General features: G+C 37.7%; 3 protein-coding genes and 1 long non-coding RNA gene across 6 annotated transcripts; 3 read left to right on the top strand and 1 right to left on the bottom strand.

The window, feature by feature from the left end:
- Positions 1-38,719: 38,719 nt before the first annotated feature.
- Positions 38,720-41,513, top strand: LOC110921539 (26S proteasome non-ATPase regulatory subunit 10). Its single transcript, XM_022165877.2, has 5 exons — positions 38,720-39,011; positions 40,480-40,612; positions 40,708-40,832; positions 40,932-41,078; positions 41,193-41,513. Exons 1-5 carry the CDS (start codon positions 38,805-38,807, stop codon positions 41,325-41,327), a joined length of 747 nt encoding a protein of 248 aa, XP_022021569.1. The 5' UTR covers positions 38,720-38,804; the 3' UTR covers positions 41,328-41,513.
- A 1,215-nt stretch (positions 41,514-42,728) lies between these two features.
- LOC110926274 (protein GDAP2 homolog) lies at positions 42,729-45,923 on the top strand. The gene is made up of 14 exons (XM_022170029.2): positions 42,729-43,010; positions 43,196-43,273; positions 43,357-43,412; positions 43,511-43,630; positions 43,733-43,803; positions 43,884-43,977; positions 44,063-44,272; positions 44,358-44,609; positions 44,731-44,839; positions 44,944-45,011; positions 45,145-45,214; positions 45,321-45,395; positions 45,480-45,571; positions 45,668-45,923. Exons 1-14 carry the CDS (start codon positions 42,762-42,764, stop codon positions 45,741-45,743), a joined length of 1,620 nt encoding a protein of 539 aa, XP_022025721.2. The 5' UTR covers positions 42,729-42,761; the 3' UTR covers positions 45,744-45,923.
- Positions 45,924-46,055: 132 nt separating this feature from the next.
- On the bottom strand, positions 46,056-50,474 carry LOC110926273. 2 transcript variants are annotated; one of them, XM_022170028.2, is made up of 5 exons: positions 50,256-50,474; positions 50,039-50,134; positions 49,078-49,304; positions 48,379-48,991; positions 46,056-47,799 (listed from the first exon to the last, which is right to left on the bottom strand). In XM_022170028.2, the coding sequence occupies exons 3-5, from the start codon at positions 49,300-49,302 to the stop codon at positions 46,172-46,174; spliced, it is 2,466 nt and encodes an 821-aa protein (XP_022025720.1). In that variant the 5' UTR covers positions 49,303-49,304; positions 50,039-50,134; positions 50,256-50,474; the 3' UTR covers positions 46,056-46,171. The 2 variants fall into 2 exon arrangements, with proteins under 2 accessions (XP_022025720.1, XP_022025719.1); XM_022170027.2 differs by having other exon boundaries at positions 50,096-50,134.
- A 4,639-nt stretch (positions 50,475-55,113) lies between these two features.
- Positions 55,114-58,881, top strand: LOC118489246. 2 transcript variants are annotated; one of them, XR_004886892.1, is made up of 5 exons: positions 55,114-55,364; positions 55,873-55,959; positions 56,319-56,450; positions 58,484-58,601; positions 58,687-58,881. It is a non-coding gene; the product is annotated as an uncharacterized LOC118489246 (long non-coding RNA). The 2 variants fall into 2 exon arrangements; XR_004886891.1 differs by having other exon boundaries at positions 56,319-58,601.
- The last annotated feature ends 13,208 nt before the right edge of the window (positions 58,882-72,089 follow it).

Genomic DNA, 72,089 nt, shown 5'->3' with positions numbered 1-72,089 from the left:
TTTCTGATTAAACGGATTTCTTTCAGTCATTTCTCGAATTGAAACTTGTTATAGATTGGTATTTATGTGGGAAACAAACCCTCTAAAGGGTACTAACTGATTCCCACTACATGCATGCTAAATGTCAAGTCAAACCTATTTCTAAAAAGTCAACAGAAGCGATTTTTGTGAAAAATGACATGTTTAATGATATAGATGACATGCAACCTGATTGATCATTAAAAATAACTTGTAATACATATAAGAATGTGTTTGAATCATCATCAACTCGACAATCTATAGTATAGACACGAATCGGAACCGAAAGTCTTGTAAAACGATTATTTCGTAGACTATCGATTCGGATTCGTACATGCATGTTCGAGATCTGTATTGGAAAGTATTTTTGACTATTTTTATTTTAGATAAACTTTCTGGAATTTTCTTTGATTGAGTCTATGTTTAGCCTATTCGAATGCATGTTTCCGGTTTATGCATAAAGTTGACTATTTTGCCCTTTTTGATTTAAAACGGGATTTTTGGAAAAGTGAAAGGATAGAAATCTTTATTTTTATTATATAAACTTGCACCGAAAGTTTCGGATCAGTTGGTGGTCCAGGTTGTGAGTTATGGCCATTAGCGTAAAACTATATTATAAATTTACATAAACGGTCCTTTTTGCGTAGAACCCGTTTCTGGCCACGTTTTGGTACAAAACTTTTTACCAACTGATGTATTATAATATTCTGGGAATTTTGATGATTTTTAATTAATTTTTGGCTGAACGGATCCTAGGTCGCCTAGTCATTTCGGCTTATGTCGGTTTTGACCGTTTTAGCCATAAAATGAGTTTTACACATCCTTTTAACCCGAAACCTTTTTCTACTGATTTTATATGATGAATAAATTATTTTAAGTATTCTGGAAATATAAAAATCTCAGATTTATTGTGAAAACCCGAAAACGCCCTTAAATCGTATTTTTAGCGTTTTAACGCATAGTAAAGCGTTATACTTGTTCTAAACATATAAGACCTATACCTACTGATGTGTTTAGCCTATTTTCATATAAAAACAGTAAGTATAAGTATATGAACTCAGACTTCCAGTTTGGCATTTTTAGCCCTTGTGAAATTACTAAAATACCCCTACGGTGCATAGTTTGATTTTAAATGATATATTTGGTATATGGGTCATACCCTACTGATATAATATGTTAAATGAGGTATATTTACTGTATGAACCAGACCCGAAACTCAGATTTCTAATTTTACCCTTTTATTATCTTTTAAATGACCAAAATGCCCTTCTAAGGCATGAATTGGGTTTAAAACTATTCCGGGCAATATAGAACATAACTTACTGATATGATATCATATTCTAAGCATATTAATTCAGGGAACTTGCATTTGAATCTTTTGGCTACCCGTATCGCCCTTTTCGCGATCGGTTCGGTTTACGTAACTAGTTTGCGTAAATTGACCGAAACGGGTCAAACGATATCATTTTTATTTCAAAATCCAGAATGTAATTAGTATACCCATATTATACAAGTATTCAAACTTGTCGGGTCTAAATCACATTCTATCCGGTCTTTCGCTTAATCGTGCGTAAACCGTATCATTCCTAAAACTAACCGGTCAAAGCTTAGGCTTAAATAAAAGACCCGTTAGGAATCTAATAGGTTAATTATAAACCTTTGTTCCAGATTAGGAGGCCCGGTAAAAGCTACCAACACTTATCGTTTGTGACTTATACTTGCTCAGGTAAATACATTTTGACTTATTTTCCCTATACGGGCTTGGGGTACGGTATTTAAAATACCGCTTGATCGGGCGCACAAGTCCTGCGCCCTATGGGTGTACAGTCTTGAATAGCTTGTGTGATTTCGTTTAAACAGTCTTGTCTTACTTAAAGGCTTTGGGGGGTTATTGACCGTGTCCCGGATATCCTTGGCATTATCTTACGAGATGGCCACGACCAGAGCACGGGGTGTAGGCGTACACCCGTCGTGTATAACTCTTTGATGTGGTGCGTCAATTAAATCTCTAGCCCGGACAGTAGATCCCGGGCCACCAGAGATATAAGTGCATGTAATTCGTTCACAAGTTTATATTATATAATTATCCCAAGTTAATAAAAATATTTATGCTTCGTGCATTTAAATAAATTTTCAATCATTTTCAAAATGAGTCAGTCGATTTGTATTTACCAGTGTAAACTGACGTATTTTTCCCAAAAGATTAAGTGCAGGTACTATACGGAAATAGGCTGGCTGTTTCCTAGAGAGCGTCCACAATAGTCTCGCAAACTCGGACGACATTTATCTGTTGAACTATTTATTTCTATTTTTATTTGATCCGCCTGTGGATCCATTTCAACTACTGTGATATTTATTATTACACTTTATTTAAAAGTTGAAATGTTTCTATTCTGCTTCCGCTGTGCATTATTATATTGTGTTGATTGTCTATGACGATGCCAACTACGTCACTGTACCCCACACCGGGCCCACCGGTGACACGTGGAAATCAGGGTGTGACAGGTTGGTATCAGAGCCAATGCTGAGTGAATTAAACACTATCCTAGTGTGTTTAATCTCAGTTACACAATTGCACATTCCTCGATTTTCGAGTCTAGACAAAGAACTTAGGAAATGTTCAACATTTCGTTTAATTTCATTTTATTTATTATTGCATTGTCTTATATATATTGTTGTGCAACTTGTTTGATTTTTGACAGGATCACTATGCCGCCAAGAATGAGAGGTCGAGGAGGATTTGCTACCACCCACGACCATGAGGCAGGGCCCTCACATAGGCGAGCACCATCCGCCACACACAACACAGCCGCCAACGACCTTTGGAGGTCTTTCGCCGAGCCTGCTAGACACTCGGTATCCGCCAGCACTTCACCGTCATTACCCCACTCGTTTGGGCCCCACTCGGAGAACGGGCCCCATGGTTCGCATGGATCGTACATACCATTGCACCAGTCACCGCAGCAGTATCCAGCGCCAGCCTACCAGGGTTTATATAACCCTAATGCTTATGTGGAGGAGCCAGTGGGCCACAACCCACTCGGGCCGGAGGACCATTTTCCGGGAGAGCACGAGATGGACGTAGACGAGGATACGGACCCGTCGCTACCACCATCAGGTACACCTAACCATCCGATTGAGATATCGGATGGGTCGCCATTTAGGGGATCACCCTATAATGGTGGGGACAGCTTTCAGGAGAGGTTTAAGCAGCATGATTGGTACTTCACCCCTAGCCACAACTCTCCGATGCTTCAATCACTCCATGGTACTCCGATGCTCCAATCGCTCCATGGTTCGCCGGTGCACTCGCAGCACCACTCGCAGCAGCAGCAGCTCCAGCAGCAGCCGCCTCTACCGCAGGACCTATCTGAGGCCCTGTGGCGTGACGTGATCACTCCGTCACCACCGCCGCCGCCAGTTTTACCTCCTCCACCTCAGAGGCCGAGGAGGAATGCGCGCATGTCTACGCGCGGAGGGATTCGCATAGGCACCCCTCCACGTGTTAGTAGCAGCCGCTACACGTCTCTACCCGGGGAGTCCGAGACAGGGGAGTCTCAGCATCCCGTATCGGAGGTTACTTCTGTTCCGATCCCGCCTCAGCCGCCGCAGAATTTTGGAGAGCCGATTCCGGCTTATGCTAGTGCCGCTCAGTTCAACCCGTTCGAGCATGTATTCCCTCAGGGTTATGATTACACGGGGGACCCTTATTGGCAAGCTGTGAACTACAGCTCACTCCCTCCTAGCGGTCCATTGGGAGACACTTGGACTGCTGGGCAGTCTACTTTTGGTTACCCTCCGGGTTACCAGCAGCCACCGCAGCCGCAGCCTTACCAGCCGCCGCAGCCGCAGCACTACCAGCCACCACCACCGGCGCCTATGATGTCGTCGCCGCAGGTTCAGGAGATCCTGCATGGGATTGATAGCATGCGACGGGAGATGCAAAATGATCGCCGTCACAACCGTGGCATGTTCCAGAAGGTATTCGATTTGCTCAAGGGTAAGAGCAAGAAGGATCGTTGAATCCTTCGATTATCATTTCATATACTCATGTCCCTGCGTGGACATTTATTCCAGTACTCTACCCCTGCGTGGGTATATCTATCTTATTCTACCCCTGCGTGGGTATGCTATTCTGTTGACCCCTGCGTGGGTTTGCTTTATTTTGTTTTGTTATTGTTGTTACTTGTTTAGCCCCTGCGCGGGCCTGTTATTCATGTTATCCATGTTATTTCAAAGTCCCGTTTAGGGCAAATATGTACTGGTATTTTATTGGAAATTTAAATGGTTAATTTGAATTTAGCATTTTATTTATATGCATGAATAATATTAAAATAATGGAAAATATCAATTTTTATTTGATTTGCCATTTTACAAGAATCTTAGTAAGGTATAACCTAGCCTGAATGCCTTATTAACAGGCCTGGCCCTGATGGTAAAACCTGGTTGAAAAGATTCAACTCCCTGTTAACATCTGAGAACATGTTAACATTCTTGACTAAGCGTGATTCGTAAAATCACACATGTCACCCTTTTTAATAAATTATCTACAGATTTTTTTTATCTGTATACAAGTCTATTAATGACTTGATACCTTCGGGTTATGACTATGTCATATAGTGGCAGTTGTGGTTTATGACTCCCTGCCTAGTAAAGAATTATCTACAGATTTTATCTGTACACAAGTCTGTTTATGGCTTGATACCTACGGGTTATAACTATGTTATATAATGACAGTTGTGGTTTGTGACTCTCTGTCTAGTAAAGGATTATTTGTTTAATTATACAATTTATAATCCTATAAAAATCTAAATTTATAATTTAGTAATTGTCCATGTGACTAGGCCTATGGTGCCAATATATATATTTTCATTCCTTGATTGCTAAAAAGAGCCTGAATGAAATTTATTAAATTAACTACTAAGGTTTTTGATACCATGGTTAATAAATCGTCTAGGACGATAATACTGTTAGGTTCTAAATAAGACCTTGTCCTTTATTGTAGCTTAAAGCTACGATGGCCAAATCGGAAGAAACCAACAGTCATTCTGGGGAACGCTCAGATAATGCAAAGATTCACGTTACCGGTGCAGAATTGCAAGCACTGATAGATAATGCTGTCGCCAGGGCTATGGATAGGCAGTTCAAAGAATCTAGTGGTACTCAGAGTAGAACCCGCTCAGTAACGCATGTCAAGGCTAAGACTCATTCTGGGGCTCATAGTAAGCCGCCGTCTAAAAAGAGTGAGCCGAAGAAAGCCGAGGATGATAATCATTCCTCCAACCACAGCAGCGTCCCAAAACAGGAGATTGAACTGAAACGTGACACGTACAGCAGGTCCTGTACGTACAAATACTTTGTATCTTGCAAGCCCAGAGATTTCACTGGGGAAAAAGGAGCCGTCGACTGCATGACGTGGATTGACGAGATGGACACTGTAGTTGATATCAGCGGGTGTGCTGATAGGGACGTCGTGAAGTACGTGTCCCAGTCATTCAAAGGAGATGCGTTAGCATGGTGGAAGTCACTCCTACAAGCTGCCGGTAAGGCCACACTGTACGGTTTGTCATGGGAACAGTTTGTGGCCCTGATTAAAGAGAACTTCTGTCCGCAGCACGAGGTCGAGCGAATTGAATCGGATTTTGTATCCTTAGTTATGAAGAACCTCGATTGTCAAGCGTATCTTACTACGTTCAACACGCTGTCTCGTTTAGTGCCTTACTTGGTGACCCCGGAGCCGCGTAGGATTGCTCGATTCATTGGGGGTCTGGCACCGGAGATTAAAGCCAGCGTCAAAGCTTCAAGACCTACTACATTTAGATCCATAGCAGATCTATCCCTCTCCCTCACTCAAGACGTGGTTAGATTGAGAGCCATGAAGAGCTCTGAGGAGAACAAACGGAAACGTGAGGATGACACCTCACGAAGATCCGAAAAGCGACATAGAGGGAACAACGACCACAGGAAAGGGTCGGGGTCTAGGAAAAGTGATCATCAGTCGGGTGAGAAACCCAGATGCAAGATTTGTAGGAGACACCACTTTGGGAGGTGTCGGTTTGAAACAAAATCCCAGTCTTTGGAGAAACGATGTGGAATCTGCAAGTCCACAGATCATAAAGCTGTGGATTGCAAGAAAATGAAGGATGCAACATGTTTCGGTTGCAACGAGAAAGGTCACATTCGGCCCAACTGTCCAAAGTTTGCAAAGAAGGCTGATGAAGGGAAGAAGACTAACGCGAGAGTCTTCCGAATGGACGCAAAGGAAGCAGTCCTTGACGATAACGTCATTACCGGTACGTTTCTTGTAAATGATGTTTTTGCTAGAGTCTTGTTTGATTCAGGAGCTGATAAGTCGTTTGTAGATGATAAGTTTTGTAAACTGTTGAACCTTCCTGTTAAAACCTTAAGTGTGAAACATGAGGTGGAATTAGCCGATGGAACCTTAGAAACCGCCTCGACTGTTCTAGATGGATGTGTTATATCCATTAGGAATCATTCTTTCCCGTTATCCTTGCTTCCCTTTAAGCTAGCTGGATTCGACATAGTGATAGGCATGGATTGGTTGTCGAGTAACCAAGCCCAGATTCTGTGCAACAGAAAGCAAGTAATAGTTAAGACTCCGTCTGGTGAGTCACTTACTATTCAAGGAGATACCCAGCATGGATTGCCCGAGCAAGTGTCCATGCTCAAGGCATCCAGATGCATGCAAAAGGGATGTGTCATTTATATGGCACAAGTTACCATAGATGAGCCGAAGCCGAAGATTGAGGATATCCCTGTTATCTCGGAATATCCTGAAGTGTTTCCTGAAGAACTACCCGGTTTGCCACCGGATAGGCAAGTAGAGTTTCGGATAGATATCATTCCAGGCACTGCACCTGTAGCAAGAGCACCATACAGATTGGCACCAACGGAGATGAAGGAATTGAGGACGCAGTTGGATGATCTATTAGCTAAAGGTTTTATTAGACCTAGCTCATCTCCTTGGGGAGCGCCAATCTTGTTCGTTAAAAAGAAGGATGGTTCGATGCGTCTGTGCATCGATTATCGTGAGCTTAACAAGGTCACTATCAAGAATCGGTATCCGTTACCCAGGATCGACGATCTATTCGATCAGTTGCAAGGAGCAAGTTATTTCTCCAAGATTGACCTGAGGTCAGGTTATCATCAGTTGAAGGTCAAGGAGGAAGACGTACACAAGACCGCGTTTAGGACTCGTTATGGACATTACGAGTTCCTAGTGATGCCGTTTGGGCTCACTAACGCACCAGCCGCATTCATGGATCTCATGAATCGCGTCTGCAAACCTTATTTAGATAAGTTCGTTATCGTCTTTATTGACGACATCCTTATCTATTCGAAAAGCCAAGCTGACCATGAGAAACACCTTCGTTGTATTCTCAAACTTTTGAATCAAGAGAAGCTTTATGCCAAATTCTCGAAGTGTGAATTTTGGCTTCGAGAAGTCCAATTCCTTGGACATGTTGTAAGCGAGCGCGGTATCCAAGTAGATCCCGCCAAAGTCGAAGCAGTCATGAATTGGCAGGGGCCGAAGACGCCTACTGAGATTCGCAGTTTCCTCGGATTGGCAGGATACTATAGGCGATTCATCGAGAACTTCTCAAGGATTGCTGCGCCCCTAACTTCGTTGACCCGTAAGAAGATTAAGTTTGATTGGGGCCCTAAGCAGCAGGAATCCTTTGACATTCTGAAGCAGAAGCTGAGCAATGCGCCAGTATTGACGTTGCCCGATGGTATAGATGAATTTGTGGTGTATTGTGATGCATCACATACTGGCATGGGCTGTGTACTCATGCAGAAAGGCAAAGTCATTGCCTACGCTTCACGCCAGCTAAAGGTGCACGAGAAGAACTACACCACCCACGACTTGGAATTGGGTGCGGTTGTATTTGCATTGAAGCTATGGAGACATTACTTGTATGGAACCAAGTGTATCATTTATTCGGATCACAAGAGTCTTCAGCATCTGTTCAATCAGAAGGAATTGAACATGCGTCAAAGGCGATGGATGGAAACCCTCAATGATTATGACTGTGAGATAAGATACCATCTAGGCAAGGCAAATGTGGTTGCCGACGCCTTAAGTAGAAAGGAAAGGGTTAAACCGATCAGAATCAATGCCAAGCGCATTGAGATAAGAAATAATTTGAATGAAAGGGTGTTAGCTGCACAGAAGGAAGCTGTGCTGGAAGCTAACTATCCTACAGAAAAGTTGGGAGTGACTGAGGAACAGTTATCCCACGACAAAGATGGAATGTTACGGCTAAACGGACGAATATGGGTTCCAATATATGGAGGACTTCGGGATGTTATCCTCCAGGAAGCCCACAGCTCTAAATATTCCGTTCATCCTGGAGCGGATAAGATGTACCAGGATTTGAAATCAAACTACTGGTGGATTGGTTTGAAAAAGTCCGTGGCCGAGTATGTGGCCAAATGTTTGACTTGTGCGCAAGTCAAGGCTGAGCATCAGAAGCCGTCAGGTTTGCTTCAGCAGCCTGAAATTCCCAAATGGAAATGGGAAATGGTGACAATGGATTTTATCACCAAGTTGCCGAAGACGAAAAAGGGAAATGATACCATATGGGTCATAGTAGATAGACTGACTAAGTCAGCTCATTTTCTACCCATCAAAGAGACGTATAGCTCAGATATGTTAGCTCAATTATACGTCGATAAGATAGTAGCGCTACATGGTATACCTATATCTATTATCTCTGATAGAGATACTAGATATACGTCACATTTTTGGAAGAGTTTCCAACAGTCGTTGGGCACTCGTTTGAATTTTAGTACGGCTTATCATCCTCAGACCGATGGTCAGAGTGAGCGTACTATTCAAACTTTGGAAGACATGCTTCGTGCATGTGCGATCGACTTAGGTGGTAGTTGGGATAAGAACCTACCACTGATTGAATTCTCCTACAACAATAGCTACCATTCCAGCATAAAGGCTGCGCCTTTTGAGGCCCTATACGGTAGAAAGTGTAGATCGCCCATTTGTTGGGCAGAAGTTGGAGATGTCCAGTTGTCTGGACCAGATATCGTCTTTGAGACGACAGACAAGATCGTTCAGATCCGTGATCGTTTGAAAGCTGCCAGGGATAGGCAGAAAAGTTATGCGGATCCTAAGCGCAAAGATTTTCACTTTGATGTGGGTGAAAAAGTGTTGCTTAAAGTATCACCTTGGAAAGGTGTGATGAGATTTGGAAAGAAAGGCAAGCTAAGCCCGAGGTACATAGGACCTTTCGAGATAATCGAACGTGTCGGGGCAGTCGCTTACAAGTTAAACTTGCCTGAAGAGCTTAGTGCCATTCATAATGTGTTTCACATCTGTAATTTGAAGAAGTGTTTCGCTGACGATTCACTGGTTATACCGCATACAGATATACACATAGACGAAAGTCTAAAGTTTGTTGAAAAACCTTTGTCGATTGAGGATCGACAGGTAAAGAAGCTTCGAAGGAAGCACGTGCCTATTGTAAAGGTCAAATGGGATGCCCGTAGAGGTCCCGAATACACGTGGGAAGTGGAATCCACGATGCAAGAGAAATATCCCCATTTGTTTGATTAAATCTCGGGGTCGAGATTTCTTTTAAGGGGGTGAGGATGTAACACCTCGAAAAATTTCGTCCAATAATGTCTTGACACGTGTCATAAGGTTCCGTTATGTGAAAACATACTTTAGAGGGACTAAAAGTGACAAACAGTGAAAACTATGGAACGTAAGGGTCCAAAGTGACAACAATGGATAAATAGGCTCTATGATAACCCCACATAATGTTTATAACCTTTAACGGATGGTTCATGGATCATACGGCGCGGAAATTGCCCAAAAGTGAAGTATTGTAAACTATAGGGGCCAAAAGTGTCAACATGTTTAATTTATACCTCTGAGTGAACTTTTGGCAGACCCGAAGCTTTGTATAGCTAAAATATACTCACTAGAATATGTGGTAAAAATTTCATGAAGTTTCGTCAACGTATGAGAAAGTTATGGCCAAAACCGTACTTAAGGGACTAAAAGCGTCAACGTCGAATTTCAGGCTTTTCGGTTGAGCGCAAAGTTATCCGAGGGCATTACCATGTTGGTAAAAGTCCTAAGGTTCTTAAAAACCAAGTTTGGGGGTTTACGGGTCGAGAAAAGTAGCCGAAACATCGCGTACAAGTTCAGGGGTCAAAGCTGTCAAGTTTGAAACTTGTTTTGGCTGAACCAGGGTCAGGCGACCCGCCTGGGAAGGCCCAAGCGGGCCGCGTGGGTTGCCCAGCGTGCAGAAATTCGAAAATGGGTTATTTGAGTCCGATTTTGGGTTGGATACAGCTCATTTGCACCTCCAATTGCACCAATTAAGAGCCATGCATGGCTACTACTACAGGAACCTCGAATTTGTACCTTTAAATCAGATTATTGATCATTTTCTTGGACATTTGCAATTGATCAAGAACACATTCTCACAAGAGCTCTCAAGAACTCTCAAGGCAAGCTTCCTGGAGGAAATCTGATCAACAAGGCCGACTCCTAGTGTTCACTAAACATCTATAGGACCTTTGTAAGCCTTCAATTCGTTCTTTAATCCGTTCTTGTTGTGTTTATTGCTAAAAGTCAAACTGGGTGTTCATAACCTTTGACTTTCTGATTAAACGGATTTCTTTCAGTCATTTCTCGAATTGAAACTTGTTATAGATTGGTATTTATGTGGGAAACAAACCCTCTAAAGGGTACTAACTGATTCCCACTACATGCATGCTAAATGTCAAGTCAAACCTATTTCTAAAAAGTCAACAGAAGCGATTTTTGTGAAAAATGACATGTTTAATGATATAGATGACATGCAACCTGATTGATCATTAAAAATAACTTGTAATACATATAAGAATGTGTTTGAATCATCATCAACTCGACAATCTATAGTATAGACACGAATCGGAACCGAAAGTCTTGTAAAACGATTATTTCGTAGACTATCGATTCGGATTCGTACATGCATGTTCGAGATCTGTATTGGAAAGTATTTTTGACTATTTTTATTTTAGATAAACTTTCTGGAATTTTCTTTGATTGAGTCTATGTTTAGCCTATTCGAATGCATGTTTCCGGTTTATGCATAAAGTTGACTATTTTGCCCTTTTTGATTTAAAACGGGATTTTTGGAAAAGTGAAAGGATAGAAATCTTTATTTTTATTATATAAACTTGCACCGAAAGTTTCGGATCAGTTGGTGGTCCAGGTTGTGAGTTATGGCCATTAGCGTAAAACTATATTATAAATTTACATAAACGGTCCTTTTTGCGTAGAACCCGTTTCTGGCCACGTTTTGGTACAAAACTTTTTACCAACTGATGTATTATAATATTCTGGGAATTTTGATGATTTTTAATTAATTTTTGGCTGAACGGATCCTAGGTCGCCTAGTCATTTCGGCTTATGTCGGTTTTGACCGTTTTAGCCATAAAATGAGTTTTACACATCCTTTTAACCCGAAACCTTTTTCTACTGATTTTATATGATGAATAAATTATTTTAAGTATTCTGGAAATATAAAAATCTCAGATTTATTGTGAAAACCCGAAAACGCCCTTAAATCGTATTTTTAGCGTTTTAACGCATAGTAAAGCGTTATACTTGTTCTAAACATATAAGACCTATACCTACTGATGTGTTTAGCCTATTTTCATATAAAAACAGTAAGTATAAGTATATGAACTCAGACTTCCAGTTTGGCATTTTTAGCCCTTGTGAAATTACTAAAATACCCCTACGGTGCATAGTTTGATTTTAAATGATATATTTGGTATATGGGTCATACCCTACTGATATAATATGTTAAATGAGGTATATTTACTGTATGAACCAGACCCGAAACTCAGATTTCTAATTTTACCCTTTTATTATCTTTTAAATGACCAAAATGCCCTTCTAAGGCATGAATTGGGTTTAAAACTATTCCGGGCAATATAGAACATAACTTACTGATATGATATCATATTCTAAGCATATTAATTCAGGGAACTTGCATTTGAATCTTTTGGCTACCCGTATCGCCCTTTTCGCGATCGGTTCGGTTTACGTAACTAGTTTGCGTAAATTGACCGAAACGGGTCAAACGATATCATTTTTATTTCAAAATCCAGAATGTAATTAGTATACCCATATTATACAAGTATTCAAACTTGTCGGGTCTAAATCACATTCTATCCGGTCTTTCGCTTAATCGTGCGTAAACCGTATCATTCCTAAAACTAACCGGTCAAAGCTTAGGCTTAAATAAAAGACCCGTTAGGAATCTAATAGGTTAATTATAAACCTTTGTTCCAGATTAGGAGGCCCGGTAAAAGCTACCAACACTTATCGTTTGTGACTTATACTTGCTCAGGTAAATACATTTTGACTTATTTTCCCTATACGGGCTTGGGGTACGGTATTTAAAATACCGCTTGATCGGGCGCACAAGTCCTGCGCCCTATGGGTGTACAGTCTTGAATAGCTTGTGTGATTTCGTTTAAACAGTCTTGTCTTACTTAAAGGCTTTGGGGGGTTATTGACCGTGTCCCGGATATCCTTGGCATTATCTTACGAGATGGCCACGACCAGAGCACGGGGTGTAGGCGTACACCCGTCGTGTATAACTCTTTGATGTGGTGCGTCAATTAAATCTCTAGCCCGGACAGTAGATCCCGGGCCACCAGAGATATAAGTGCATGTAATTCGTTCACAAGTTTATATTATATAATTATCCCAAGTTAATAAAAATATTTATGCTTCGTGCATTTAAATAAATTTTCAATCATTTTCAAAATGAGTCAGTCGATTTGTATTTACCAGTGTAAACTGACGTATTTTTCCCAAAAGATTAAGTGCAGGTACTATACGGAAATAGGCTGGCTGTTTCCTAGAGAGCGTCCACAATAGTCTCGCAAACTCGGACGACATTTATCTGTTGAACTATTTATTTCTATTTTTATTTGATCCGCCTGTGGATCCATTTCAACTACTGTGATATTTATTATTACACTTTATTTAAAAGTTGAAATGTTTCTATTCTGCTTCCGCTGTGCATTATTATATTGTGTTGATTGTCTATGACGATGCCAACTACGTCACTGTACCCCACACCGGGCCCACCGGTGACACGTGGAAATCGGGGTGTGACATGATCCGACCCGTTCAATGACCTCAAAAGGTCCTATGTATCTTGGACTCAGTTTGCCTTTCTTGCCGAAACGCATCACCCCTTTCCAAGGCGACACCTTAAGCAACACCTTTTCACCTACATCAAAGTGAAGGTCCTTACGCTTCGGGTCAGCGTAGCTTTTCTGCCTATCACGGGCAGCCTTGAGACGTTCCCGTATCTGGACAATCTTGTCCGTTGTCTGGAAAACTATCTCTGGTCCCGATAATTGGACCTCTCCTACTTCCGCCCAACAAACAGGCGATCTACATTTCCTACCGTATAATGCCTCGAAAGGCGCAGCCTTTATGCTGGTATGGTAGCTATTATTGTAGGAGAATTCGATTAGGGGTAGATTCTTATCCCAGTTACCACCTAAATCGATCGCACATGCACGAAGCATGTCTTCTAACGTTTGTATAGTACGCTCACTTTGACCGTCTGTCTGTGGATGGTAAGCCGTACTGAAGTTCAAACGCGTGCCCAAAGATTGCTGGAAACTCTTCCAGAAGTGAGACGTGTATCTAGTATCCCGGTCGGAGATAATAGTCACAGGTATGCCGTGTAAGGCTACAATCTTATCAACATAAAGTTGGGCTAACATATCGGAGCTATACGTCTCCTTGATGGGTAGAAAATGAGCTGATTTAGTCAGCCTATCGACTATGACCCATATTGTATCGTTTCCTTTCCTGGTTTTGGGTAACTTGGTTATGAAGTCCATAGTTACGCATTCCCACTTCCACTCGGGAAGTTCAGGCTGTTGTAGGAAGCCAGACGGCTTTTGGTGCTCGGCTTTGACTTGAGCACAAGTCAAGCACTTTGCTACGTGGGCGGCCACAGACTTTTTCAAGCCTATCCACCAATAGTTTGCCTTTAAATCTTGATACATCTTGTCTGCTCCAGGATGGACCGAATATTTGGAACTATGGGCTTCCTGGAGGATAACATCTCGTAGTCCTCCATAAATCGGAACCCATATACGTCCGTTCAGTCTAAGGATTCCATCCTTGCTAAGAGTCAACTGCTCCTCAGTTACTCCTAACTGTTCATTAGGATAATTAGCTTCCAACACAGCCTCTCGCTGTGCAGCTAATATCCTCTCAATCAAATTGTTCTTGACTTCAATGCTCTTGGCATTGATTCGAATAGGTTTTACCCTTTCTTTCCTGCTCAAGGCATCAGCGACTACATTCGCTTTGCCGGGATGGTACCTGATCTCGCAATCATAGTCATTCAAGGTTTCCATCCAACGGCGCTGCCTCATGTTCAACTCCTTCTGGTTGAACAGGTGCTGGAGGCTTTTGTGATCAGAATAAATCACAAATTTAATACCATAAAGGTAATGCCTCCACAATTTTAGTGCAAATACAACGGCACCCAACTCCAAGTCGTGGGTGGTGTAATTCTTTTCGTGCACCTTTAATTGCCTTGAAGCATAGGCAATCACCTTGCCCTTCTGCATAAGCACACACCCCATGCCCGTGTGTGATGCATCGCAGTAAACTACGAATTCATCTGTACCTTCCGGTAATGTCACCACAGGTGCGTTGCTTAGCTTTTGCTTCAGTATTTCGAAGGACTCTTGCTGCTTTGGGCCCCAAATAAACTTTTCTTTCTTCTTGGTCAGGGAGGTCAAGGGCGCAGCAATCCTCGAAAAATTCTCATTAAACCTCCTGTAGTACCCTGCTAACCCCAGGAAACTACGGATTTCGGTAGGCGTCTTTGGCTCTTGCCAGTTCATGACCGCCTCTACCTTAGCGGGATCCACTTGGATACCACGCTCACTCACAACGTGACCTAAAAACTGAACCTCTCGTAGCCAGAATTCACATTTCGAGAATTTGGCGTAGAGTTTCTCACGCTGTAGTAATTCGAGAATGCAACGGAGGTGCTTCTCGTGGTCAGCTTGGTTCTTGGAATATATAAGGATATCGTCGATGAAGACTATGACAAATTTGTCCAAATACGGCTTGCAGACGCGATTCATGAGATCCATGAACGCAGCCGGTGCATTTGTGAGCCCAAAAGGCATCACTAGGAACTCGTAATGACCATAGCGAGTCCTAAATGCTGTCTTATGTACATCCTCATCTCTGACCCTTAGCTGATGATAGCCCGACCTCAAGTCGATCTTCGAGAAATAGCTTGCTCCTTGCAGCTGATCGAATAGATCATCAATCCTCGGCAAGGGATATTTATTCTTTATGGTAACTTTATTTAGCTCTCGATAGTCGATGCACAACCGCATCGATCCGTCCTTCTTCTTTACAAATAGGACAGGTGCTCCCCAGGGAGATGAACTAGGTCTGATAAAACCTTTTGCCAACAATTCATCTAACTGGGTTCTCAGTTCCTTCATTTCAGTAGGAGCTAGCCGGTGAGGTGCCCTAGCTATAGGAGCTGCTCCTGGTATGATATCTATTCTGAATTCCACTTGTCTATCTGGTGGTAAACCAGGTAGCTCTTCGGGAAAAACCTCGGGATATTCAGAAATGACAGGAAGATCCTCGATCTTCGGCTTAGGTTCTTCAATTATCACCTGAGCCATGTAAATTACACAGCCTCTGTTCAAACATCTAGAAGCTTTGAGCATAGATACGTCCTCGGGTAATCCGTACTGCGTATCTCCTCGAATGGTAAGTGATTCACCACTCGGAGTCTTTAGCACTATATGCCTTTTGCCGCAAATGATTTGGGCCTGATTACGGGATAACCAGTCGATGCCTAGGACTATGTCGAAACCCGCTAGTTTGAAGGGAAGTAGAGATAGAGGAAAAGAATGGTTCTTAATGGACATTTCACATCCTTCTAGAACAGTGGAGACGGTTTCTATCGTGCCGTCTGCTAACTCTACCTCGTATTTCATATCTAGGGTTTTGATCGGTATGTTCAATAGTTTACAAAACTTTTGGTCTACAAAGGACTTATCAGCGCCAGAATCGAAAAGTACTCTTGCAAATATATTATTTACGAGAAAAGTACCTGTAAGCACATTGTCGTTCTGTACTGCCTCCTTTGCATCCATGCGGAAGACTCTAGCATTAGTCTTCTTTGTCTCCTCCGCCTTCCTGGCGTTCTTAGGGCAGTTACTCTTGATATGCCCCTTTTCGTTGCAACCATAGCAGGTTGCATCCTTGATCTTCTTGCATTCCACAGTCTTATGATCCTTGGACTTGCACAGTCCACAGGAAGGAGTCTTTGGTTGTGACTGTGAATTTGATGCAAACCTGCACTTCCCAGAGTGGGGTTTCTTGCAGATTTTGCAGTTGGGCCTTTCACCAGCTTGCCCATCTTTCTTCGCCTCCGACCCTCTTTTGCCTTCACCGTTTCCACGGTGCTTCTTCCCTGACCTTCGTGAGGTATCATCCTCACGTTTCCTCTTCTCAGCCTCCTTGCTCCTTAGGGTCCTCAGACGGACTGCGTCTAAAGTGAGAGACAAGGAGAGGTCAGTAACTGACCTGAAGGTCGTCGGCCGGGAGGCCTTTACACTCGCCTTTATCGCAGGCTCCAAGCCCCCAATGAAACGGGCGATTCTTCTAGACTCTGGTGTCACAAGGTACGGAACCAGGCGAGACATCGTATTGAAGCTCGTCAAATAAGCCTGGCAGTCCAGGTTCGTCATCACCAGTGACACAAAGTCAGCCTCGATCTTCTCAACCTCATGCTGAGGGCAGTAGTTTTCCTTAATGAGAGCAATAAATTCCTCCCATGTCATCTTGTATAAAGCAGACTTACCTGATGCCTGCACCAACGCTCTCCACCATGCCAGGGCCTCGCCCTTAAATGACTGGGACACATACTTCACCACATCCCTCTCTTCACACCCGCTGATGTCCACAATAGTGTCCATCTCATCTAGCCAGGTGATACAATCAACAGCACATTTCTCCCCTGTAAATTCCCGGGGCTTACAAGATACAAAGTATTTGTAGGTGCAACCCTTAGCATTGGATGCATCAGTATATTCTCTATCGCGATGAACGCTGTTCTCAGTGGACGAGTGATTGTCGTCATCTTTCTTGGGTTGAGAGGGTGGTTTGGAGTGTGTCTTTGGTTTAGAGGGTGGTTTTGATACGGTTCTGCCTTGGGACTCAGTATATTGACGATCAAGAGCTTCCTGAACAGCATTGTCAATCAGAGCCTTTAGCTGTGCGCCTGTCAGATGCACTGGCGCATTGTCGTAGTCATCTTCATTTGTATGGCTATTCTCTCCATTGGGATCCGCCATTGTAACTTGAATCTGCTACAGAAGATAACAAAATTTATTCAGGAGATTATTACATAATTGTCTTTTATGACAATTTGTCAACCATGGTAACAGAGACCATATTTGGTTAACTTATTACTCATTAAATCTTAGGATTTGAATACATCCTATTTTAGCTATAACAATAATATTGGCGGCGTAAAGCCTAATCACGAGGATGTTTTATACTATTAGCCGAGATTTCAGAGAATCAAAGGCATAGAGATTTGAAACCGTAGTTCTTTTATCTCCTTCTGACAGAGAGTCATAGACCACCACTGCCTTTTGTCTTTATAAGACAATTATAATGGCCCATAGGCACTACACCTCTAATGGATGTTTCAATATGGTTGGCCCGTAGGCACTACATCACTAATGGATGTTTTAATAAGATTGGCCCGTAGGCACTACATCACTAATGGATGTTTTAATACGATTGATCACCTGCATAGGTGATTTAACCCACGATTTATAAACCATTTAGTTGGGCTTTGAAATCCTTAAAGGATTATTGTATAAGAATGACACGCGTGATTTTTAACGAATCACATCTGCCATGATTGTTAACATGCTTGCAGTGGTTAACAGGGAATCTGAATCTTTTAATTAAGTCCTACCATCTTGGCCGGATCTTAAAAGACACCAGGCTAGGTTTCACTCGTAAGATTCTTTATTTAGGCAGATCAATTTAAAAGGAATGGTTTTGATCTATTTCATACATATTAAAACAAAACTCATAACATACATTCCATAATCTCAAATACAATTACATATTGCCCTAAATGGGTCTTTCAAATAGTACATACCTCTATAGAGGTTTTAAAATAAGTGACAAGTCCACGCAGGGACTAACATAAAATAAGTGTCCATGCAAGGACTAAAAGATAAGTCCACGTAGGGACTGAAATACGATAAGTGTCCACGAAGGGACTTCTTTCAAAGTAGAAATTATATTAGTACAACTATTAAGGGCTAGTGGTCACGTTTCTTCTTTTTGCCCTTTAGTAGGTTCGCCAAGCCTTTGAGAAATCCTCGGTGGCTCTTTTTCTCTTCCTCGAACTCTCTCTCCACACGATCTAGTCGATGGAGTATTTCTTCCTGTTCAGGAGGAGAGAAACGTGGTTGTGGCGCTTGTTGCGGAACTGGAGGTCTGGGAGGTATTGGATACCCATGAGCTGAGTAGTCCGGAGCTCCCATGTTTCCATGTGCTCCGTCGGGGTAGCGTACATTATATCTAGCCGACACCACATATGGGTCGCGCTCATAATTGTAGTTGTAATGTGCCTGAGACGGTTCGAACGGGTTGTAAGCCGTTGGACCCGTGTAAGCAGGTATGGGTTGGTCATACCCAAATGGTGGCGAATTTGGTGCAGCTGGTGCGGAGTTCGCCTCCTGTATAGGACTTGAAGGTCCTTCTTCTTGTAGTGGCGGATAGTGGCTACTACTAGAGTGTCGAGGGGTGCTGAAGTGGATACCCCCTCCTCCTCGTGTGGACATACGAGCATTTGTCCTCCTACGCCTTGGCGGATCAGGCATTACTGGTTGCGCTGGTGGCGGAGGTGGTGGCGTAACTGCCTCAAAGCGTGAATCCTCAGAGGGATCCTGTGGATGTCGCGGTTGTTGTGATGTCTGTTGAGGTGGCGTGTAGTACCACTCATGTCGGTCGAACAACGCTTGGAAACTATCTGGTCCCTGATAGGGTGTGCCATGGAAGGATGACCCATCAGAGACTTCTATCGGATGCGTGGGCATACCACGAGCAGGTTCAGTTGGATCAGTATCTTCATCCATATGGTCTTCGGAGAAGTGATCTTGTGGCCCTAATGGAACAAAGCCTGAAGGTTCCTGTATGTAGTCAGCTGGATTAAACTGACCTATGAAGTATGGAGTAGGGTCGTCATAATTCCGGTGCGATACCGAACGTTGTAGAGGTATGAAGGAAGGTTGTGGGTTGTTGGGATCATTTTCTGAGTTTGGCCCAAAGGAGTGCCGGTATGATGGCGTTGAGCTGTGCGAGGTGGAATGCCTCGCAGGTTCGTAAACATCTCTTCGTCGTTGTGGTTCTTCACTCCTTGTCATTGAAGGAGGTCTTGTTCCTGACGGTCCAGCTTCGTGGTCGTGATGTGTCACGATATCTCCTCTGCCTCTTCCTCCCCTTCCTCTTCCTCGAAATATTACGGGCGGCATTTTTCCTGCTTTATAAAACTTTAAATTCCAATAATAAAAGAAAAGACAAAATTGGAATAACAATTCGAATTTGTCCTAAGTTCTTGTCTAGACTCAAGTATGTGCAATTGTGTCATTGAGATTAAACACATTAGGACTGTGTTTAATTCACTCAATGTTGGCTCTGATACCAACCTGTCACACCCCGTTTTCCACGTGTCTCACCGGTGGGCCCGGTGGGGGATTACCGTGACGATGTTGGCAACAATATAGTCAAACCACACAATTATATAAATGCACAGCGGAAGCTTTAAAGATAAATATATACTTCAACCTCTAGTAGTAATATCAAATGTATTACAGAAGTCGAATGTATCCACAGCGGATCAAAATAATAAAATATTGTTCATTAAGATTCGGCATCGAGTTTGCGAGACTATTCGTGATGCTTAGGAAGCTAATACCAGCCAATTTCGTATAGTACCTGCACTTAATCTTTTGGGGAAAAATACGTCAGTTTACACTGGTAAATACATTCAACTGACACATTTGAAAATGTTTATTAAAATTGATTTGAATGCACAAGGCACAAACTCTTTTATAACTTGGGAAAATTATTAAAATCTTGTGAACGTTTTACATGTTCTTTTATGCGTTCAGTAGCCCGGGTCGTGCCGGGTTAAAGATTTATAGACACACCACATTGCGTAAAACCGTAGTATAAAAACCAACGGCTACGTCTTTTAATTTAATGTCGACAATATATACCGGGTGTACGCCTACACCGGGATGTCGATGGTCGTGGCCATTTCGTAAAATGATGCCAAGGATATCCGGGACAACGGTCATTAAACCCCCCAAAGGCTTTTAAGAAACAAAACTGTTTAAATGAGCCGATCATATTATTTAATTAACCACCTAAGCGATGGAAAAATATAATGCTCAATCAAGCGGTATTAACATACCGTAACCCAAGCCCATATAGGGGAAATAAGTTAAAGTATTTACCTTTGCAAGTATTATTCCTTAGTTTGATTAAATCACCGATAGCTTTTACTGGGCTCCTAATCTGGAACGAAGGTTTTAATTAACCTCTTAGAATCCTAACGGGTCTTTATATTGGCCGTAGCCTAGACCGGTTGGTTCCGGAATATATATATATATATATGGTTTAATCGCGCGAAAAAGGCGAAAACCGAGAATGGAGTGTGATTCTGACCCAACAAGTTCAGAGACTTGTTTTATATGGGTTTATGGTTCACACTCTGGATTTTGAGGTTCAAATAATATAATTTGACCCGTATCGACTAATTTATGAAAACTAGTTTCATAAGCCGAACCGTGCGCGCAATAGGCGAAACGGTTAACCATGAGAGTCCTACGCTTACTTCCTAAGTCAATATGCCTTAAAGAGGTTGTGGTATCAGTAGGATACCTTCCGTGATGCCCGTAACGAGTTTAAGTTATTATTACGCCCCGTAGGGGTTTTTCGGTCATTTTAAAGACTTTTAAAGAGCTTTTCGAGTTCTACAGGAAATCTGAGTTTCCCGAACAGTTTATAAAGTCTAAAATACTTTATTTATTATTTAAAATCAGTAGCAACTGGAATCGGGTCAAAAGACCTTGTAGAACTCAAGTTTTGGCCGAAAAGGGCATATTCGGTATTTACCGAACCGTAGCCAAAACCTCAGGTTATGAGCGAGGTAAAAATTATTAAAAATCTTTAAAAATTCCCAAAATATTAATTTATGACAGTGGGTAAAAGTTTTGGTGACGAAATCTTGGTTTAGATGGGTGTTATGCTCATTGCGCTGTTTATTACAAAAGTTTCTTATAAATGCGCCATTTAGCGTAACTCTCATTCTAGACCTCGGATTGACGTGAAACTTTAAGGACATGCTTATAATTTAATAGGCAAGGTTCTGGTCCGTTCACGTGTCCGAATTACTCGTTTTATTTTCAAAATGGCGTTACGGTCAACTTTTAGGCGATTAACGGAAATGTGCAAAAGACTCGGATAACTCATGAACCGATCACAGAGGTTTATACCATCATGTAACCTGGTCCTAAGAGAGTCCTAAGGCATATCTATACCTCACTAAAACGGGTCAGAACTGAAGTCAAAGCAAAAGTCAAACTTTTGCGACATTCGGCTCCGAACCGGGTCAATATAGCAAATGGTCGATTCAAACGAGCGTAAACAAGTTTATATACTTAATATCATGTTTTATGAGTGTCAAAACAGGTTTCATAGCATATACATTACAGATTATGTATAAAACGGCAAAATAGCTTTCTGTTGACTTTTTAAGTGCACGTTTGACTCGACATTTGACATAGTTAGAATGGTGATCAGAGGGAACCCTTTTAGGGGTTTATTACCCACATAAATACCAACTCAAAACTACTTTTGATCCGACAATTCACTGGACCATTTGTGAATTATCGTTATGACAACCGTTAGTTACGACGGTTGAGTTTATAAGCTAAATCTATGGAAATATAAGACCAAAATGGATTTGAACGACTTACAGAAGTTGTATCTTGCTTAGAGAGCAGAGAGGAATGCTTGAGAGATTTAGAATGATCAGTAGTTGAGTGTTTGAGTTGTGTGAATGTTATGAGCTCAATGTGGCTATTTATAGTGCAACAAAGCCCTCAAGATCATTACACAACAACCTACACTGATTATGGATCATGGGCAGGTGTCCCATAGAGCTATGGGTCGAGTATAGGGTGCCCATGCCTCATTTATTGGCGTTTTGATCGTTCACAAGCTCAAAAGGCAAGAAACTACAAACATTCTGCATCTGGGCGTCTAATGCGGCCCGCATGGAGAATCCATGCTGCTTTTACGCGGGTCGCCTGATGTGTAAAGATCAGACGCGTATCTTAGGTGGCTCGCGGCCCGCCTCAACTTAACCCGAAACTTCACGCGGGTCGCGAGAGGTTAGATTTCCAGAAATTTTAAATCTTTTGTAATGATTTCAGAATCTGGTAATTAATAACGAAATCTTTCGTAATGATTTACCTGACCTTTCGGGTTTGAAGGGGTAACTTTGCGGTTTGGCCCTCGGTTAATTACAACTAAGGACCTCGTGTTATTTACCCGCGTTGTTAAGTCCCCGTTTAGTTTATTAATTATTCAGAAAGCCTTAACTTTCATTGTTGACGCTTTTAACCCTTCTCATACGAATTTGATTATAACTTTCTCGTTTTAAAACGGAACTTCGCGGAATTTATACAATATATTCTTGTGAGCGTATAATACTGTTACAAAGCCTTGGGAGTGTTAAAGGGTCACTCAGAGGTATAATTAAACATGTTGACATAGTTAACCCCTGTAGCTTGTAATCTCTCACTTTCTTTCGCGTTTCGCTTCCGTACGATCCATGATTTATTCGTTTGAAGGTACAAGCACCATTTAGGGTTACTATACAGTATATTTACCCTTGTCTGACATTTATAACCCTCGAATTTATATACTTTCAAGGTTTGTCAATATTAGTCCTTTATTTAATATCGATGCCACGTGTAAACAAATGACACGTGTTAACACATTATTGGACACAAAAATTCGAGGTGTTACACCAATCTACCACATTTGTCGCACCTTGGAATGCGACAAGCTCCATCATGATGATACTTACATTTTTGGCACTTAGGCATGGTGCCTTGGTATCCTTTGGCTGTAGTATTTGCCTCCTTAGGGGGGTTGGTGTCACGTTTCTTGTTGGAACCCTTGTTGTTGCGAGTTGCTTGATTCAGGTTTGCATGTTTCCTTTTCTTGTCACCGGACGACTCAGCATGCGTCTCGGTGTTTTCTGTTGGGTTCAGTGATAGCTTCTGCATGCGAACACAGTCTTCAGTAAGGCTGACAGCCAGAGTTACAGCCTCAGTGATTGTTTGGGGTTTGGCTGAAGTCACTATGCCGCGAAATTCTGGGGCCAGTCCCCAAATGTAGCGTTCAACACGTTTGAATTCCGGAGTCACCATGTAGGGAATCACCCTAGACAAATCATGGAATCTTCGAGTATACCCAGTGATGTCAGCACCTACCATTGTCAAGTGCCATAACTCTGTCTCCAATCTTTGGAGTTCGGCACGAGAGCAGTACTTCTCTCTCATTTTCTCTTTCAGTTCATCCCAAGTCATGCCGTATGCGGCTTCATCACCCAGCGTTTGAACTTGCAAATTCCACCATGTCAGTGCTTCATCGACAAACAGTCCAGTAGCGAAAGTGACTTACTGATCCGCGGTACACTTGCTCATGCGGATAGTGGCCTCAGTCTTCTCCGTCAAACGCACGAACGCTACTGCTCCTCCAGTGCCATCATAGTTCATTGGTTTGCAGTCGAGGAACTGCTTGAAGGTGCAGCCTGTAATTGACCCAACCAAATCACTTGTGAGCAATCGAAGAAATAATGAAACAAAGACCGTTCATGAATTTCTCCATGCTTAGCAAGTCGTCTTAAGGTTACCTTGAGCTGCGTTTCCTCCAGGCGAATCTCAATGTCCGTCACGTCTAGCATTGCTTGGTCCTCCACTATCTTGAGTATGGTTCGCCTCGTACTGGGCGATAGCAGCAGAGATCCTTTCTTCCAGTAGAGCGTTTAGCTCTTCAGCAGTCTTTGGCAGTGGGGGAGGGGGAGGTTAATCACGAGCGTTCACAGCTCTTCTTGGCCATGTTCTGACAGAACATAACATAATAGGGTTAGACATTTGTTTGATGTCATCGTACTAAACAGTAGTAGCATATATATCCACAGGTATATACCACATAAGTGACATCAAACAATTATTACTCTAGCAGAGTACTTAGTAGGCTTTCACTGAGGGAATCTACACGTGACAAGACTTGCTGTGGTTTCTGTGCACTGAATTCCATAATTATGTATGCATCCATAATTACGTAACTCCTTGCACAGTCCGCACAGTTCGTTTCATCCTCGTATTTCTTCCTTCAGATAGGCTATTGTTTCCAGGTAAAGTCACGTATACTTGTGACATTCTACACCTAGCATGTGTAAATATCAATTATCACACATAATTGCAAGTAATCCTTAATCATAGACAAGTGCTACCCCAGTGCACCCTAAGTCACGTAGTGTCTTTTCTAGGCTCATGTATGCAGTTTCAGGCAGTGGATGTCGCGGAAAGTTTTATGCAATGAAAACTCTTTGAAAATCATTTTCGTGAAAGGATCCTAGAGATTGTAGACTAGACTCGAGAAGGAATCCTGGTTCACTACAATCGCAGCTCTGATACCAATCTGTCACACCCCTTTCTGCGGCGGAAGCACAAGGTGTGATCATGAAAGGTTCTCATTGCATACGAAAGGTAAACATACTACATGCTCAAAATAACTTCAAACATTACATTACTGAAAACATAAGTCAAGTGTTTACAACACGAGATAGCATATTGTCATAAAAGTTACAACTTTATTTAACGATAAACAAAGCGACATCCACGAGCATGAGTAAGACCACGCGCACATCCACCCTAGTTACCTGAAATACATGTGAGTTTTGGAAAAACGTCAACATAATGTTGGTGTGAATTCATGCAGTTTTTGTATCTCACGTTTGTATACTTTATATGAAAACATAGTTAGTGTCATGTATAAATCAAGTTTTCATAAATAAATCAAGTATTCATGTGTACACCACGTACTCATGTATAATCCACGTTTCTCTTGAGTACCCCACGTACTCATGTATAATTCTCGTTTTCCTTGAGTACCCCCAAGTACTCAAGTATAATTCAAGTTTTAGTATGGTATAAATTTTTATGTATACAAAGTATTCTTGTAAGTATCAGGGTTGTTAATGGGTTGCAAGGCCATTAACATGTGACACGACATAGGAAGTCACCAAACCTTAGGCATTTTTCTATTTGGCATATTCTGAGACACAAAAGCACTACTCGGTACTCGTCCTCACCGAGAGTGTGGCTGCCCGACACCCGTTAGATCTAACCTTTTTGTTATGCGGTCTAGGTATATTGTTGATTAATGGTGCTTATGGTACCCTATTCGTGACACGATTTCTCGTATCATTCCTCATAACGCATCATACTCGGTTCTCGTTCTCACCAAGTGCGTTTCTTGTATTCTTATGTCTCATCACACTTGGTACTCGTTCTCACCAAGTGTGCTTGTTGTATTCTTATATCACATCACACTTGGTACTCGTTCTCACCAAGTGTGCTTCTGGTTATCATACCATTTGTTAAGCATAAAAATATTTGTAACATGTATTTCACCCCCGAAGTTATAAAACTGATATATTCATAACACTTGTCGTAGAAATATTTCCAAGTGTTATATTTTTGGAAAAATTTTTCCAGAGTTTCCTCTGTAACTGGAGGTGGCCACGCTTTCTAGCGTATCATTTTCTTTTCAAAATTTAATCAACAATTTTTCCCACATCAACAAACAATATTTCAACATCAACTAGTCAAAAATATATATAAATCGCAAACATATGAACTTGTGGGTTATGTAAAAGTGTGTAGTAACTTTCCGTTATTTTTAGTAGATCTTTCCATCTTTATAAATAAAGTCGGTTCCTTGTGATCTATTCTTGAAGAAAATACATTTTTACAACTTCTAGGTCAAATATTACAAAATAATTCCTTGTTAAAACCTTCGTTACACAAGTGTCTACACACTTGTTTGTTCACAAAACACCTTTTGTTTATGAAAGATCCGGCCTTAAAACATGATTTCATCATACACTTGGTTCTTCGAAAATACCACTTGTAGATCTTTAGATCTATTAGTTTAGAACTCCGTTTTACAAGAAAAATCACTTTTTACACAAGTCATGTTAACATGTAGTAGGGTTCATCATCTAGTCCTTTTCATGCTTTAACATACACTAGTTCATGTTCTATGAACATGACTTAGCTGGGTTAGATGACGATCCGAACTACTACTAGCATAATCAACACAAAATAATCATCACAAAACAAGATCCAAGAGTTTTACACTAATATTTACTTATTAACCACCAAGTTCATCACTTTTAGTAGACTTTTAATTTTGTTCTTACATGTTTATGATTTTCAACCGACAAATCTCTTATTAACCACCTTAGACAAGATCAAGAAGGTGTTTAGAGTCACTTACTACTAGCTCGAGGCTAGGGAAGAAACTAGGCGAAAAACGGGTGGTTAATAGCAACGTAGTGAGGTCCTTGTGTTCCCGAGTGCACCGAGCTTCCTTATGCGCGATCCTTCACACTTGTATGTATGTAGAATGGTTTGTTTGAAATCGAAAGGTGGTGGTGGTGGTGTCTATGTGGTCGGCCGAGAGTCTCCAAGGGAGGGAGAGGAAGTGTGAAATTTTGTTGGTGAGTCTTTGAATGATAAGTGAACTTGTGGTTATATTTATAAACCAAACTTAAGCTTTGTCCACTAAATAATGTGTTAAGAAGATATTAGACAACCAACATTAAAATAATCACCTTTGTAAGAATGTGTCCCCTAATGGGAACCGAATTCGGTCCAAGGGAGGGGGTATTTGGTTGATTTTGAACTAGATGGTGAAGTACTAGTTAGCTTGTTAGAGATTATGATTAGTTTTTTGAGTGTTATAATTTATAACGGGTGTTAGGGTATTCGGGGACCCTAACTGGCTTAGAAAAAGAAAAACAGTGTCAATGACAATATTTTTATGTTCCGGATAAAGTTCGGTTGTTCGGTTAGACACCGGTTCGTTAAAGTGTTAAATTACACTTTTTAGTGTCTTTTATGTACCCTCTTTGTATCCTTTCAATTCCCAACACCTAGGGAAATATTCTGGATAATAAAACGACATTTCTGTATAATATTTCAGTGCCAAAATGCTGATTATAGCTGAATTATGTAAATTTCTGCACTTAAAGTGCGTTTCGGGTGCTTTTTGTGCTTATTTTTGTTTCCGTAATGTATATATATTAACCCTTGTATGTACTCTTGGGTTTTAATGTATTTTTGTTATTGGACCTACACCTAGGCTCCAATTTTATTGTCTGACTGCTTTCTGCAGTTCCATTGACACAGTGTGTCTTACCAGTGAGTTTACTAGTATTACTGACGCAACGCTCTCGTTTATGCATAAAGCAATATTTTGTAGTATACAACGTGCATGAATTCACTTGTTTAGCATGTACTCAGTCGATGATGACATTTAAGCACATAATTGCAGTCATTAAATAATAATTAAAGTGTACGGAAATTACCGGTTTTGTGCTAGTTGTCACAATACTGGTGAATCATTCAATTTGATAAAATGACACATAGTTATAAATTACAGCACAAGAGCGATTACAATGGCTTTCTATCTTATTTTTATCTGGCGCCGTGTCACCTGGTGACGATGGTCATACCACTATTGGGTCTTTCCCCAAGTAGTGACGGTTATCACTGTTAGGATTTATTAGCCCAACCGTGAGAAATTAGTAATGTGCACAGTACCCCACTAGCCAGTGATTTAAGATAACCATGACTTAATCCCTGTAATTATAACTTTTGAAAATATGGAGTATTGTAAAATATGATTGATAAAAAGAGAATGACTCACATTGCAGATTTATGCGGGCAGAGTTTAGCCTACTGATTAGCCTGATAACCTAATTTAAATAACAATGCACACGAACTAGGTCAATAACTAATACAACATTTACGATAACTCACGAGATTAAACCCTCACGACGCATAACAAAGTGCAATACTTAAACATCCATCGAATTGACGACGAATGACAAAGTATAAACCCAATTTGAGCAACACTTAAACATTAATCGAATAGTTTTAATCGATCGGACATTGAAGCGTAGCAGCGATCGAGTTAATACCCAGTATCATAGCAGCACCTCGCTATTATGAAAGTAAATTTCGAGTTTGGACAGTATAACTTCGTTTTTGAAAGTTGTTTTCGACACCAGAGGACTGCTCAGCAGCCAAGCTATTTATAGCTGAAAATTGGCTCTATCGCGGCCCGCGTGAACCATCAGCCAAACCTTACGCGGCCCGCGTGGCCGCCTAGTCTACGCGTAGGTCTGATTGGTCATGAGTAGGGTCACCAGATAGTCAACACGTGGTCCCGGATGCTTACCCGGTCAGACTTCAAGTTGACGCGGCCCGCGTAAGGTATACTTAACCTTTACGCGGCCCGCCTGAAGACCAATTTTCTAAATTTCTTGGTTTTTGATATGGATTAGGGTTTCAGGGGTCCGGGTTTTTATATATGGGTTGTTTAGGGTCATTTTTGAAGGTCCTTACATCTTCCCCACCTTAATTAAAATCTCGTCCTCGAGATTTATTGAAATAAGTGAGGATATTTTCGTTTCATCTCTGATTCCAGCTCCCAGGTGTATTCGGGTCCTCTTTTCGAATCCCACTTGACTTTGACTAGCACGAGTCGTTTGTGTTTGAGAAACTTGATCTTTCTGTCCTCTATCTGCAGTGGTTTTTCCACGAATTTCAGCTTTTCATTTACCTCTACATCTTGAAGAGGTACTACCAAGGATTCGTCAGATAGACATTTCTTGAGGTTGGATACATGAAATACATCATGTACTCCGGCTAACTCTTCTGGTAGTTGTAAACGATAGGCAACTGGTCCTATACGTTGAATCACTGGAAATGGTCCTATGTACCTTGGACTCAGCTTTCCTTTCTTACCGAACCGTACTACTCCTTTCCAAGGAGAAACTTTCAAGAGTACCTTGTCTCCAACTTGAAACTCTAGTGGCTTGCGTCGATTGTCTGCATAACTTTTTCTGGCGATCTCGAGCCGTCTTTGGTCTTTCTTTGGTTTGAGTTATCTTGTCGGTGGTTTCTTGTACTATTTCAGGACCTGATAATTGACTTTCTCCTATTTCTGCCCAACAAACTGGAGTTCTACACTTACGTCCGTACAGTGCTTCAAATGGGGCAGCTTCAATGCTTGAATGATAACTATTTTTATAGGAGAATTCGATTAAAGGTAGGTGATCGTCCCAGTTTCCACCAAAATCGATCACACATGCTCGGAGCATGTCTTCCAGAGTTTGTATCGTCCTTTCACTTTGCCCGTCTGTTTGAGGATGATATGTTGTACTTAAATTTAGTCGGGTTCCCATTGCTTCCTGGAAACTAGTCCATAAATGGGAAGTGAAACGACTATCCCTATCCGATACAATGGAGAGTGGAACTCCATGTAAGGATACTACTTCGTCTACATACAACTTGGCTAACCTTTCCATACTAAAGGTTTCTTTCATGGGTAGAAAATGAGCTGATTTGGTTAATCGATCCACAATTACCCAAATCGCATCATTACCTTTTCTGGTTTTGGGTAACTTAGTAACAAAGTCCATGGTTATGAGTTCCCATTTCCATATAGGCATTTCTAATTGTTGTAATAGTCCTGAAGGTTTCTGATGTTCTGCCTTTACTTGCGAACAAGTAAGACACTTAGATACATATTTAGCTATATCCTTTTTCATTCCTATCCACCAGAAATTATTTCTTAAATCTTGGTACATCTTATTATTTCCTGGATGCATGGTATACCTAGATTCATGAGCTTCTTCTAAAATCTTATCTCTTAACTCTCCCTGCTTAGGTACCCAAATTCTTTTCTTATGGAATCTCCAAATTCCATCCTTTCCTTGCTCTAACTCCTTTATTCGACCTTTCATTCCTTCAGCATCGTCTTCGCTTGCTGTTTCTTGAACTTTCTTTAATTGTTCCATTAAATCCAATTGCAGATTTAATCTAAGAGCACGAACTCGTCGTTGTTTCTCATGATACTTACGGCTTAAGGCATCTGCGACTACATTTGCTTTTCCTTCATGATATTGAATATCACAGTCGTAGTCATTTAGGATTTCCATCCATCTCCTTTGTCTCGTGTTTAATTCTTTTTGCCCAAATATGTACTTTAAACTTTTATGATCCGTATAGACAGTAAACTTACTTCCATACAGATAATGTCTCCAAATCTTAAGGGCAAAAATTATGGCTCCTAATTCTAAGTCATGAGTCGTAAAATTTTCTTCGTGCTTTTTCAATTGTCTTGAGGCGTACACAATTACCTTCTTGCGTTGCATTAGCACACATCCTAACCCCAGTTTTGAAGCATCACAGTATACTTCAAAATCTTCAGTCTCTTCTGGTAAGGCTAGGATTGGGGCATTTGTTAACTTTTGCTTTGAAATCCTAAAAGCCTCTTCTTGCTTAGGTCCCCATTCAAACTTAAGTGCTTTACAGGTTAGCTTAGTTAATGGCACGGCTATCGTAGAAAAATCTTTAATGAATCGCCTATAATATCCGGCTAACCCTAGAAAACTTCTAACTTCCGTAGCTGATTGTGGGGACTTCCATTTGGTGATTGCTTCTATTTTGGAGGGATCTACGTGAATACCTTCATGGTTCACCATGTGTCCTAAAAATTGCACCTCCTGTATCCAAAATTCACATTTCGAGAATTTGGCGTAAAGCTTTTCCCTTCTTAACAAAGTTAAGAGTGCATGCAGATGCTGACAATGCTCGTTCTGACTTTTGGAATAAATAAGTATATCGTCGATGAAAACAATTACAAATTTATCCAAATACGGTTTACAGATCCTATTCATCATGTCCATGAATGCCGCAGGTGCATTCGTTAGTCCGAAGGGCATGACTGTAAACTCGTAATGACCATGCCTAGTTCTGAAAGCAATTTTAGGTATGTCTTCTTCTTGTACTTTTAACTGATGGTATCCGGAGCGTAAGTCTATCTTAGAAAAATACCTAGCTCCCTGGAGTTGATCAAAAAGATCATCAATCCTAGGTAATGGGTATCGATTCTTAATTGTAACCTTATTCAATTCTCTATAATCAATACACGTTCTCATTGACCCATCTTTCTTTTTCACAAACAATACTGGTGCTCCCCACGGGGATGAACTAGGTAGTATAAAACCTTTACTTAGTAATTCATCTAATTGCTTTTTCAGTTCTAGCATTTCTGTGGGTGCTAACCGATAAGGTGCTTTAGCTATCGGTGTAATTCCAGGAATTAGATGAATCCTAAATTCTACTTCCCTGTCGGGTGGTAATCCAGGCAGTTCTTCTGGGAATACATCGGGGTATTCTGAGACTACTGGGATTTCCTTAAGTTCCTTACTTTTCGTGTTAATGATTACTGAAATCATATACACTACTTCTTGTTTTCTTGAATAACTGGCCAACTTCATTACTGAAATAAATTTCAGTGGCTTTCGTGGTTTATCTCCTGTAATTGAAATTACTTCTCCTGTGGCTGTATAGATTTCTATGGAATTTTTATCACAGAGAATTCGAGCATGGTTGGCTACTAACCAATCCATTCCTAACACCACATCAAATCCGGCTAAATTCATAGGTAATAGGTTTGCAGAAAATTTATGGCCTAAGAGTTCTATCTTTCCTTCTCACAAAACCTTATCTATGTTAACAGAATTTCCATCTGCCGTTTCGATTGTAAAAATCTGCCTAAGGTTGGTTAAGGGTAGATTAAGAGCTTGGCAGAATGAAGTATTTATAAAACTTTGGTTTGCACCACAGTCAAATAATACTTTTGCATAAACGTTGTGAACTAGGAACGTACCAGCTATTACGTCAGGAATGAGTTCGGCTTCCTGAGTAGTCAACTGAAAGGCTCTTGCGTTTTTCTTGGTAGTTCCTTCTGCAGGTTTGACATTATTGTCAGCTGGCTTGACCAATTTTGGACAGTCCGGTCTAAAATGTCCAGCTTCCCCATAATTATAGCAGACCGTGACTTTCTTCTTCCTGCAATCTTCTTCTTGATGCCCTGGAATTTTACAGAAATTGCAATACCCCTTGCATCTTCCAAAATGCTTTCTTTTACAGGCATTGCAAAATGGAACAGTGGAAGATTGCCCAGTTTCCCTTTTCCGGAAATTACTATGGTTACCCATACGAAATCCTTGGGTAATCTTTTAGGCTACTTCCTTTTTCCGGTCTTCTTCACTTGTGCGTACCAGTTCGTCAGTTAGGGTGTTAGCTAATTCGACCGCATCGTCAATAGTGCGAGGTCTCGCAGCTTTAATGATATTACGGATTTCGCCAATCAATCCCCAAATATAGCGGGAAATAAGCATCGGTTCTGGCGAAGCCAGCGTTGATACCACTCTCGCATACTCAAAGAATGTCGAAGTATACCCTCGACAATCTACACCTATCATCCGATGGTTCAGGAATTTATTTGCCATTTGTTCCTTTTCATGTTCGGGACGGAATTTTCTTTCCATTAGCTGCTTAAATTCTTCCTAATTCATGGCATAGGCCATATTTCTTCCTTTGGCTTGAAGTACCGTATTCCACCATTCTAGCGCCCCTTCTTTAAAAAGATGCGGCGCATACATGACCTTGTCTTCATCAGCACATTTACTTATCATAATTACTGCTTCAGTTTTCTCCAACCAACGCAGTGTCGCAGTCGCCCCTTCATTTCCTGCAAATTCAGCTGGTTTACAAGCAAGAAATTCTTTGTAAGTGCAACCAGGCGTTGCAGCTTTCATTTTCTTAGGGAGTGGGGCCTGCCGTGGATCATTATCGTGATTAGTATGGTTGCCGCCTCCGTTTACGCTATTACTGAAGTTATCTTCTTGAGTACGTTTACTAGGAATAATTTTTTGAGGTTCAACAGGTTTCTGGGCAGCAGCCAGGATTGCTGGAATAGCATTGGCTATTCCTTGAGCAACGATATTTTCGATATCTTGCCTAGTCATAAATTGATCTCCCTGATTTTGCTCAGATTGGTTCACTTCATTAACGGGTTCATTACTAGCGTTTGCCATCTGGTAATTATATAAATAATTAGCATAAAATAAAAAATAATTGCACATAATCACAAAATTTTACAACACACGTATAGCCAAAATTGTCAATTTCTCGACTTCCATTATATTAGGCATCCGTACACGCTGTTATCTTACACAAGTTTTATTTTTAGTTATTTTACAGAGTTATATTTTTATTACTATTGTTATTATACAAGCACAGCCTCCCAACCACACTATCCCTTGTCAACTGGCTTTTTAGAAGTGACGTTCTCTCTCGTCGTACTTCCAGGAGATTTGTTCTCCCACCTCCTAGATCCTATTCCCTGCATTTACCAGCTCCTCGCCAAAATGGCGGAGTTCAGCTAGGTTCTCATTGCTCATTGGTGGGTTTGGTATAGGTTCTGGGTCGAACTGAGGGAAAAAGGTATAGGGGTTATTGAGGAGGTTTTGAAATTGTCAGTCGTTAGTCCACCACTCGTCCATTTCTCCTAAAGGTTGGGTGTGGATCAAAGGTTTTGGGATGGCTGGTTCCAAATTGATTGGAAGTTGGGTTTCAGCAGGATACGGAAAGAGGTTTTTATTGATAGGCCTGAGAATATCGCAGCTTGCCAGTACGCGATCTAATTCCTCCTGTAGTGGCAATTCCTCGACTTGCCTAGAACTTTCCCCAATTTCCATTTCTACTTGCCTAGCATTTTCCTTAATCTTGATCCCTTTTCCTTTATCAATGGGATTTTCAATCTTGGGAATTTTTCTAGTTGCTAGTTTCCTCCTACGTACTTTCCTCCAGCCTACAAATCTTCTCCTTTTCTTAGGCTTTGGTTTCTCCGAAGGTGGAGCTCGAAATTCCATAGGTTCCTCTACATCGGCGATGTAACCAGTAAAGTCTTTGGAAACTTCTACTTTTACGGGATTGAGATTGAGATTCTGAAGGGCTTCAGATAGCTCATTCATGTTGTTTAGCATATATGCAAAATGCACACAAAATGCTAAGTTAAAATTTTATAATAAAATTTCATAGATAAACATTCAAGTATTATTGCATACCGTGTGACTAATTTAATACAAAGGACAACTGAAAATCAAAACATACTAGGGTTTATTGTAAACTTATTTATTTACTGGGTAAAATTTAGAGTTTCTGGATTGTAGATGATATGGGTGCTAATACTGGGTCAGGGTATTTAAAATTTTGCATTTACTGCTACAGTGGCTAAGATATAGAGATCTGCCCATTTTTCATCTAACTCATCTTCCCATGGTGGGTTATTGCCTATTTCCTGTGTCTCCTTAGGCATCCTTACTTCTTTTGGTTGTGGCTTCTTTATTTTCTCTTGACTTTTCCTAATAATCAAACTTCTTTTATTAGGAGAAAGTGGTTTTTCAAACTGTGCTTTACAAACAAATATTCCTTCCTCAGTATTTACTGAGTGTTTTGAGGATGATAATCCCTTATCTTTTGGTGCACTATCTAATTGACGATAAATATCTGAAAGTCTTTGCTTACCCATACTGTAAACAAATATTCAAATAATAAAACATATAATCACAAATATGACAATCAGTAAAATTAAGTATTTTCTAAATACTTAATTGGCTTAAATCAGTGGCTCTGATACCACCTTTTCCTGTCACGGCCCCAGCCCCGGTTTTGACCCGGTCAGGAGCCGTGGGACAGGAACCCGTGGTATTTAATTGATGCAAAAACGGAAGATTTTAACAGGATCTTTTTAAAACTTGAAATGCCCGATTATTTTATTTCATAATTCAGGATAAACCCCGTAATTTTACAATAGAGGAATTTTACTAGGAAATTCCCTGATTTATTAAAACATATTTATTTATTTTAACTGAGCCACCTCTTCAAGCTGGTTAGTGCTCCGTAGCACGTTGTCTTTGATTTACAGCAGGTCGCCTGAAACATGTTTTAAAAATATTTTTGTCAGCGGGGAAATACTGGTAAATCATTCATTTTGATAAAATGACACATAGTTATAAATTACAGCACAAGAGCGATTACAATGGCTTTCTATCTTATTTTTATCTGGCGCCGTGTCACCTGGTGACGAGGGTCATACCACTATTGGGTCTTTCCCCAAGTAGTGACGGTTATCACTGTTAGGATTTATTAGCCTAACCGTGAGAAATTAGTAATGTGCACAATACCCCACTAGCCAGTGATTTAAGATAACCACGACTTAATCCCTGTAATTATAACTTTTGAAAATATGGAGTATTGTAAAATATGATTGATAAAAAGAGAATGACTCACATTGCAGATTTATGCGGGCAGAGTTTAGCCTACTGATTAGCCTGATAACCTAATTTAAATAACAATGCACACGAACTATGTCAGTAACTAATACAACATTTACGATAACTCACGAGATTAAACCCTCACGACGCATGACAAAGTGCAATACTTAAACATCCATCGAATTGACGACGAATGATAAAGTATAAACCCAATTTGAGCAGCACTTAAACATTCATCGGATAGTTTTAATCGATCGGACATTGAATTGTAGCATGGATCGAGTTAATACCCGGTATCGTAGCAGCACCTCGCTATTATGAAAGTAAATTTCGAGTTTGGACAGTATAACTTCGTTTTTGAAAGTTGTTTTCGACACCAGAGGACTGCTCAGGAGCAAAGCTATTTATAGCTGAAAATTGGCTCTGTCGCGGCCCGCGTGAACCATCAGCCAAACCTTACGCTGCCCGAGTGACCGCCTAGTCTACGGGTAGGTCTGATTGGTCACGAGTAGGGTCACCAGATAGTCAACACGTGGTCCCGAATGCTTATCCGGTCAGACTTCAAGTTAACGCGACCCGCGTAAGGTATACTTAACCTTTACGCGGCCCGCCTGAAGACCAATTTTCTAAATTTCTTGGTTTTTGATATGGATTAGGTTTCAGGGGTCCGAGTTTTTATTTATGGGTTGTTTAGGGTCATTTTTGAAGGTCCTTACAATCAGTTTTCAGTCGAATAGCCATCCGATCGAACGGCCATCCGTCCGGATGACCATCTGATCGAATGACTTTATTTATACTACAACAAAAACTTCAAAAGTTCAAACACTTTACAAATACACTTCCTCAATCGAATGACCAACCGACCAAACGGTCATCCGATCGAATCACCCTTCGTCACTCATCTCACTCGACACGCTGTTCAATGCTTACACTATCGTTCTCTGATCAGGCTAACCTTCAAGCGATCCCTTCAATCCAAGATTGTGTTTATTTACTAAACACGAACTGTGAGTATACTCCAACCCTTTTTGCTTAACACACTTTTGGGTGTTACATACGTTACCTATATCAAATCACATCAAGCACACAACGCAAACACTTTTTAACGCTAACCGCTCTTGCATGTTATACGTGCTTCGATGAATGCTTGTATGTTATGTTTACACAGTGATTGTTGCCTGACACCTTAGCAACGATAGTACTATAGTTTGGACTCGGCACCTGTCGTGGATAGGGGTTGTTAAGGGTTATACTTCACATGGTCACAGTGGTGATAATCTGTTGCGCATTCTACACTCGCAGTCATGTCGGTTGCATATGTCATTGTCGATAGCTTACTTGCTTCACATTTCTACGTGTTACATGTTGGTTATGCGTAAATCTCTTTTCGCTACAATATGCAACTAAACTTGTGTACTCACCTTTACACTGTGTGTATTGACTTTTATTTTAACGTATGTGACAGGTGTTTAGGATGCTATGCTATGTTTGCTGATCTTTTGTGGAATCAAGATAGGTAGTCTAGAAACTACATCAATTAGAAAATCTAGGTTGTCGAACTTGCTTTGTTTGAGAGAAACTCTTTATCTGTAATAATTAATTGTCGAATATTTGTTTATTGGTATTGGACAATTGACGTTAAAAATATTGGTAACATTTAGTTGTTATGGATCTCTTGAGCAATCTGGTTCGTCTAGTGCCACGCCCTGATGTTTCCGCCATCGGCCAGGGTATGACAGTGTCGTACAAATTCAAGTTGATTACGTTTCTTTGAAAATGGATAGGCTCAGATATAATATGTTTTTTTGCACGTTTTTAGTTGATCTACATTTTGTCATAAATTTTGTTTTACAAATTTGACTTACTTTACGTTTCGGCCCCAACGCAACGCGCGATACAAATTTTTGCTTATTTTTATGTACGTGTCGGTATAAGTTCATGTTAGTGTTCGACGTAAATTTCTTTCACAAATAAGGCAAACCATATATAATACGTTTCCGTGCTTAATTTTATATACATCTTCAGTTTATCTACGTTTTGACGTAACCTTTGTTCAGAAACAATTAAGGTCTTTACTGCACAAATCCAAGTTACTTTACATTTGGACCCGACGCATTGCGCGGGGAATTTACTAGTTATAAAACATAAATGTTTATACGGTTAAAGATTTTATTACATCAAATATTATCTATAACTTAAAAACAAAGGTCGGTGGGGCTTCCCCACCAACAAACTAACACCCTCAAGTTTGGAACTTGACATAAGAAGTCCTTTTCAAAAAGATAAAATAACGAATAAACTTTAGAACTTCACAAAACAACCCTTAAACTTTTAAAATTGACATTTTTACCCCTTAAGTTCTAACCTTTTAAATTTACCCACGTATTTTCATTATTTAGCTTAAAACAAAAAAAAACTGTTTTCGGAAGTAATTATTTTTATGTAAGTGTCGGTGTAAATTCACATTTCATGCTTATTTTTATGTACATTTTCAAATGGTCTGCGTCTTGAAGTTTAAATGTACGTGTCGGTATATATTCATGTTTCAACATAATCGATATAACTTCACGTTTCATAGTTTTTTTTTTCGAAAAGAGTCTGGTTAAATATAATATGTTTTCATGCTTATTTTTGCATACGTTTTCGGGTAGTCTATGTTTTGACGTAAACAATGTTCGGAAACGAGTCGGGTCAAATATAATATGTTTTCCTTCAACGATATAAATTCGAGTTGTACGTTTTGACATCGCTAAGCCTTGATGCAAAGATAAGGGTGGTGTAGTAGTTAGGTGAAACGCTCACTAAACAAACCAACTCGGGTTTGATTCTGTTTTTTTAATAACAACAATGCTTTAGATCGAATAGGCCGAAACACACGTTTTCATGTGATTAACGCTTCACATAACGTGCCTCCAAGACGCTAACTTTAAACAATTAAGGCGTCACCGCCGCAACGCGCGGTCCATGACAACAATCTAGTAAGATATTATTATTCAATTAAATCACAAATTACATTTCAGCCCCTTTCTTCCTGTACAAGCTTCCCCTCAAGTCAGGCCACCACACTCCACCACTAAAAACCAACCATCAAGTGCACCGCCGATTCCAATATCACCTACACAAATGGAGATTGATCCACCAAACTCAACGCCTGAAGCTGAACAAACTGTAACAATCATCAAGGACGACGATCTCTTCAACGCCGCCGGTAACGGCGACGTTTCATACTTCAAATCCTTATCTCAGCCGCAGTTGCTCCGTTCTCTCACTCTCCGCAACGAAGATCGCCGATCGCTACTTCACGTTGCCGTTTCTTCACGCCACACAGAGGTTATTCTTCCTCTTACTTAATTTGTTTTACTTTTTCACTTTGTAGTTTGCTATTGACGATAACATTACATGAATATGTAGAAAATTGAATGAGTAATGCTGAATTTGAATTCTGAGGTGTTTAATTAGCAGCTGATCTGTAACATCTGTTTATTAGCTTCGTATTTGAATTTTTTAGGTTTAATTTGAATTATATCACTAATTAGGATTTTAGGACGAGTGTGGTGTAATATTTGAATTTATTCATATTTTTATGTAGATTAATGAAAGTGAAATTAGTGGATTGATTGAATGTATTCTAGGGTTTTGATGTTTGTTAGTTTTTTTTATACCAATAATCAATTAAAGAACCCGAACAGCAACCCGAATAAAGAACCCGAACTCGAGCAGGGGCCGGATCTGAATGGAGAAGGGGACGGAGAAGCATAAAATGGATAGGGCTGCATGAAGAGCTGCATGGATTGAGACATAGAGTTTGCGATAGATGTCTGAAGCTTGAAAGAGAGAGATGAAAGTTTGAATTTTTTAATTAGCTTCTATTTAAATTAGTGTTTATCATCTATTTCTTTAGTTGTTCAATTAGTTAAAACTCTTTTGTTCATTATCACTTAGTGGTCTAGTTGTTTAATACGTTGAAAGCTTTTTGATTACATAGAATTCTAGAGCCATTTGACTGCATTCGATTTTGCATAATTTGGTATTAGAGCCTAGCGTAATTCAAATGGCTACCTGTGGAGAAGATTATCTTCTTAACTGCAGATTTGCCGGCAAAGGCAGTGGTCAAGTTATGTTCAATTCACAATGTCGCAGAATTCGGGTAATTCAACGCTGGGAAAGAGGAGCATCCTGGTGACAGCGATGGTCGCAGGATTCACGAAACTAACCCAAGATCTGTCATCTGGGATGAGAATCATGGGAAGGAAGAGCACCCTGAAGGCGTCGACATTATCTATCATCATCCTCCTCCTCATTATGATGATTACGGGGACGAGTAGATGAACGAGGAAGACTACATGTGGGTCGTGAAGGCCTTGAATGGTGTTGTCATTCAAGAGGGCAAACCGTTTAAGGGAATTTAGAAGAAGCACAAAACGGCTAGGGCTGCATGGATATAGTTTGCGTTCGAGTTTGAAGTTTGAAGGATAGAGTTTAAAGTTTGAATTTTTCAATTAGCTTATATTTAAATTAGTGTTTATTATTTATTTCTTTATTTAAAGACGTTGAAACTCTTTTGTTTTGAGGAGGTTTTTAATTTTGATATTAAATTCTTTCAGAATCTATCTTTAGGTTTTGAAAGCTTTTTAATTACATAGAATTCTAGGGCCATTTGACTGCATTCGTTTCTGCATCTTTTTTAGCTGTATTTTTTAGCGGTTGTTGATGAAGAGGTTAAACTTTAATTAAAGGTGCCGAATGCTGTGAAGGCAGTTGTTTTAATCATTGTGTAACATTAGTTTTGTTGAATCAGGTGGTGAAGATGCTTTCAGGTTTTGATCAATCGGTTAGTGGGATTAACAGTGCTGATGAAGAAGGTTGGGCCCCACTGCATTCTGCTGCAAGCAGTGGAAATGTCGAGATTGTCAAGATTTTGCTGGACAGAGGTTGGATTGCTTATTTACCCCGACTTATGTAATTAAGATTTTTGGTTTCTAACTGTAGTAAAAAGTAAATAAAAGAATAAGATTTTGATTAACAGGGGCAGATGTAAATTTGAAAAATGACGGTGGCAGAACCGCTCTTCACTACGCTGCCAGCAAGGGTTGGGTGAAAGTAGCTGAAATTTTGCTTTCTAATGGAGCAAAGATTAATGCAAAGGACAAGGCATGTAACTTCATCTTTGGATATTTCCATTTTGGACTTCAAACTATAATATTTTATATTCTCATCGGTTGCTTATTTGTTGATGCTCACGCTATATAGGTTGGTTGCACACCGTTGCACCGTGCAGCAAGTACTGGGAACTCGGAATTGTGTGAACTTTTGATTGAGGAAGGTGCGGATATAGATGCTGTTGATAGAGCAGGACAAACTCCCATTATGACTGCAGTGATATGCCATAACAAAGATGTACATACATAACTTATTCAGTATATTTGTGTGCATTTATACTTTTAACATAAAAATCAGATAGTTTGAATAATGTTTTGAATCTTTTGTGTCTGTTTGGTGACACTGATACAGGTAGCTCTTCTACTGATCAGGCATGGTGCAGATGTTGATGTAGAAGATAAGGAAGGATACACTGTTCTTGGTAGAGCATCTGATGAGTTCAGACCGATACTCATAGATGCTGCGAAGGCCATGCTTGAAGGATGAAAGATTTTACAACAAAAGCCATTGCTATTTTGTGTTTTTACTCCTGATTTTGGTGATTAGAAGCTTGATTCAATTGTTTGTTTTTAGGGTTATAAACTTTTTCAAAAAGGAATTTTTATCTATTAACTTATGGTTAACGTTAAGTAAATATCTATATAATTACAACTAGTGGGATTTCCTGCGTTCTGTGATGGGAATTCAGTCAGCATTGATTTGGTTTGTCATGGTACTGGTCCTTGTAAAATCTTACAATACCGAAAGATTAAAAACAATTATGTATTAAGTTTTTTCTAAAGCTAATGAACGTAAATTGCTAGAGCAAAACCAAATTAGTAAAAAAGGTTATTATATTTAGTGTATGGAGGTAAAGATGAAAATTAAAAAGTAATAAAAAATGGGTCGTATTATTTGTACACCTGAACCTTTAAATTGCCACCTTTAATACGGGTCGTATTGCTTTTCAATTTCCAATAAAGATTGATGTGTCAGATTTTGTCTATTTGACTGGACCTAACGCCCCTCTTTTCTTAGTGTCTGTCACCGATTACTCCTCTCTTTCAAGTTTCAAGTGAGCTGAAAACCATAAAAAACAAGCGTTAGGGGTTTAAACAAGATTCATCGGACATATGATTAGGGGTGTAAACGAGGTAAACCGCTCATGATCTAGTTGAGATCGACTCGATAAAACCTTAAATTGAGTTGAGTTAAAACGAGCTTGCGCATAAAAATAATATTATTTAATAAATGAGCTCAAGCATCACTTACCGAGCTTACCTCTGAGCCTAAACGAGTCTATTATTTATATAGTCTTTTACTATATTAAACTTATATATTTTTTATAACTAAGTATTAAATTATAAATTACCCAAAAAGTAAATTAAACATTTTGAAAGTATATTAATAAAAGATAAACAAATAAAACTCGAGCTTGAAAATTTACTTAACAGTTTTTATAAATTGCTTGGCTCGTTACAACAAATACTCCAAATTGAAAAACAATAAAAACAAAGGAAAAGAAAACAATAAAAAGAAAAGTAAAACCGATGGAGATGATTCTGACAGATTACATGAATAGCACAAGAAGACAAACAAGAGTTCTGTACTACACTACACCACCGAATGCAGAATCACACCAATTTCACCCCTACTACTTTTACCCAAAATCATTGTCGTCATCTTTCTCCATCAACCTCGTATAACTCCATTCATTCTCATCAAGGTATCTCTGTCTTTATTCATCTACCTTCACTTTCTACTACAACACGTTTAATTCACGTACCACTACTTCCATAACCTTTTAATCTATTATGTTATTTTGTATATGAATATATGATGCAAGCTTACCAAGATAATCATATCTTTCAATTTCACTTCAAGTAGTTTAATCAGAATATAATTATGTTTCCCTTTGTTGGTTAACTTTTGAAAGCTACCATGGATGCTGTTGTGACTCTGGACCAAGTTCCTCGATGGAGTCATGTAGATCTAAGATGTTCGTATCAAACCGAAGACCCGAGATTACATTTTCGAGACCCGTTAACTGTATATTCTGAGGCTGAGAGGAGTGGGAATGGTATGGTCTCTAGATTTCCAGTTGATCATGAAATAAACTCCAAGATTTATTTGTGGAGAGGAACCCCTTGGAATCTGGAAGTTGATGCTGTTGTCAACTCCACAAACGAGGTGAGCGGTTATCGATTAATTCTTACTGGCATATAGGATGATAAGAGTGTTCAAGATAGTAACACAACACCATGTGATTTTATGTTTAGAAGTTGCAGTTTTATTGATTTGTATTCGAAACAAGATTGATTTAGGAAGTGGTTATGCTTACGGGTTTGGCTTATGTTGTCAAAATCTTATTACAGAACATGGATAAAGCACACTGCAGCCCTGGTTTGCATGCTGCAGCTGGGCCTGGTCTTGCTGAAGAATGCGCGACGATGGTAACAATCCGGATAATCAAGTTCTTGGTGAGAAATCTTGAAAAAATACCGCGATGACATGGTGTAACATTTGACTGTCACAGGATGGCTGCAGAACAGGGATTGCGATAGTAACTAATGCATATGATTTACCTGCCAGGTAGGCATTAGTGTGTTAATTGTTTGCTTTTCACTTTTAGCTTACAATATTGTTGGCCATAACAAATGATATGTTATGGTTTTGAACTTTTGATGTAGGAAGATCATACATACTGTCGGCCCCAAATACGCTGTAAAATATCATACTGCTGCAGAAAATGCTTTGAGTCACTGCTACCGTTCTTGTCTAGAACTTCTCGTTGAGAACGGACTTAAAAGGTTCTTTTTCATACCTATAGGCTACATCAGTTATTAACTCTGTCCTTACTTAAAAATGTGGCTTAATTATTATTTATTATCCCCTCAAATTTATAAACACAGCATTGCCATCGGCTGTATATACACTGAAGCAAAACATTATCCACGGGAACCAGCCGCTCATGTAGCAATAAGTAAGAAAACCCGTACAATTCCCTTGTTTTTTATTTATTTTTCTTTTTTCTTTTTTAATTTTAGTTCTTGTTTCCATCAGGAACCATCCGTCGGTTTCTTGAGAAACAAAAGGATAAAATCACAGGCTTAGTTTTCTGCATAAATACAGAAAATGATACCGATATATATAAGAGGTAAAGCTGGTTGATATGTCTTTTTTCACTACTTTTGATTTAATATGGTTAACATTCTCTTAAACAGTATGTCTTACGCATGTAGATTGCTTCCGCTTTACTTTCCCCGTGACAAACACGAGGAAAAAATTGCGATTACAAAGCTTCCTGCTGATGTTGGTGATGAAAATGGCGAAACGATTATAGATGAAAGAAAAATAAGAATAAAACCATTACCCAACATGAAAAAGACCGTTTCAAAACCTCCGCAAGCCTCAGTAGACGTTCCCGCCAGTGATCGTAGATTGGTTAGACGGTTGGTTACCTGAAAAACTCACTTTAGTTGACATAATTTTAGCTGAATTACATTCAAGATTGTGAAATATGTGCAAATTGAGCAGGAACTCTTCATATTTGGATTCATATCTTGATCCAGCTTTCATGTCTCTAATCAAGGATCCAGATCAGCGACATAAGGAACGTTTAAAGAAAACTTCTCAAGCACAAAACGGGTTTAATTTCGCTAAACTTCTAGGCTTTGGTGATGTCGGTGGGCCCCCACTTTCAGCTGCTGAAGAATACTCACTACATTCTAGTCACCTTGCCAAAGCTAACTCTCTTAATCTTTCTGAAATAGCAGAAATGAAAATTGTGTAAGTAACTATTAAATAAAAACCTCATGTAAATATGTATATATAATATACTATATACTCAAAAAATACATAAATAGTATTTCATTTTCGAAAGTTTATGTTTATAACGATAGAAATGCAGGTACCGAGGAGGAGTAGATAACGACGGTCGTCCAGTCATGGTTGTAGTTGGTGCACATTTTCTTCTTCGATGTCTAGATCTTGAGAAATTTGTACTTTACGTAATAAAGGTAATAAATCAATTAACCAGATATGTCCTATAGCCGACACATAAAAATTTGCAACTATTATTTGTGCATAAAATGTGTTTTACATCTTGAACGTTGATCTACAGGAGTTTGAACCCTTGATCCAGAAGTCATATACAATTGTTTACCTCCACTCTGCTGCATCATTACAAGTGTTAGTATGCATTACTTTTTATTCTTCTTTCTTTATATACACGTAGAGTCGGTGCACAACATGTTAATATTAGACTTTATTAACTTTTCAAATCGTCAGAAACTATCTTTATTGTGAAAATGATGTATTACAGGCGACCAGATCTCGGATGGATGAGGAAATTACAACAAATACTTGGTAGGAAAAGCCAGCATAATCTTCATGTAAGTGATATTAATAAATTTTTCTTTATTGCTTGTATGGTTTGCCCTGCCGTTGCGGTTTTTAAGGAAACTGAAGTTATGTTTTGAATATTATTAAAAAATGCAGGCTATCTATGTCCTGCACCCAACCTTTGGACTAAAGGCTGCAGTATTCGCAATGCAACTTTTAGTAGATGGAACGGTATTCACATATATTCTTGACTTTAACTATCGCTTCATTTATTTTTAAAATATCTCACTGTTTTAGATTAATATCCGCTTACAGGTGTGGAAAAAGGTTATATATGTTGATCGGCTTCTTCATCTCTTCAGATACGTTCCTCGTGAGCAGCTAACCATCCCGGACTTTGTTTTCCAGTTAATTCTTTAACTTTTCCTATTACCCAACTTGAACTTAACTTATGTGGTTATCGAACCAGATTCTTAATTGGGTTATTGGTATTTGCTATTTAGGCATGACCTAGAGGTGAATGGAGGGAAGGGGATGGTCGTGGATCCAAGAAGAAAGTATGCGTATCAACGACCCTAGTTGAAGTTTGTAATGCGTTCGTTTCTAGTTTTTTGGTCATTTGTTGTTTAGTACTTAGCGGTTGTGATTGTAAATCTGTTTATCGTAAATCTGTTTAGCAGTTAGTATGTTTAGTGCTACATTGATCTCTCTCAAAAAAATATGTTACAAGACTAACTAACCACCGACGAGGCTAACGGTTCGCTTCTCTATCTCACTATAAAGTTCTGGACGACGTATCTTATCATATGTTTTGTCAACTCGATTGGCATAATTCCTATTCCTCGAATGAGCCCTATAATCTAGTTAGTTTCCAAGAACCTTGGACAACACTTCCCGAACCAAATTTGTCAACTTGATCATAGTATGAATCACAAAGAAACCATGAGACATCTGTTTCAAATAATATAAACTCATGAGAACCAACAACTCATCACTTTGCACAAAGATCAGGTTATCCGGACAGCAACAGAATTCGCAGCAGCACATCTTTGCCGTCGAGGTCGTCTGGTCGTCTTTCCCCACCCTGTTAAGCTTCTTTCATCCAATCCCAACACCTCAACACTATTAGCCCGCTTAGACAGCGGTGACAGTTTCAGCGGTGTTGGTGGTGATATAGCGGCGTCCGGAGTTTCCTCCACCGCCTTCACCTTCCGCCTACCCTGGCCCCCATGTCGCTTCCCGTTCCTCCTTGTTGATCCTAAATTCCAAGAATGACCCGTGGCTTTCATCAATCCTCCAAATATTTGAAGATCTTCGGTTATCTCATGCCTGGATAAAGAAGTGATGCCCGGAAGGATATCCCTTTGGAAATCCCTGCGGGGTCTACCTCTCCTCCCTTGCCCTCTGCGGGGTCTACAATTTGTTAAATCGGGGCCCACTTCATCTGGTTCCTCGAATTCAGGAACCAATGGTGTTGGCATGTAATCTTCTTCTTTAGTCTCGTCTAGTTCTAAAGTCAACATCTCGTATTCGTCGATTTCACGGGTGTCAGAAGCTACGTCTTTGTCACAAGAATTGATCACATCAACAAACCATAAAAGTGGATCATCGTTGTTGTCGTCGTTGTCATTGTCATTGTCGTCATCGGCTGCTTGAGTAGATATTGCAACGATTGCTTCGGCTGCAATCTTTTCAAGCTCTTTGCTCTCAAGATGATCCGGTTTTAGTTCGGTTTCCTTGTGTTCATCTTCTTCGTCAATCTCCGAAACAGCAGGTGCTTCTAAATCTATCTCCATTGTTTTCTTTTTTAAGCTTTTAAAAGACTCCGTTACTAACAAATCATCATCCTCGGTCACACACGAATTCAAGTCAAAATGATTCTTGATTTCCGCATCTTTCTTGACATCACTCTGTTTGTCCATATCATCATCATCATCATCCCAAGCCACATTGATGTCAATTCCTCTGTGCTCGATCGATGCAGAGGTCAAACCACCAGACGAATCATCGTTTTTCGAAGTACAAAAGTTTCCAAAAATCGGAAATACTAATAACTTTTTATCAGTACCCAAAGAATCATCTTTCTTCTTTGCCACATCACCAACCGGTTTAGCTTTAAACCATGGCGGCACTGTTTGGTCACAGTTTCTTGAATTATCGTTCTCATTAGAACAATTCTGAACGGAATTTAAATCCGTATCTTTGGTAGTACCCGTTAAATCAACAAAGCTTGGGCCTTTGCAGTTCCGATAATCAAAGCCAACCGAATGCAATCTACCGAACGGTTCTTTTGACCCAGATGATGACCCGTTATATAACCCGTCGCCATTTCTATGCCACTTGTCTCTGCAAACCTCATGGCTCTTATGAGATGATATAAAAGGCGAGTGTGTTTGAAACATGGTTAACTTGTGAGTCAAGCTATCATTTGACTTTCCCCAAGGTGGACCCCATGAATTCGCTATATCGTTGGTACTAGTAAACGGGTATCTAGGAGGGTTAAAGAGCAAGGGGATTTGATTAAAATGGGAATTATCGTGACCTTTTGAAGAAATTTCTGAATAGATTCCTCGATGTTGAACTTCTTTACCATGCAAATGTTGAGATGTGTGGTTCATATTGCTTCTAACATTCCCTGTATGAAATAAAGGCATGCAGTTTAGCGAATATATTAAGAAATTAAACGTTTTAGAGGTGCCGAATGAGCGTGCCATATAACGGGTCAAACGGGTAATTCTCATAGGTGGTCGAAACGGGTTGGGTCAGGTTAGGTCAACCCACAAAGACAAAATATTAAATTTTAAATAAAGCGATTTATGATGTTCTATTCATTTCAATACTCTTCAGATGACTTTCAACACATTTGACCCATTTACTTTTTAGTTAAATTGTTTCGTTAAAAACCCAATTGATCCATTTCATTTTTAGTTAAACTATTTCGTTAAAAACCCAAATGACCCGTTTGAGACAACATGTAACCCAGAATGACCCATTACTCATAAAAGGGCCAAAATTGCCAACTTTACAGTAGATGATCCTTCGATTTACGTTTACTCAATTCGAAAATCGGGATCTTTAGTTTAACTTTTTTTTCGCATCTAATAGTTTTACCTCGTTTTTTAATGTGTTGCAATTATGTAAATGTGGACACCTATGAAATGGCAAAAGACACATAATACCCAAAAATTAAATACTTTGAAACAATAAAAATTACCTGCTTCACGCGGACAAGAAAAAAACCGATCACTTCCATTATTTTTACCCTCAAATGGTAAATTACTGAATCCTGCTGGTTTAGCAGCCGGACCAAGAAAGTCAACATCCTGACCATTAACGGGTTCATTAAGATCTGCCAGCCCGTTAGATGCAGTATTTTTGTCACCATCGTTCTTCCCCCCATCATCAAGAAAAGATTTACCTCCATTTTTAGTTACAAACCCATTTTCAGAAATCTGGTTATCTGCAATATGTTCAGCTTCTTCTGGCTCAATGTACTCATGGGCCGGAAGTTGAAGATCAAATAATCGTTTCCGAACTTTCGAAGGTCTACAATCCACAGCCTCGCAATCCTTTGAACCGTTCCCGTTTGAGCAGCTTAACGGCGAATTACTTATTTCTGCTCCAAAAATGGTTGGTATAGACGTAGAGTTACCCAATGGGAAGTTAGGATTCTGCCACCTGTGAGCATCTTCATACGGTTTTTGAGACGGCATGAGGTTTGAAGAAGATGATGTGTCGATAGAAACATGATATTTATGAAGCTCCTTTCGTTTAACCTCTTCCATTATGTCTCTTTGTCGTTTATAAAGACGGTGGAGTTCATGAACCTGGTATGACAAACACAAAATCAATAAGGGGACGTTTCGCATTCTGTTTTGGAGGAAATAAGGTAAGAAAAAAGTGTAAAAGATACCTGGTCCTTGAAGATGGCCTCGTGTTGAAGCATTTTTTGTTTTAGTTCATCTTTATCTTGACCTAAATACGCATCCGTGACGGTTCTTGGAGTAAAACCATCGTAATAATGGCCGTTCGTCAAGGCGTTAAAGAGATGCCAGCTGCTATTATTGGAATCTTCATTGGCATTTCTCATGGAGTAATATCCTGGAATCGGGTTCTTATAGTGTATTTCTGTCCCCATTCCTGTTAATTGGTAAAATAAATATTCAAAATATAAAAACGAACGGAAAACGCAAAGTATGATAGTCGAATACGACATGTAGTTATACCCCTCACATGCTACTCAACAATTGTCAACAATATACATAAAAAGTCAAACAAATTACACAATCCCTCATCAAGAACAACAAAAAGCTTGTGTTAGGTACCAAATGTTCATATTATAGGCAGGGATGGAACCAGGCTATAAGTAATATAAAGTGTTACTTCAAATCTCAGATTTAATTCATGGCAAAATAAATATAATCTATGACTAGACAACACACAATTTAGCATATCAAGAACCCTAAAAAAGCTTCCCCATTGGCAGTTCATATTGATTGAGAATCTAAATAACTAAATAAGATAATTATACCACAAATCAAAAGATCCCATATAGAATTATTGTTTTTGGTCAACTAGAGCTACAAATAATGCTTAATGCTTATCTCAGTTATGTAAATTCCACTAAATAAAATAAAGTTATAAAAAAACAAAAAATCAAGAAACTTTTTAGAACTTAAGAACCCTAACATATTAATCCCCTGTGACATAATTTCTACTTTCAGTAAATTCAACCCAAGTACTTTCCAATCAAAATATTACATTAATAAATTAATAAACTAAGTAATTTTTATAACTAAATAAAATAATTAACATTTTTTTACCCTAAATTAATTATTTTTAATTCTGAAGATTAAAGCAAACAGTAAACTGACCCCAAAGCCTCCAAGAATCAAAAAGGTGAGAACTTGCAAGTAAATTTTTAAATTTACCTTAGACCCACATCATCATAATCCTTGTTGTTGATGAAACTGAAATAATAAATAGAATTATTAAAGCATTAACATATGAAGCAGATAAATCTTGAAACTGAAGCAAATTACAAAAATAGCAAAAAGAAATAGACAGGACAGGACAGGACTGGTGATGTACCAAGTGTTAATTGATAGTAATAATAATGGTGAGCAACACCATTGAAGGAGCTTTGATAATCAGTTCATGGATATGAGAAAAACAATGAAGATTTTCGATCTGCTGGGCCAGTCGTCTCTCTCTCCCTTTGGGAAGAAAGAAGGGGTTTTTAGAGAGAGAGAGAGAGAGAGAGAAAAGGAGTTTTTAGAGAGAGAAAGTTTAGTTTTTTGTTAGGAGAGAGAGATCCCAGATAAGAAATCTTCACACAAAGAAACGACCTTCTAAGAACAGTGACATGAATTTTGTCAACATCCGGTCTATTTTTATTCTCTTTATCTTTCTCTCTCTGTATATTAATTAATATTTAAATTTTAAATATGTTTGTGTGTATACATATGGATTAGATTCGATACAAATAAGTTTTAACGTACTAAACATAGAAAAGAGATTAAATGAGGAAAAAATAGACGATGGCAGTAGTGTAATTCTTTAGCTCTCGTACGTTAGTGACAAAATAATGTAATTGCATTCATCTGTGTAGTTGATTTTGGTTTTATGCTTTCAAACTTGGTTTTTTAATGGTTCGGATGTTTGTGAAGAAAGACGAAGCAAAAGAATAAGCGGCTGTAAAATCTACCATTGTATTGATTATGGTAGTTATTAAGTTATTACTCTAATATAAAAATAATTATTCTAGTTTATGGTAATTACACTACAATATAATTACGCTATTTACTTAAATTAAGTACCCTAGTTTAAAAACAATTACAATGCATATAATTAAGCTAGTTAATTGAGTAATTACTCTAGGTATAAAAATAATTATTCTAGTTTAAAATAGTTACACTTAATTACACGAGAAGTCTATCATACCCTTCACCATATAATCCTGATACTAATCTTGATTATATTCGTAATAATCTTGATCCCATCCACTTTCCCAAGTATGCACACTTCCATCCTCATAATCATAGCCTGTCATTGAGGAGCTCTCGGTTATTGGTAGTTGGGTGACGGATTAAAGGATTGGTCGTTACCAATTTTCTAAAATTGTTGTTGTGGTTGTGGTTGACGTTATTGTTATGGAATTGTTGGAATAGGTGAAGATTTTTCCAAAAACCTGGTACTCATACACTAACCTGCAAAGACTAACACACCCAGTGTAATACTAAACGAAATTAAAAAAAAATTGTTTTTTAGATTTTTAGAAAACAACTGACACTAAGCATATTAATTCCCCAGCAACGGCGCCATTTTAATCGGCATCAAAAGATCAATCAAAATTAAGTTAAAAAGATTGTTCTTTTCACCTTTACTAGCAAGGAGAAGTATGGTGTCAAATCAACCAACAGGAATCAATGGGAAGTTTCAAAAGCTAAATAATTTATTGAGTAAATAAATCGTCCATGAGGTTTAGGTATGTTTGTCATTTTCATTCAAAATAATTTTTTGTACCATATTGTCTATCACTTTTGGAGTTTTTTGCCATTTTCATTCTAACTTCTGACTTTTTTTTTTGCCAAAATCGTCCCTGAGATTTGGGATTTTTTATCACTTTCATCCAAATGTTTGATAGAAAAAATAAAGCAAATTAGATGTTTGGATGAAAATGACAAAAAATCCCAAAAGTGAAGGACTACATTATACAAAAAAAAAATATTTTGTATGAAAATGACAAACATGCCCAAACCTCGGGGACGATTTTGGCAATTTACTCTAATTTATTAAACTAAATATTTAAAATTAAACTTGAGATTTGGTTGATTTGATTAATCGTCAGAAAACTTAGTAGTTTCATCTAGCCTGAAATCACATAGACATGATTGCGTTGGTTTATTCGAACACGTTACTAAAATTTCTTTTTATGGTTTTTAATCGATGTAAATTATGTGTTGGTATCCTTTTGATCATATCACGACTTTATTTTTTGGGTTTTATTTTTCCGTTATGATACAAAGTGCATGTGATACCATTATTGTAATCAGTGGCGGATCTTGCCCGTTGAACGTGTCGGGCCGAAAGACACGGGCACTAAAAAACCCCGGGCAAGCCCGGGCCAAACATAGTATATATAAAAAATTTCGATCGAAATGCGGAAAATTAGCACTACGGCCGAAAAACTTGCCCGGTCGTGGCCCTGGCACAGCCCGTCTAAGAACCGCCCCTGATTGTAATAGACGAATCGATACCAACCGAGTTTATACCACAAACACAGGAAAATTTCACTAGTTTATATTTTATTAATAGTAGTAATAGATATAAAATTAGTGGTAGTCATTTCAAAGATTTCAAATACATATTTCATGAGTTGTTTAACTATTACAAGAAAATTAAATTTAACTGTGTGTTCTTATTTTCATGAACCAGAAATATTTAAAAGGAAAAAAACGCATGTGACTGAGACTCGCAGAGTTGTTGCTTAAGTTCCTATCACCGTTTGCCGTCCCTTTCTTTTTCTATATCTTTTACTTAAAAGAAGCTTATTTTATTAATTAAAAAGTAGTATACACTATCAATTTATTTGCAACTTGAATTAAGGGAATATAATATTGTTATCCTATACCAAAATGTTTTTTTTTTCTAATGTGTGTTAGTGTTATAGAGGTTTTTGATATATTTAACTTTCTGGAAGTCTTTAACGCTATTACAGGAGTGTTATAGAGGTTTTTTATATATTTAACCTTCTGGAAGTCTTTAACGCTATTACAGGAGTGTTATAGAGGTTTTTGATATATTTAACCTTCTGTAAGTCTTTAACGCTACTACAGGAGTGTTAAATTTTTAGGGTTCGGTTTTGATGACCTATACATTCGTATTCATTCTATGAAAAAAACTCATTGACAAATTGATAAAAAAGCATGTCGAAACTAAAATTTCAAATTTTATAAACAATATATTTTTAAGGTTGTAAAGGAAAAAAAACGATTTGTTCAAAATTCTAACGCAAATAATAATAAGCATGTTGTCACATCGGTAAATTCAGAGTTTTGTAAAATATCATATTTTGAAAGTTACAAGACCAAAATGCTCAAACTTGCATCAACACATGTTCGGTTCGTTTGTTTTTTTTACTGATTTACAAAAATTTAAGTTAAATAATAAAATGTTTTTGTTAGAGAGTAAAAAGGAAAAATGACTTTAAGAAATTAATAACTGTTTATCGCAACCGAAATAGAAAACCTGAAATATAGAACCGTATTAACGAACATTTAAAAAATAATAAGAAAAGAGTTTTAGTTAGAAAAAAACAGGTTAAATGAGAAACGAATTTAAGTTAGCTTAAAGAAGGTTTAAAATTTTTTGTAGTTGTTGTTTAGTTAATTAGTTTTATCAGAGTTAAAACGAAAAAAAAAAAAGGTTAAAACTAGGTAGTGAGTTAAAATGAAAAAAAAAAAAAAAAAAGTTAAACCCAGGTAGTGGGGATTTGAACTACGCCATCCGGTCTTCGGGCGTTTGTACGAAATGGCAAGACCACTGAATCGGGCTCCTGGTTTATAAATTGATGCGACATATTTGAAGTATATATACAAATACTGATGGTCGGTACTATTCATACCGACCACCACGATTAATAGGTATATGATGTATTAAATGATCTTAAAGACAAATAACCGGCATATTCCAACTTTCACAATATATTGTTTTTACGTCACCTTATTAAACTTATATCACTCTTATCGTTATTATTGTTGTGCTTGTGGTCGTCGTCATTGGTTATCTAGTAAAACAACCACCTCTTAGTCAGGGGCGAAGGTTTATTGGTGCCCGGGGGTGTACCCGCCCACCCCAATATTTTGGTTAGAAGTGTATAGGTTTCGGTTTCGGTTTTCGTCCGGAAATTTTAAAAATTATATAGGATCGTCTCCCCCCAATTATTTTTCCTAAATATTTATACAATATATAAATTAAAGTAAAGTTTGTTACCACTTTGTATATAGGTGATAAGTAGTTTTGTAAATATATTTTAACTCTTATTTGTTTAACCCTAGGTTACCCACCACACAATAAACTTAATCACGAATTTTTATGTCTAAGAACGGTCCTTTGAATGAATGAATTTTTTTTAGTTTTATTTGGAACTATTATTATTTGACTTGACCCGAATCGATAGCCGACCTGATATGAAACATAACGATAGGAAAAAAAAATTGGGTCCCATCACTTTACGCCCACTCGAAACTTTTGATCAAGCTCCGCCACTGCTCTTAGTCATTCGCCGCTTGTATTTCTCCTATCAACAAATAACACGCTAAAATCATAAGGATGGAAAAAATTAATTTACTCTTAATATTAAAAACTTAAGGCATAATAAAATTTCATTTATAATGGCCTAAAGATGATCCCGACAATTCAATGCGGAGAAATCATATATGGTCATAAATAAGTAAGTTACAAGAATAGTTGATGGTTTGTTAAATGTCTACGTGTTTTAATATCTACAAAGCAATAGGAGTCTTGTAAACTTAAACTACATCTTTTATGATATGCCATATGATAAAGTCATTTTAATAAATGTCTACGTGGTCCATTGATAAATCCAAAACATTTAAACACCTTGATAGGGGGAGGTCTTGGGTTCAAGTCTCACAGACGATAGCAATAAAAGAAATTTGACATTAAAAAAAAATATTATACGGTGCTAGATTCGTGAAACTTTTTTTTATTAGTGTTATTTTTTAACGGTGCTAGACGCATGAAACTTTTTTTATTAGTGTCATTGTTTAAAATGTTTAATTGGTAGTACTCGATTGTCGGATACATCGTATACAGATACCACACAGAAAACGAGTATCAGATACTTTGTAACATATTATTCAATATATAGAATTTGCGTATGATGTTATTCAATATATACAATTTGCGTATGATGTTAGGAATAGTAACCGCACCTGCCATCCACGGGTTGCACCATCCACATTTAGGGCACCCACACATGCCTCTAGTTATTACCATCAATCACCACTGCTCTTCTCCCGACGTCAGCTACCAATACCGATAACCACCGTCCGCCGCTCTGCCCCAAATCGACATCGGCGACACAACCACCGCCAAATCAAAAGGTCGTAGCTTTATATACTTCGTTAACCACAACCAAAGCCATGGTTTCGTCTGAGATTTGGGCTCCAACAGGTACGCTTCAAAAAACTAGGTTTCCAATTTCAGTTTTTCTAACTTTGAGTGTTCATAAGGAAGAATTGTTGTAAGAAGTTTTGAATAATCGAGTTTTTTTCCTGGAATTGGAGCTTCGGATGGTTTCGTGCAAAAATCCTATGATGTTATTCTGATCTTGCTTTGGGTTAACAGGTATATGGGTGGGTCGGGTTCTAAGTATTCAAATCGGTTTGAATCAATGCAAACAAGTCTTGATAAAAATCGTTTTAACTGTCGCTATAATTATTAGTCGTGTAATAGGCAATGCTAGCCGATTCGATCGGCACCAAAATGGAGATGCTTTGTTTTTTCTACCTCTAGACCCTTGTCACTGGAACCAAAAGTTTTTGTAAATGAGTAATGTGATCTTTGGTTATATCTATTTATAAACATTAACAATTGCTGTAAGAGAATAGCGAGACCCGCCAATGATATATAAAAAAACAAATATAGATTATCTCCTATCAATTAATGCAATGCTGACCAGGATGACCAACAATGATGACATAATGGATAACCATGGCATTGTGCAAGTTAAGAAAGCAAGCAAGCCTTTCAGAAGCAAGAAGTGTAGGTATATCCACCCTTTGGAGTTCTTGCACAAGATTTACATATCTGTGAGGCAGTTCCAACATTTTAATAGTTTAAAATGAGAAATTGTTAGTTAGAGATTATACCTTTGGAATTCCTTGCTGTTGTTGGTACCCAAATAATCTAGATGGCAGCCATCTTTAGATGCATAGGACTCAAGCCCTGACATTGTTTTGCCAAGTTTGTTGGCTAATTAAAGAGGTAGATTTTGGCTCGAGGTCGTTGTAGAACTCCGAAAGCAGTGTGCTCTGTTAAAGATCAATAAGATGCATCTTTGTGTTTAACATCATTTTTAGTGTTGATATGAATTACTAAGTGGTGATTTTTTATAATTTATTTCAGTTTGTGGAGAATCGAGGCAAATGCTGATGAACTAAAAAGACTAATGCAATACTTTTTGCCATTGCATGTGATCAACCTTCAACACTTGATCGGTTGAGCACCTTCTGGCTTCGGCAACTTAGACGATTAGAGGTATGCCTTTCATTTCCTCTATTTGGATGAACTTTATGCTTTTACTTTGACATTTTGTATAAAAGGAGTTATCCTATCGACTTACACATATAGTACACTAATGACTATCCATGGTTAGCCTGTGACAAAAATCCTTTGTATCTTGTATTACTTGATGAATCTTTTTGGTTGTGTACTACTAAAAGAGAACTTCCATGAACAATGAATATACCCAATTATTTAATAAATTAATAATGATATTTTATATTACGATATATGTACACCTTTAGATTTTAGCCATAGTTAACTAAGTATAGTGCATTTCTTGGGCCATGAGCAGGAGTATGCTTCACCTATAGCAAGTACTCAAATCCATAGTCAAAATGGTTAGGTTGTATAGTTGTTTATGTGTAACTCCATGGTATATATTTACTAATAACTTATTTTAATTTTGCCTACTACTAAACTAACATCTACAACTCAAAAACAGATGCATAAAAAATGTTTCTGTTACGGGTTTTGTTATTTTCAATTGACACACTTGTCCCACACTCTCCTCATTATTTAAAGAGTAAACTTCTGTTTTGCTCCCTGTGGTTTGGTCACTTTAATGGTTTTGTCCCAAACCTTTAAAAACGGACATTTTACTCCTTGGTCTATGAAGCTTATCTCTATTTCACTCCCCGCCCCTAACGACATCCAATTCAACTGTTAAATCCTGGTCACATGCCCCTCACATGAGGGGCATTTTAGTCTTTTCCCACTTAAACTTATTAATTTTCACACTTTCTCACTGTTCCTCTCCATTCTCACTGTTCCTGTTATCATTATCATCAAAAATTTCTAGAATGGAGATTACAAAATCATCCTTTATGACCCCACCTCGATTACGATCATCACCACCAACACTCTCCTTGACTTCCCTTTGACTTCTCAGTTCTCTAGTATTCCTGGATCCCAACAATATAAGATCCAATATTTTTCTCCTAACAACATAAACAGGATTCACATAAACAAGAAAATCTTTACAATACGTTTATAAAAACACCATTTGTGTACAACCTTTTTGTAGATATGTAAAAGATTCCAGGATGCTTTTGAATAAGCTCACAAAAATTAACCGGAATACCACAATGTTTCTTAAAATGCGCTAATCTTTCAATTTCAACCATCTTCTAAACTATTAAGCTTAAAAGCTCATTAAGAATCCCAATCGCTCGTTTTTCAAACCGTTCAATCCTGCCACGACATGACGACCGACAACCACCTTGCAACAGCCCCACCCGACCACCATTACCACCTCCACCTAACCGCCACCATCTTGCACCACCCCACACATTCCGGTGGCCTCCCCAACTACTCGAAAATCCTTTAAAATCATATCTAAAACAAGATTTCAATGAACTCCACCGTCACCATCATGATCTGAAAGTCATCGGAGCTAGAGTTCTTGGCTCAAAAACCTAGGCGCCGTCACTGTCTGAACGTAGAAATAGGAGTTCGAAATTGGGGGATTTTGAAATTTGAGGGTTTTGATGATACAATTTGGGGGTGTTGATGGTGATGGCGGCATATGTGATGGGTGGTGGCGGTCTGAGAAGGTAGAGAGAGGGAGATAAGTGTCTGAATGAACGGGGAAGAAGATGGAATGGGCTTTTAGGGTTTTAAATGTAATTCATTAATATGGGTTGGGAAAAGACATAATTGCCCATATCAGGTGTTTTGCACGTGACAGGCTTAACGGTTAAAATGGACGACGTTTAGGGTGGGGAGTAAAATCATGAATGGCTTCATAGATCAGGGAGTAAAATGTCCGTTTTTAAAGGTTTGGGGCAAAACCGTTAAAGTGACCAAACCATAGGGAGCAAAACGGAAGTTTACTCTTATTTAAAAGTCTCTTAGTATTCATTTGTTCGATCAATAGGTTACGAATAATGTAGCTATGTCAATACCAAATTATGTGTGGAAGTGTATGTCCCAGATGGTCATTATTCTTTGCGAATGAGTCATAATCTAGGAACTTTGCTAACATTCATTACAACAAGGTTAAACAGTCATCCACAAAGCATCAATAGCCTTCTACATCGAAGGCTGCCCATGCTACTGCACAGTACACACTTTATCGGGAATGTCCTAGAAGAATATATCAGACAAAGAGGTGTTGCTCATGTGGTACTAATCAAAACCTACCAAATTCCAAGTTCATGTAAGATTAGAAATTAATTTGCTTCACTAAATGTGAATATATAATTTGCAGGTTTTGGATGGAACCTTTTTATTGATTCTCAAATATGTTCATCCACGGGTTACCTTTTTGTTTTAAGTTAACTATTGTAATTTGTAACTAACATTATCAACCTAATTGAAATAAAATACCCCGCCACACCGCGGCGGGTCAACATCTAGTTATACATAATACATATAGACATGTGCCGTTATCATATGAGACCAATTAGTGCCACACAGGTCGATTAGTGAAAAAGGTAGATTTTGAGTGTTCAAATACCTTTAAATAAAGAGATTTGTTATAAATATATTTAATATTAATGTGGTTATCAACACCTAAAATAGATTAGGCTTGTTCCACAAGTTTTCCTCTATTATATATAGTCTCTTGTATCTCTTGTAATAGATACCTCAATCAATAAGATTAATCTCTTTCTCCATATTGTTCTTTATATTCCTTTTGCTATGAGGCTAGTTTCACAACACGTTATCAGCACGAGCTGATCAACCCATCAGTTTGTTCAAAAAAAAAAAAGCCAACCGATGGAAGTCGTTATCGAGAACCTGGAAAACCGATGCCACCTTTGTGCAATCTGGAATCTGAGGATAACCAGACAAAGTGAAATCCCATTGAGCATTTGACTTTACAGAGGTAATTTCCTTCACTTTCCTTTTGATTTCGTAAGATTTAATAGGCGATTTGAAACATGGGAATGGAGGTGATTTTAATAGCGTTATAAAACCTTTTTAATCTGAATACCTTATTCGTATAAAACTATTTTCCTTTAAAAAATCAAATACGTGACGTAAATATAATAGAAAATTGAATTTATGAAAAAACAATCCGTTATTCTTGTTTCATGAGAATCCTTATACGATTTTAAATCAAAATTTCTGATTGTTGTTTTATAATGGAACCCAAATCAGTTTTGATAATTTTTATGTTTTTATCTTTCCACTAAATTTTTCAGTGTGTTCGAAAAAAACAGAAATTAAAAAAAAATAATTGATATGAATAAAAGGATTTTAAAATGATGAAAAGACGGCATATTTTTTTGTTATGCATAGCGAGGAAAGAAATAGATAAACGCGATTACGAATTGTTAAGGTTTAATCGGAACGGTCCGGTTGAATGTGAATTGTTAGTCCATGAATAAACCCTCCAGTTGTAGCGATCTGGCGGTTGGCCAGTTAGGTGATTGGATCTGTAAGTGTATATATTTCTTTTAATTATTTTTCCCTTGCTTCTTTTCCCTGAGTCACCCATTACACTTATGCCTAAACCCACAATTAGTATTTTACTTCCCGAAGCCATTATGTGATGTGTTTTAATAAGTTGTTTTGTAAAAACAATTTTCAAAACACTTGGATCATTAGTCAAGAACAAATGGATATCGAAGACAAAGTGATCTCAAAGACTTTTATAATCAATATTCCGCCGTAATGCGTGAATGACGTTAACTCGTTATATACAACAACTAAAAGGCTATGTTTTGTTAATATTGTTATTGTCATAATATTAAGTTGATATGAGGCTTATTACTAAGTCACTTAAGGTGCATCATCTATTCATGAACCCAACGTTGTTTTATAATATGTGCGTACATTTATTGAATTGTGTAATATGAAAGCACCATGGAGTTTGATGGGGATATTGGTTTATGCTTTTGATTAAAGTAAGAAATATTTGTATTTAATTTATATACTTGTGATTGGTTACATACACTATGGTATGTTAACACATAAAGTATATATATTTGTTTATAAGTGTAGAAAAAATCTCACTTCCCAATGTTTACTATAACTCGTTTTATATGGTGACATGTTATAACATTATCTTTTCATGTATTAATTGTATTTAATATGCTATATATTTGTATAGATAGTATTCAATAGAATAATTAAACCAAAGTTGTGGTTTATTGTCACTCCCAAGAAAGAGTTTACATATGGTTAGATATGACATGCAAATTGTTATACTCTCTAAATCTCATTATCAGTTTGTAGAATCTTATATGATTTTAGACCAGGAAATCACATATGGTTCGGTCATGTGTATATATATATATATATATATATATATATATATATATTTACATTTATATTATATGGAAAGAGGATTGTTTACAATAAAAAAAATAGACAAAAGATTTCAATTTGTCATACCTAAGATATGCTACTGAAGTAGGAATATTATTAAGAGAGTATGATAGTTTGAAATGATTTCATACTCGTGGGACTGAGTAAAGGATGAGAATTCATAAAAGTTTTTAGATTCTATCTCATTCCCTGAAATGAATATGATTACATATTAATCATTGTAAAAGGTAGTGATCATGGACATATTGAGGAAGTTGTAATAATGAGACCGACCATCAGAAATGCAACGTGATTATGTAAATAATGAGATTGAACACCACAAATGGCAAATAAAGAGACTAGTTATAACATGATTGTTTGAACTTTGAAGTTATAATATATTCTCTCTTATCTTACTTTTGTATTACATATGTGCAAGTAATACATCTACAATCATAAACTAGACGTTTATGGATCATGATATGTGATTGGCATGACAGGTTAGACCACACCGAGTCAATGATGATGTGAAACACAATAAAGAACTGAAAGATTCTTCCTGACAATTAAAGATGTCTTTGCTCTCAAGAAGAAATTAATTATTTACCAACCAAGATAGGGTGTGAATCCCTAAATATTCTGGAATAAAGAAAGGACACATATATCAAATATGATACCATTTAGTGTTTTAAATCGATGCATCGTCTAAATGGTTATCAAATCCGCAACATGAAGTTTGTGTGATTGTGGCTTAGCTAATGTGATAGCAAGCATATTAATCTAGATTAGTATATTTATTTGGTAATAATGAATTTGATTCCCAAGTTATTAATGATCATTGGAATAAGTGTTATTGTTGAGATGATCACTAAACGTCTATTATCGAATACAATGCCAATGATCATGAGAGGAGGCAAAGTTCATTTAGGTACATGTAATTTTACATATAGTACTATTAACTCACATCAAGCTAATAAGTTATAGTTCTCCCCATACAGTTGGTTTTTGGTCAGGAACCATAGATGTCTCATCAAAGATTTTGGTTGTGCGACATATATTGAAACTCATCCACCACACCGCACAAAGATGGGACTTCTAAAAAAGTTTGAGAATATGTTGGGTATAAATAATCATCTATTATTGAATACTTAAAACCATTAGTGAGAAATTTGTTTATAGCTCATTGTTTTTCACTTTAGTGAATGAATGTTCCCAACATTAGGGGGAGATAACAAGCAGTTGGAAAGTGAAAAGTGGAATGAATTATTATGTCATCTTGATCCTCGGACTATAAACGGTGAATCAAAAGTTCAAAGGATAATTCATTTACCAATATTAAAAAACAAATTACCAGACAAATTCACTGACCTAAATAGAGTGACTAAGTAAGTCACATAATCAACTGCTTATGCGCCAGTCATATTTATGTCCCAAGAGGACAACCACATATTTTCTAACGAGTCTATTGCACGCCTGAAGCGTGGTAGACTAGTCGATTCCAGTAATACAATTCCTCGAAAATTGGAGCAAATAATTAAGATGGCCAAGTCGAGGTTATAGTAATAAGATCTCCTGAAGAGACTGTAGACATGATGGTTCAAGAAGAACCTCAGGTACCTGAAAATAAAGAGATCTCGATAAGTTGTATCATGTCTAAGATATGTATGGAATCGAAACAAAATCGACGTCGTTATACTTGTGTATATAATATAGCGCTTGAAATGATGAAATGACGAGGATCAATATTTAAGATCTGCCTATGAATGAAAATACATAAATGATTGGCCAAAATGGAAAGACGCAAAGTATGGCAGATTTAAATTCTCTAATGAAATGGAAAGTTTTCGGACCAACAGTCCATACAACTTAATTTGTAAAGTATGTTGGATATTAATGGGGCTTTTATGCGAATCATGTGAAAATCAAATTAATGAGATAAGGCAAATATGGTGCACAAGGATTTTCGCAAAAACCCATGATTGATTATAATGAGACACATTCTCTAGTGGTGGATGTAATGACTTTCCAATATTTTATTAGTTTAGTAATATAAAGAGAGAATTGATATGCGTCTTATGAATGTTATGTATCACTTGATACTAAAAGTTTACATGAAAGTCCCTCAAGGATTTGAATTATCAAAAATCAAGTAAAATGAGTTCTCGAGAACGATATGATTGTTGTATACAAATTCATAATTGAATATGTTGAATATAATTGGAACTCCTGATGAGTATCGTAAAGCCTTTAAGTGCTTATAAGGTTAGTTGAAACATCTTAAGGATGTAATTCTTGTGCACCAATAACTACACATAAAAAACTTATGCCAGGTTATTATGGCATCTTAATGTACAATGTATAAGCATGGTACAATATGGATTAAATATTCAAGACATCCTTGCATATGATATAGAAATTAATGAGGGGGTATACGTAATAGAACTCCTAAAGAGTGAATGCACATACATTGTTTTTTCAAAGTTGAAAGAAGTATGTATATGATTGCAAATGCCTGAAGCATTGATTTCAAGTCCTCAAGAATGTATCTTTATAAAGTTAAAGATAGTATGAACTAAAATAGTCAAGTTGAGACAACTCATGATATATTCTGATAAAGAGCAATATAAGTTTGATAATATTATCCATCTTTATCAAATGTTCACTATAATCGCAATTTACAGTGATGATGTCTGAGCATCATCAAGAGAAACTTGCGAGCTTTTAGATGGGGAATCTTTTAATGACCCTAGCACAGTCTAATTATTACTCGACTTTTAGTTCGAGTATATTTGTAATCATACTTTATTCATCTATCAAACTACATCTAGAAGATATTGGTGGGACATTTTAGTATGTAGAGAGCTCAACCTTATAGTATGTTAAAGGTTGTTCAAACACTTTTTATAAGAAATGATTATTATCATCTCATACCAAAGTAGAGATTTTCAGTAGGGAAGTACCATAGTTATGCATATGTGCATTAATATGATTTGCTAGATATGTATGGTTATAATATCTTCCATTTGAGCTTATTGTCATGATATAACATTTGTCAAGCGAAGAGACATTGGAATGAGTTCAAAGAAATATTTCAGGTATAAACAATATTTGATTATATTTTACTAACCCATCAAACAAGTTTGGTTAGTCTTGTAGATGCAGGAATGTAACAAAATACAATCGTGGATATATGATAATTTGAAAGGAGGTACCTAAAGTCTCGTTAGAAGATTATACAACATTGCTCAACATAAAGGATTGCACATTAAGGGACCGAACGACAAATCATTGGCTACAAAAGCTTTGTTCGACTTTCAAGGAAGATGGACACACGTCAATTAAAGGATACATGTTAAAATGAGGGGGAGACTTATTCAAGTTGCACTCTTTTTCCCTTGACTAAGTTTTGACCCACTGGGTTTTCTTATTAAGCTTTTTAATGAGGCAACATACCTGATCCAGAAGTATTAGGGGGAGATAATGCGCATTACACGCTGCACTCTTTTTCCCTTAGCTGTGGTTTTGTCCCACCGGGTTTTCCTGGCAAGGTTTTTAACGAGTCAGCATCAAGCGTATTATGTTGATAACCAAGGGGGAGTGTTATAAATATATTTAATATTAATGTGGTTATCAACACCTAAAATAGATTAGGCTTGTTCCACAAGTTTTCCTCTATTATATATAGTCTCTTGTATCTCTTGTAATAGATACCTCAATCAATAATATTAATCTCTTTCTCCATATTGTTCTTTATATTCCTTTTGCTATTAGCCTAGTTTCACAACAAGATTAAGTTTTTTGTACGCTTTATTTAAATGAATCAATACACACACAACAATCTCATTAAATGACGAGACAAATTTCAGAAATAAAAAATATGTATAACAAGTGTGCTGCTGAATTCAATAAAAATATATGATAACTATATACACGTAACAAGATGAGTAGATCACATCATAACCAAAACTTGACGTCTTGTAATAATGAAAAATGTGACTTTTTAATGTTTATGATGGGGAAAGCTCACACATATAAGACATGTGTATTTATGTATAAAACAATATATGAGCTTGGTTTAAAATTTTGGATAGATTTTGGACGGATATAATATCATATGATCCGCTTGATTACTTAAATATGTTTACCTAGAAACAAATATATTAATATAAAAGTATAATCTTAAAGTATATTAGTGATAGTAAATGATAAGTTTAAGTTGTTAGAAATTTAAAATTATTAAAATTAACCACATACATTTAAAGGAGATGGTTCAAATAAAAACCACTTTTATTGCGAAAACTCGAAAACTAACTAAAAAAGCCAAAAAAAACACACAAAAAAAATTATTTTTTTTCAATTTTTTTATAAAAATCGCTAGTTTTTTTATATACAATAGAAACTCTATAAAATAATACACTTGGGACCACCAAAATTTATTAATTAAAAGAGTTATTAATTAATCGATAAATTAATAATTATTAATTTATATATTAATTAATATTTTATTAATTTATAGTAGAATACTTAGTTTACAAACACCTTTCAAGTTTCCACTTAATTATTGTATACAATGCATCTATATCAAATGAACGGTCCAATTTGAAAGAAACCTTCAATCTCCCACCTTATTATGTTTCTTGTGTTCAATGTATCACTTTATGGACATTAAAAATATTTTCTATATAAATACAATATCAAAATAGGTTAACACAAACAAATCATACACACAACATGGCTTCCCATCTTAAAGGTGTGAAAAAAAAAACAACAATGACAGACGAGATTCGAAATAGAGGCGTGGATATGGAATTAAAAATTTCCGGCGTTTTGGAGAGAGTGGATCTGTTGAAATGGAGGGCATGGAGGACAAATTAAAATCCATAAAAGACAAAGTTGATCAGTTTGAAATGAAAGACATCTTTAATATGGATGAAATAGGTTTGTTTTTTATTATTTTATTTTATATTTTGTACTTTAGTGATGTAATTATTTACATGTTTTGATCTTAAACAGGTTTGTTTTTTAGACTTCAACCGGATCATTCCATTGCAACAATGCAGCTTGAAGGGAAAAAACAAGATAAGGAAGACTAACTGTTGCTATTTGCTGTAATGAGGACGGTTCGGAAAAACTTCCTTTATGGATTATTGGGAAATATGCTAAACCAAGGTGCTTCAAAAATGTAAACTTCAAGAAGATGATGAAAGTTCTACGATGGAGCCCCCTTCGCGAAACGATTAAAGCGGCAATCACAATGAACAATTTCTTGTTGAGCTATGAGAAAACAACACCAAAAGTTCTTACCATGCTAAGGAAAATTAGAGACGAGATTCAAGGGGAAATTGATTTCAACAAAAAACAAAAGACAATTGAGTCATTTTTCAAGAAACCTTCATAAATCATTCATGTAATATGCTATATATAAGGAATTATTAATTTATATTTTATATGGGGTGTAAAGAAATTATCAAAAATGTATTATCTTATAATTTTAGCGAATTATTAATTTAGCACCCTATCCCCGAGTCAGGACCCGCAAAAAATATTATTTTAGAGAGTTTATTAAATAATCGAGTATTAATTTATCGAGTTTCTACTGTATAAAAAAAAATTCAAAAAAAATAAATAAATAATTTGTAGTGCATATGTGTAGTACACATACACATGTGTAATATTACACATGTGCACTACAAAAAAAAATGAAAAAAAGTTTTTTTTATATAATATAAATAGCGAAAATTGGTATGCAAAAAAAAAAAAAAATTGGTGTGTTTTTTTTTTTTTTGATTTTTTTAGTTAGTTTTCGAGTTTTCGCGATAACTAGTAGTTTTCATTTGAACATTCCCCTACATTTAAATACCTTATAATTTAAGTCAACTGTTAAGATGAGTTTATGGTCAGGTTTTGAGTAAACGGACTAATGGTATCCTTACGAGTAAAACCATAAAAATGGATAGACCTACAAACCCAATGAGTAATGAGTAACTCAATGGTATAGTATGCAATTTTCTAGTCGGGTATATCACTAGAGGCTGTAGTCATAAAGCCCATACCTCATCGTTATTTAATTAATTAATAACCCCTTCAATTATACATACATATGTATGTATATATTTGTGTGAGTTGGGGGGGGGAGTTTGATGATCCATAGCGCCACGAAGGAGATAGCGCCACCCACCAAACAAAGCCCCATAGCGTCGTCCGTCGTGGTGTTCGGGGCGCTATGGGACACCATCCTTTAAAAAAAATGCATAAATCACGTCCCACTACAGGAGAGCTTAGTGGTATCAAGGTTTTATATAAGACTTTGTCTTTTCAATCGTTCAATCCCTATGCTATACTAAAAATGAGTAATTTAGAAGTATTATAGAGTCTAGGTCTATAGGAGTCATTGTTCTAAAAAAAATCAAACTTGGCCATTTTTTATTGATGTTTTTTTACTTAAAAGAACACTAAAACACTGTATTAGTTACCCAAAAAAAAATATATAAGCGAAACCTTTTTTTATTAAAGTATATAAAAAGGTTTTATGATGACCTTGTTTTGAAGGTCTTTAAACACAATCATCATCCAACCATGTTCTCTAAATAATTATATAATCCGAAAAAAATATTCCTCAATAATAACATACTTACAAAATGCGTTATTAGTTCGTGTCTTAATATAAATTTCTATAATGTTCCTCAACAAAAAACATGAACCAAACAAAATAATGAACTGCAATTTACTCACGAAATTTATTTTTGAGTAAATCAGATGAATTGTTTTGTAGTTCATCGAATTTTTATCTTTCGTTTTTAACTTTCGTACATTATAATTATTGCTCTTACCGTTTACTTAACTGTCACCCTTGGTTTTGAAATGAATGTTTGATAATTTCGTTTCTAACCGTTTTAAATTTCATATATTAGGCTGGAGGCCATTACGGGCTCTATTGCGACATATCATCGTCACATAGGACAAACGGCTCCATTGCTTAGGCTATAGGTTGTGGTTTTGGCCCTTAAAACCACCATTACCCTCCATATCAGTGTCATGTCACTTCACTCTCATCCACCATCCTATATGGTATGGTCACGAACCTAACCACCATCCCCATTTTTTTAAAAATTTATTTTGGGTAAAATATATTTAACTAAATAAGGAAAGAGACGTGAATGGTTGTCATTATTTAATTCAGGCGAATCATGAGATTCCTTAAGTGGGGTGGTGTAGCACATCATCCACCATCCTGGGTGGCAATCCATAACCCATCTCATGTCATCTTTATTCTCAATACCTACCATGGTATGGGATGGAGCCATCTCCCATACACACACACAATGGCAACCCCCCCCCCCCCCTCCCCATTTTGTTTGACTTCACACACACACACACACACGCAAAGCTCGTTATTGCTTTGGCTAGCTATCAATAGCCCCCCCCCCCCCCTAGCTAGCAATGGTATGAGGAGGGGCGCTATGGAGGGAAAAAGGCTAAGGTGGCAAGGGCAATAGCGTCCCATACCATGCATCCTTATAGCTATCGTTCTTACTATTCACTTAACTATCACACTTTTAGCGTTTAAATGAATGTCTATTAAGCTAGGGATAAAGCCTCTAAGGGCTTTAAAGCGCTACGTCTGCGTTATATCAGCGTCACATAGACAGTGACCTTTAAAGCCCCACCCTTAACTAAGTTGCTGTGAAATAACGTCTCTTAGCTATTTTTTTTTTTGTTTTTGACAAAAAAAAAAATCTGATTAGTTGTACTAAATGGGGTCCACCATATCAAACCCTTCAAGCATTCACATCTCTTTTCACCAAATCTACAAGTCCCTGTAAATTACATTAAAAACAACTATATTTTCTCTCTAATTTCAATTAAATAATATATTTTTATACTTTTATCATTATTTTTTCTCCCCCCCCACTTACAACCTCTTTCAAAATATTTCAATTAAATAATATATTTTTATACCGTCATCATTACTCTTTCTCTCTCCTCCACTCACAACCTTTTTCAAAATATATTAAAAAAATATTGACGGTGAACAATGTCCCTCAAATATACATATGAATAGTAATATTTTATCTTTCATCCACTTACAAACATTTACAACCATTTTTTATAATATAAAAACCTCATTCATATAACTTATTGGACGGATTGTGAATGCTCTTAGTATGTGATGGGGATCGTTATTGGGTTGGTGAGCCATTTGATGCCCCCCCCCCCCCTCTTTAACGAGGGAGGGGTGGTGTTGGGGGCGCCTCCTAGCTGATGTGGTTTGGGACGCTAACGCACACCGTCCAATCTTAATATTTGTTGTTGGGTTTTTTAAATTGCCTTTTTATTCTTATGGCTAAAAAAATATTTTGTTTTTGTAGTAGAAATAAGGAATAATTAAAAAATAAATAAAATATTTAAATTTACATCAAGGTATATGGTAAACAGGTAACAAGTTGCGCCGCTACCTCTTTTTTAATAGCAAAACTAAGGGGCTGTTTGTTTACCTCTTAATGAGGCTCTTAATGGTTCAGAGCTCTTACTGGTTCAACACTTAATGCTTCAGACTGTTTGTTTCACGGGTAGATGTCTGAATGGTTCAAACATTTGCCTCTGAATGGTTAAACATTATACAGAGTCTGAATAGTTAAGACCTCTAATCTGAATTGGTCAGACATTTGCCTCTAAACGGTTAAGCATTATACAGGCTCTTAATGGTTCAGACCTCTTCTCTTAGTAGTTCAACACTTAATGGTTCAAACCTCTTATTGGTTCAGCACTTAACCATTCAGATATTGCCAAACAACCCCTAAGTCTTTTAAAAACTTACGTCCATAGATCTTGGGGTCATAACATTACTATGCATGACCCTTTGAACGCGACTAAGTAGGTCCACAGCCTCTGACGCCATGAAACCAAAAGTATCACCCTCAAATATATTGAATATTACCCAACGCCGCACATCTTCAGCCACCGTCTCCATCCAATTCATTCACCCTCATAATCGAACCCAGGTCGATGAGGAGAAATGAAATTTATATGATTCACCATGTTAGTTATGCAAATTTGGTTCAAATAATGGAATTTAAAAGGGTAAATTAGATAATAATATTTTTTATCCGCTAACTCACCCTATAAATCTATCCCTAAATCTACATTATGTTACTAGGCTAAACGCTCTTTGCTGATTAAGTTGAGGTTGTGCTCAAGTTGTTTTTCTTGTAAAACCGCCCATGTATTTCGGCTAGAATCAAGGTTGTGCTCAAGTTGTTTTTCTTGTAAAACCGCCCATGTATTTCGGCTAGAATCAAGGTTGTGCTCAAGACAAAGTCAACATCCCCATAATACAGAAAATTTTTGCCTACTCTCTTCAGAAGAACTATTTGAACTGTCCTTCTTTGCCTACTCTCTTATGTTTTTTTTTTTCAGCCATATGTTTCTAAAGAAAATTGTTAGATGTAATCAACATTCTAAAAAATACGCAGTCTATTAGATACAACACACTACTAATTGACTCATATAAAATATAGGATGCATTATCGGAAACACCGATATCGAATTTCTGAAAAAATGAGTACTGAATATTGTACAGAATCTATGGGTATGATAGTGTTAACGATATTGGTACTTGTTATAAAATTGATATTTGTTATAAAATCGATATTGTATCGATACTGATACAAAAATACCGATACCGAATTTCTATAAAAAGTGAATACTGGATGCTCATCTCTACGACTCTGCTCAGTATAGTCACAAGGCTAAAGGCTTGATTAATGTACAATTATGTGATAGAAATTATACGACAAATTACTTTTATGAGGCGTACTTTTGTACTTATGATAGGAAGAAAAGAAATATATAAACAAGAATACGGTATTTGTCCTTGTGTTGTTTTCATTGGTTGATGGATTTGATCCTCTGTCACAAACAGAGTCCATAATTTGATGTCTGAACTGAATGGCATATTGGGATCTGCAACCTGTCTGACACGTGGCCTCTTAAAGGTTTTATTTCACAATATTGGACCAACATAAATATGAACGCTCCCCTTTCAATCCCAAATTCTTAAAATAACTTTATTTTATGCAATCAATTTAATTCGATCTTATGTAGTATGTGTATGTTAATTAAAGTATAAAATCATTTTTTAAAGGCTTTTAACAAATAAACAGGAGGAAGTACCATTACTCAGTGTGTGACATGTTCAAGCGATTTATATATTTATTGATGGAAAAGAAACATGTGAAGTGTAAGTAGAATTCAAACACATACAAATAGTGGATTATAGCATTTATGTTAGAGTAAAGTGCAATTTGCATTCTTTTGGTATATGATGGATTTAACCTAAGTCTCTATTTTCAAAAAAAAATGGATAATGGGGTCCCGTGGATATACATTTCGCTTCAGTTTGCACCCTTCCATCAACTCTTCGTTAGTTTGAGTTGTCACACCCCAACCGATGGCGGAATCATCGGGGCATGGCACTGAGCGAAACAGATTGTCCAGAAGTTTCCATAACAATTATCATTACCATTCAATTTAAAGTAACATGTCCCATACCATCTCTCAAACAGTAAACAAATTATTACAGACAAAATCTAGGCAAATAGTTCTATTCCGACAACTCAGATTTTTCAAATAGCCCAATTGTTTATATGCTTCTAGAGACCCTTGATTACATTTGTACAGACAACTATTTGTTGGCCTCTAGAGCCTTATCTTAGCCTCGCTTTCCTAGCAGATAAGCATCCTAAACACACAGAGGAAAACGAAGCATGTTAATTATCGACATGAACCTATCGATACCAATGACTGCGGGTTGACTGCCCAAGGCAGTTCGCAATACATGATCACCACTGTAATCCATGTAAGTAATTGTCCTTAACAACCCCCGTGTGAACGGGTGCTGAGTCCAAACTATAGTACTATCGTTGTTAAGGCAGGTAGACAGCATTCCATGTGTAAACATAACAAACAAGCATTCATTAAGTCACGTAATACATGCGATAACGGTTAGCGTTTAAAGTATTGCGTAGTGTGTTCGATTGTGATTTTGTATAAGTAACGTATGCAACACCTAAAAGTGCATAAAGCAAAAAGGGATCGAATATACTCACAGCGGTGGATGGATTGAAGGGAGCGCTCGAGAGTAAGGTTAGCCTGAATAGTTCGATAGCATAATGATAAGCGACGCGTAAAACGGAAACAAGTGTCGGTGGGTCGGTCAGCTGGTCGATCGGACGGTAGTCCGATCGTAGAGCCGATCGTGCAGTGACAATCCGGTCGGACAGTAGTCCGGTCGGATGACTGTTCAAGTGGATTGTTTCTTCCTTTGAGGAGGATGTGTTTGTGTATGATGGCTTG

This window comes from Helianthus annuus, chromosome 17 (assembly GCF_002127325.2).
Source record: "Helianthus annuus cultivar XRQ/B chromosome 17, HanXRQr2.0-SUNRISE, whole genome shotgun sequence".
NCBI lineage: Eukaryota > Viridiplantae > Streptophyta > Magnoliopsida > Asterales > Asteraceae > Helianthus > Helianthus annuus.
The sequence above is the reverse complement of the archived record's forward strand: the minus strand, read 5'-3'. Positions and strand labels throughout refer to the sequence as shown.

What these genes read in the sequence shown, in the direction of transcription:
- LOC110921539 (XM_022165877.2), top strand. Translation starts at nt 38,805, where the DNA reads ATGGAGATTGATCCACCAAACTCAACGCCTGAAGCTGAACAAACTGTA. An exon ending in AGATTAATGCAAAGGACAAG is followed by an intron (nt 40,833 to 40,931) that starts GCATGTAACTTC and finishes CACGCTATATAG; the next exon opens with GTTGGTTGCACACCGTTGCA. An exon ending in TGATATGCCATAACAAAGAT is followed by an intron (nt 41,079 to 41,192) that starts GTACATACATAA and finishes ACACTGATACAG; the next exon opens with GTAGCTCTTCTACTGATCAG.
- LOC110926274 (XM_022170029.2), top strand. Translation starts at nt 42,762, where the DNA reads ATGGATGCTGTTGTGACTCTGGACCAAGTTCCTCGATGGAGTCATGTA. An exon ending in AGCCGCTCATGTAGCAATAA is followed by an intron (nt 43,804 to 43,883) that starts GTAAGAAAACCC and finishes TGTTTCCATCAG; the next exon opens with GAACCATCCGTCGGTTTCTT. An exon ending in AACTTTTAGTAGATGGAACG is followed by an intron (nt 45,396 to 45,479) that starts GTATTCACATAT and finishes ATCCGCTTACAG; the next exon opens with GTGTGGAAAAAGGTTATATA.
- LOC110926273 (XM_022170028.2), bottom strand. Translation starts at nt 49,302, where the DNA reads ATGGGGACAGAAATACACTATAAGAACCCGATTCCAGGATATTACTCC. An exon ending in AGGCCATCTTCAAGGACCAG is followed by an intron (nt 48,992 to 49,077) that starts GTATCTTTTACA and finishes TTGTCATACCAG; the next exon opens with GTTCATGAACTCCACCGTCT. An exon ending in TTCTTGTCCGCGTGAAGCAG is followed by an intron (nt 47,800 to 48,378) that starts GTAATTTTTATT and finishes TATTTCATACAG; the next exon opens with GGAATGTTAGAAGCAATATG.